We start from the raw sequence: 71,101 nt of genomic DNA, 5'->3' as shown, positions 1-71,101 counted from the left end.
CTAGCCCACGCTAGATTTAAGATGGATGAGAGGTTTTCTGTCAAACAGGCAAGGCTTAAAAGAGTAGAGGAACTGAAGGTTTGATCTTTAACACCAGATGGAAAAGAGAAAGATGAAAGAAAAGTTAATCAGAGACTTTTCTTAAGCTCTACTGATTACTGGAAAGCTTTTGACATGGTTTGTAGTATGCAGAAGTGAGTGGTGAGCCTTGATATTAACCAGCTCACCTAACAGTTTTTTTCCCCCTGAGTTTAACAACTCGGTCAGTAGCCTGCTGGTGACTTACTACAGTTTCCATTGCTAAAACTGACAACTTTCTCTTTTTTTCTTCATGACCTTCCCAAATGGCACTAGCAAATTTTTCCTTTAAAAGTCAGTCTCATCCCTCATGAAACCAGCAATGGAAGAAGGTCAAGGAAAGAAGTGATGATCATCTCCCACGATGCAGAAACTGCTTTATGAGCAGGTGCTTTAGGTCAGTTATTTAAAGAATAAGGGCCCAAGTGGCTTTTGAGCAGATGATCTCTGTAAAGGTTTAGTGCTTTTGGTCCATTCTGAAGAACGAGTTCCACTCTTGTTCTTTAAGCCACACAGGACAATACCCAATGTGCTGGACTGTACAGGAGGAGACAGCTGCAGGGTCTGCTCATCCTCAAGTACTGAGCAGCCCTCAGGCATGGGCCAGTCCTTGGCTAAATGTTCCCTCCTCACCTGGAGAAGCGCATCACATATCGCAGTAGAAGTGGCCAGCACAGAAACTCAGTGCCCTGTGTGGTGGAGTCTGAGGTACCTTTTGAACCAGAATTACCCAGGCTGCAGGCAGGGAGTGATTGCACCCACCAGATCTGTAGCATTCATCACAGTCTCTCTGAGACCTGAAGTGATGACCCAACAGCTCATCTCTCCAGGCAGCACAATGACTTACAGCACCACAGAGCTGCTCTTCATCCTCACAGCTCCCTGCCCAGGAGAAGATGAGAATGATGTTATCAATGGTTTGCACATGGGCCAGAAGAATATGGGGTTTGGTTCAAGGTCACACTGTCTGTGTCTCAGAACTGAACTCCTTAAACAAGACCTTTCTACCTCATTCTTATATCTAATGTCTATGAGTGTATTTTTCCCTTAGGGTTTAAGCTGGACCATTGGTTCCCAACTTTGAAGCAGTTTCCTGCCTTTCCATGGCATGAATTTTGAGCTCCTCCATTGAAAGCATATGGGCTTTTTCTAGCAAGCAAGTGAATCTACAAACTTGGAAAGGCATGTGAACCAGAGTTTGAATCTCAGCCAAACAATTTGTTCTGGCTTTAATCAAGATGTCTTCTTTTAACTTCAAATATCGTTTTTTAAAATCCCATATCAAAACTTCTAGTGTCACACTATGAAATCAATAAATGCTACCAGTCATTCAACTCAGAAGTACTTCAAAGCAGCCTGAGTGATAACCATTATTTTATTTTTAAAAATATTCATCAAAGAGATGCAGTTAATATGAAGGCAAAACACAATTAACAGCAACAAAGAAATGTGTCAGTTACATTTTGAACTTGGAGAATACCATGAATCCTGCTACTAGTTTTTCTTTTAAAGTTTCTCTTTTTCCATTCCTATGTTGACATATTTTAATATTTCCCTTTTTCTCTTCTCATCTTATCTAGTAATTTAGTTGGGCAAAAACTAGTTTTGATGCAGTCATTTGATTAATCATATATTTGGTGTTATTTCACACCTTAAAAAAACCAGATTTTTGAATCTGAATCCCCTACATAAAGTGCTGTGTGAGGGACCAGTCCAGGCTGAACTGTGCAATTTAGTTGTGTGTTGAAGTCTCATCAAGTTCAATGGCTCTATGTTTAAAGCGAAGTATGTGGCTATAAGCATTCCTGAGTAAGGGTCATGGATTTTTATCTTATTCCATAAATATTTCAATGGAAAAGCAAGGGAAGTGTTCATGAGTAAAGCTGCAATGTAAGTAAAAGTTTTAAGCAAGGGTTTTGTTCATTAATTATAGCAACCACTGTATAATTTAATTGTGTTTTGTAGTGGTACTTAAATCTATGTCTTAGAGATAGTTGGACTGTAAGAATTTTGATAAGTGATTGTTTTTTTCACAAACATTTTTTGTAGACTCGGAAGAACTGAGGTATATTTTTACAGGAGATAGATCTGGGTTTTGTTAGACTTAGATCACTGAAGTCAGGGAACTAGCAGGGAGAGGCACATCTGTATGTAGTTTTGGGGGAAGTCCTCTCACCTGGCTTTGAATGTCCCCTGGGCTTTCCTCAGGGGCAGCAGAGCCTGTGGCTCACCCTGGGCTCTCCTCACAGGCAGCAGAGCAAGATCAGCACTTTCAGTGTGTCAATCCTCTGATTTGTTTTAGGCATTGATTTGGGGAGAAAATGAATAATGTCGTAAAGTGCCTTTTCTTGCTGGGGACTATGAACGTCTTTAGGGCTGAGATTCAGTCACTCACACTTTTTTATTTTGTTTGAGGTGCCCTACAGTACCTCCCTGTCCTCCATGCTGCCCCAGTGCAGGCCTCTCAGAGATCCTATGGGAATAGCTTGCATGTCCCAGAGGAATCTAAGATGCCCCAGAGGCCTCTTTTTAGGTGACTGAATCCCTGCCAGATGCCAGCTCGGGTGCAGATGCTACCTCCAGCTTGGAACCTATGTAGTGGGCCTATGAAAAAATGGAAAAAATGGGAAAAAGGAGCATAGGCAGTGCCTGGAGGTTCAGGCCAAATGAAACCTGGGAACATGTTCCCCAGGGAAAAGATTCTGAGAAAACTGTGGCAGCAGCTCTTATCTTTTAAACTGTAAATCTTGACATCTGACCTCAATAGCTGAAGAGTTTGAACAAAGAATATCCAATGGCTTAATTCTCAGTTGAAGGTCAGGATTTCCAGTGCACAGAATATTTAAAAATGTTAAGATAAAAATTGGAGAAAACTATGCTATTGGGGTGTGTGAATCCTAGTTTTACCCACAGAAAAACAATGAAAAGAGGCAGAATGAGATGAAGTAGCCAGTTTTTACCTCCTATCTCCCCATCATGGGTGGGACCACAACACAAACATGTCTTTCTGTCACATTCTGTTCCATGCTGCTCTGTGGAGTTTTCCTGGCTTCTCCACTGGTGTGGTTCAGTGGCAGGGAGTGAGGCCTCCCTCAGTGATCCATGGGGCTCTCTGTTGCAGGTGTGCACAGCTGTGCCAGCAGCCAGCAGGTTGGTACCCTGCTGATTATACACAGATTTTTCTTGTACACAGCGGCGGCCTAAGCTGCTTTGTGGGATGTGGTTCCTGTTCAACCCAGGCCCTGGCCAGTGCTGGGGACTGCCAGCCTTCTGCTGGCCTTGTGCCCATGGCAGGAGTCCCCCCAAGTCTCTCTGGCCATTGCTTTTCACACCTGGTGACTGGGCCCAGGCTGCCAAGCTCTGCCCAGCTTCAGCACCACCCTTGTGCCTTCTGCAGCCCCCGTGCCAACCTGCAGCTCAGCTGCAGCTTGTGCTTGTCAGAGATGCATTTCCATCCCTCTCTGCCTTCTCCTCCTCCAGTAGATTTATCTGGATGGGTTGAGTAGGGGTGCTTACTGACGCAGCTCCTGTGCCTTGGTCTGCAGCTTTCACCTTCTCGTGTTGATTCCTCAAGGAGCCTCTAATGAGATGATGGATATCATCATGAGATGATATGCAGTCTCTATGAGATGATGGATATCTCAGTCTCTGTACATTTTTAAAGCATAGTAACATGCAATTCAAATACAGGGTAAATCCACTCATCTGATTCAAAAAAAAGAAAAAAAAAAGGAGGTCACCAAAGAAGAATTAGTTTAAATGAAAAGTAATGGAAACACATCTGTCTGACTACATTGTGCTAGGAAAATTTCCAAAATGGAGCATAAACAACTTTCTCAGCAGCAAGTTACCCTGCCTGGGGCTTCTCATGTTTAACAGTTGGTTAGTACTGCCACCACCAGTTTTCCATCCTCTTGTCCTCTTATCCAGTGATAATCACCAGCTACCTCAACTTGGGTCATCCAGTAATGGGACCAAAGGCTAGAGCACTAGTTGCATGTTGAGAATGGATTACTACTGAGGGAATGACACCATGAATAAGAAAATGCTTATTTAGTTTTAATCCATGGCTGTGTCATATGTTTGGGTTTTTAAATGCAGCTAAGAGTGACTATAGTATACTGCGTAGCCTTAACAACTTTAGTCTGTAAGATTTCTTAAAAATGAAACATCTGGGGAACCTTAAGTCTCTTTGAGGGTCATTAAGACCCTGGAAGAAACCCAAAAGGAACGTTCAAAATCTAGATACAAGATGATTATGGTTTGGAGTCATACACTTCACTCCTGGCATAGGACTGGTGTAGAGTTAGGGGTGGGGAAGGGTGGACTTTCAGAGCAGTCCTGTTCATCCCAGAAAGTCTGTCTGTAACTGGTGTACAAGCACCACCTCTAGTTAGAAAGAAAAGGAATTGCACCAAGGATGCTTCAGCAGTGGCTGGTGAGCTCCAGGAGGGCCTGCCCCCTTAGATCTGGCAAGCAGATTTACCTTCAGTTTTCCAACAACTCAGCCCTTTGTCTGACTGAACATTTTTCTAACCAGGAATTCCAACTGCTTTGTAGTTTAACTCATTGTTCAGTACTGCTGTTTTAGGAAATTTATGAACTCTTTGATGCTGTCTTCTCCTTACGGAGAGGATATAACAGTGGGACATTGTGTTACGGTGTGTGTGCTTGGCACAACAGCCAGTAAATAGGATGTTTCTTGCTAGCTACATGATTTGTGGTATGTTTTCATCTTCCATCTTCCATCTTCCATATCATAATTTTTAAGTGTCCTCCTAGTCCATTATAGTTCCTTTGCCAGCAGTGTGAAAGTGAGCATGTTGTAGCTGTGCTCCAGCTACTTTCCTCACCTAGGCTGGAGTGCAGGGGACTGGGAAGGCAGGAGCTGGGGGAAGGGGGAGGTTGAGCACAGCACGGGAGGTTGGGGATGCCCCAGTTCTGGGTAAGGTGGAGAAGAACTGAAGTTTTAAGCTTGATCTGCACAGGCAACTGCAACTTTGCACAGCCCGCTGGTGCGTTCTGGCCATGGTGAGGGCAGCATGTTGGTGCTGAGTGTTAGTGCAGGAAGAGTGGATTATATTGGGAAGGCTTGTCTCTGAGATGGAGATGAGACAGCAGAGTGAACATGAGCCAGCAGGGTGTCCCCATGGCCAAGAAGGCCAATGGCATCCTGGCCTGTATCAGGAATAGTGTGGGCAGCAGGATCAGGGCAGTGATTCCTCCCCTGTGCTTGGCACTGGTTAGGCTGTCCCTTGAGTGCTGTGTCCAGTTCTGGGTCCCTCAGTTCAGGAGGGACATTGAGCTGCTCAAACACATGCAGAGAGGGGCAGCAAGGCTAGTGAAGGTTCTAGAACACAGGTTCTGTGAGGTGTGGCTGAGGGAGGTGGGGATGTTCATGCTGGAGAAGAGGAGGCTCAGGGGAGACAACATCACTCTCTACAGCTCCCTGACAGGAGGGTGCAGCCAGGTCAGGGCAGCCTCTTCTCCCAGGAAACCGGCAACAGGACAAGAGGACACGGCCTTAAGCTGCTCCAGAGGAAGTTTTAACTGGACATTAGGAAGAAGTTCTTCACAGAATGAGTGAATAAGCATTGGAATGGTCTGCCCAAGGAGATGGTGGAGTCACTGTGCCTGTGTTTAATAAAAGACTGAATGTGGCACTCAGTGCTGTGGTCTGGTTGGTCATAGGTTGGACTCCATGATCTCAAAGGTTTGTTCCAACCTAGCTGATTCTGTGATTCTGTGAACTCCTGGAATGGGACACATCTCAGTGCCTTGGTATCTACTAATATTGATCTAATTTGCAACTGTGTACATTTAGGATGGTAATGCTAGCAGGGAAGGAAGGTCCTCAGCTGTAACTAAGTTACTGTTCATCGGCTAATGTGTTTTCATGAACACTGCTGGTTTGCTTTTCGTACCTGCTAATGTGATATAGCAAAGGCTATTTGGTACTGTACATGCAAAGCTAAATCAGGCCTGGCAGGCAGCCCAGGAAGCCCTGCCACGTGTCCCAGCTGCTCACGGCACTCACGGTGTGCTCCGCTTCCCCAGCTTTGCTGCTGCACGTTTTTCTCCAGCTGCTTGCAAACAACAGAGATGTTGTGGTCAAGAACTTCATCATGATTTGGCATAAAATAAACAGATAAAGTTCATGAAGAGGGTTTCTTGCAAAGATAGACTGAGTCTGCAATTCAGTTTTTCCTGTTTTTTCCCTAGTTTCAAAGACAAATGTGCCAGACTCCTCCCTGCACAGGTGAAGTCAGCAAATTGGTGGAGACATTACAGAGACTGACTTTCAGGAAAGGGGGTGAAATTATTTTATTTTTTTCAAATTCTGAGCACCATTACCCCTCACCTCTGAACCAAGAAAGACTTTACGTGGTGTCATAATTTAGCAAATTACTTCCTCAAAGGAAGGTCAAACATTTTACCATTCGATCAATAGGAAGCGACTTACAAATCATGTGTATTGATCATTGTAATCATTCAGAGGAATGTAGGGCAGACACTAAAATCACATGCACTTAGTCTTAATTGCCCACATTAAAGCAATTATGTCCCAAAACTGTCATTGTCTAATGCTATGCACACTACCCAGCATGGTAACTTTTAGCCATACATATTTAATCATAAATCGGCCTCTTAGGTCTATTGCACTAAAGACTTACAATATTGCTGTAATTATGCAAATAGAACTATGTCTTTTTTCATCAGAGTGTAAGATCATGTTGCTTTGGGGAGCCAAGTGGAGGAAAATAAACCCCTATATTAATTCAGCTGGTATTTAATACATATATTTTACGGCTGTGCTATGTGTTCATGACACAAGTACTTAAAGTGACCTTAAATTGCTAATGAACAGAGAGCCTTTGAAAAAGCAGTCACAAGTCAAGGACTTGTAGATAAAACTTGTTGAGAGGTACATTGATGGTAGGCTTGTGTCAGGAGAGTGCTATTTGTTCAAGGATGTTTATAAACATTATTTTCCAGAGGATCATTTCAGCTAAAAGTGTCTCAGACAAATACCAATTGGTAGAATTAAAATAAATGTCTTCTGATCTTGTTAACATAAGGTGGGTGCCTTTTTCCTTTTGTCAAGGAAGCCAGTGTGTTGTCTCAGGAAAATTTTGTTTTGATGAACTAAAGATTGGTCAGGAGTATATTCCTTTTACCATCCCAGAAACTATTTCTAAACAGATCTGGAAAATGAACAATTCTTGGTATGTTACATACCATGTATTTTGCAAATAAGAATGTTTTAAATCACAGTTCTTATCTAATATGGAACAGCCGAATTTTAGAATTTCTCAGAAAACATGAGCTAAAGTCCCTTAAAATTAAGGAGAGCAATTTCTCCTGCCATCCTGGGCTGAGATCTAGACTTGACTGAGTCAAATCCCAAGCAGCTTTCCAGAAAAATCATCTAACACAGCCCAGAACAGGTCATGGAAAGAAAAAAATGCAGAAGAGACTGCATTGCAACACAAGAGAGCAAAAGGAAGAATCATCTACAGGCTGCTTTCACTTTGTGACTCCCCTCTGAAGGAGCACAGAGCAGGCTGTGCTGTGGCTCTGTACGCAGAGGCACAAAGGGAAGGGGCAGAGAGGGAAGACAGGCTGCTGGAATTGCCAGGTACCTGCACGTTACCATTTCCTGCTCCTCTGAGCCTTATTGGAGCTTGGAACATCACATCATCTAGCAAGTGTTGATCACATCGGTAGTTCTGCAAAATGTTCTTGCACCTTCTCAGTCTTCAGCACGGTGGGCTGCTAATACACAGACCTGAGGGTACTTCTGAGAAACCTCGAAAGGTAATGAGACATGCTGTCTTTTTGGCAACAGGCTCCAGATAAAGCATGTGCATTTTTACTGGGAGACGTGCAAGCTGCAGATCTCTCAACAAGCTTCAGAGCTGCAGGAATGGGGAGCTGTGCATGGAAGCTAAGAGCTAAATTGATTCATTCCTGGAAAGATCTCTGACTTCAAATCTCAAGCAAACTTATTTTAACAAGTTTTTGAAAATGTCAGCAACATTTCTGATCTTCTGGTGTTCTCAACCTGTTCAAAGCAGAAATGTGTAGAGCATAAGATACCCTGTAAGTCACATGTGTATCCAGGTGGGCACTTAATCACAAGTAATTTAGTATGGGCTATTAAAAGGGAGAAAGTAAGTAATTTCTCTCAGAAGCCCTTAGCCCCAAAAGAGTGATTCAAGCGTTAAACACCGAGTAGAGGAGAAAGCTGTTTCAGTGAAGGAAAAAGGACATAAAATGGTTGCACCAAATCTGATCAGAGTACCAAGCAGGTTACATGCTGGCCCTGGATATGGCAAATTTGGGGGAATCTTCCCTGTGTCTCCATGCACAGCTGGGTGGTGAGGTGCTGCAGCATGCCTGATTGCTCGGGAATCCCAGCACTTCCCGTGCTCGCTCATTCTTTCAAGTAGCAATGAAGTTGTTTGGCTGGATCCTTTATGAAAGTTAAAATTGGTTTATCATTTTCTTTTTGCTTCTCACACCTTATCTAGTTTCTACATTCTTCCCACTTCAGTAGTCAAAGTGATTGAAAGCCGAAAACTGAGCAGATCTGTCCCTGCAGCAACTTTCCTGGCGTTTCTCATTTACCGTTTTATCAAACGGGCTCTTTGTCTTTGCAGTCCCCTGATGTTGCCTCTGTTACACGGTGATATTCTTCAGGTCATGGGGGTTAAAAGGGGGCTAAAAAGGAGATCATATTGGACTTGCTTTACACAGACATGTAGCATTAGACCCAACACCCAATAGAGGAAAGATATACTACTCCTATTTGATGAGCAGCAGGCCAATAAATTCATTAATCATCATTTTATGCCTCATCAAACACTACCCAAGTTCCTCCATGGGAGTTATACAAATTAGCCACTGAAAAGGCAGTAATTTTAGTTTAGCTAGGTAAGTGCTTTTTGATTGCCTTCCTGAACAATGCTTCCCTTGACAAGCTAATAAATCAGCCCTTTCTGAATCAGAAGTGCAGCAAGTGCGAACAATAACTCCACATAGTTTCTCCGCTGATTTCAGCTGGAAGGCCTAAGAGGATGATCTGGGATCAAAGTCTCTTACTTTATTGCAGAGCAAAAGCTTTCTTTATGAAGAAGAGCTACAGAGAAATGAGGGAAGGGGGATTTTTTTAATCAATTAATGAGAGAAAAAGTCTTGAAACAAAAAGGAGGCCTAAGTCTCCGATTGCAGGGGTGCTGGGAGGCCGGCAGGGCAGCTCGGGCAGGAGGCAGCCCTGCCGCAGGTGAGGCTGAAGGCATAAATTGAGGGGCTGCTCCTGTGGAGAGTTACAGATTACCAGGGCGAGCCAGAATACAGACTGTATTTAATCTGCGACCAATTGATTCCTTGAGTGTTTCAGGTATTTGTAGTGTAGGTTTAGATTTGTTGGGTGGCTTTACAGTGGGAAGCCTTGAGGCTGTACTGTCTTATCTTTTTTTCAAATTGCTGCCTTTGACAGTATCATTTTTTTTAACTTGGCCGTAAATCATTTCACTAATCAGCTGTCACCAGCCAACATGCATACATTGGCATTCAGCCGGAGAATTTGTTTTGGAAGGCCTTTAGCAACAAAAACTATGTTTGTATCAATAACCGTCTGTTAATGTCTCATGCATACGGATGTACAACACGGGGAGGAACAAGAGGAGACGGCAGTAACGGAGAACAATTTTGGTGGAGGGAAGAGGGGAAGGGCATTAATTGCCACGTAGGGCGCAGCCTCCCCCCGCCCGCCGCGGCTTGGGTGAGGCGCTACGTGCGGTAGCTGCGGCCCCGCCGAGCCGGGCTGCGCGGGGCTGCGCGGGGCTGCGCGGGGCTGCGCGGGCCCGGGCGCGGAGCCCCCCGCCGGTCCGCCGCGGCGGACTTCGATGCTTCCCTCTCCCCGAGTCTAGACCTGAGGTATTTTAAGTACAGTGTGACTCTTCTCCTCTTCATTAACTTTCTCTCCACACATCGCTGCATGCCTCTGAAAATAACTTGGCAAACTGGGAGCCGTTTATCTCTTTTATCTTGGGACCTGATCCAATTAAATAAGTGCACATTTACATTTGCATCCATCAGCCATGAGCGTGGAGAGGTCTGTGGTTAGCTTTAGGCAAATAAGAGCCAATTTCAGGGGAAAAGAGGTATCAGGACGACGCCGCTCCCTTCCCGTCGCGGACGCAGGGGCGAGCCGAGCCAGAACGGGTGCGAGGCAGGATGCGGCCCGGGGCAGGATGCGGCCCCAGCCGGCCCTTGCCGGGCTGCCCGCGCAGCACCGCCACGGCAGAAAGAGGTGGTTATTGCACAAGTGCCTGCATCAGCCCGAGCCGGGCTCCCGGCACGCTGCGAGTTCGCACATGCTCTAATTATAACAGATGAGTAACGCCGTGCGGAGGACATTTATTTTCTGGTAGTTGGAGGTGAAGAGATCCTCGGCTGAGGAGGCTGGAAGCGCCCGGAGGGGTCCGACCCCGGGGAGTCGCTGAGCACCCCATGACCAGCCTCCTGTGTTCGGCCCCGCCGAGGTGAACCGGCAGAGATTTCCCTGACAAAAAAGGGCAGGAGGAGGCGAGAGGGGCTCGGGCAGCCCCATCCGCCACGGGCGCCTCTCGCCTGCAAACTGGCCATGAAAATAGCACGGTTGTTCCCGTTGAGTACCGGCTATTTAGCGGGGGCGGGTGGCGGGGATTGGGACGGAGGTGACCGGCGGGCCGCGGCCGGGCCCTGAAGCCGCACTGCTTGCGCGGCTCTCCGCGCCTCTGCGACCCCCGCCCCCTCCTGCCCCTTGCGGGCCTCGGGGGACTCGGCGGCCGCGCAGGGAAACGCTTCTGCCTTCGGGAGGAAAGTAGAAGCGCCCATGTTGGGGACCCCGTGTCCCTCGCGCCAGCGTTAGGTGGTCCCATGGAGGTATCGCCGAGGGTGCTGGGTGCAGCGAGGGAAACCGAGGAGGTCTTTGGTGCCGGGGCTCCAGCCGCAGCCTCGGAGAAGGGCCGGGGACTGGGAACGGCGCTTTGGGCCTGCCGGGGGCGGAGGAGGCGCCTGCGGAGCGCTCTCGGGCAAGAAAAGGCAGAACCTGCGCGGGAGCTTCTCCCGCGGCCGCCCCGTCGGGCAGGGCCGGCACCTCGGCCAGACGCGGCCCGTTCGTCCCTCGCTGGTCCCGGACGAGCCCTTTCCCCGGCAGAGAAAGGTCCCCGGTTTGAGTCGGGCCGCGCCGCCGGGCGACCGCTTCCGCGCCCGCGGAGGCGCGGTGGAGGAATGCGGGGACAATGCGCCATCTGTCACCGCCGGGTCGCGCCGCGGCCGGGAGCGCCGCCGAGGGCGCTGATTTATGCTGAATGCGCCTTAGAAGATCTCGATGTAGACTTTGTCTTTCTCTGTCAGAGCCAAGTAAAAAGAAACAGCTGGCCTGAATTTTTAGCACCCATAATTAATTAAGAGCTTCATTCCTGGGATTTGATGATTCAATAAAGCAAGACCCTTATTCCCCTATGTGATTCCAGTGAATATCTACTCCACTCCAATCCTTTTGGGTCCCAAGATAGGGCAGATTAACACTCTTTTTCTGTGGGAGAGAAGGGAAAAAATGCCTCAAGATTGCATCTGAGGCTCACACAAAAGGTAAATTCAAAACTGGCACTTGTTCTCTGCAAAGGCTCCTTATTCTCCGCCATTGATGTATTTGTGCCAGGTTTTAAAGAAACCAGAGGGGGGATGAGGAATTAACATATTGCTCATTTGGAAAAACAGCCGGTTCTGGTTTTGGTAACACTTGTTCCCTTGCCAGCCACAGATGTCCTTACTAATAATCGTGGCAGGTCACAGAAAAAGGGGAGCGGGAGGGGGATGGTGGGGAGGGCGGGCGGGCTCCCCGGCACTCCCGTGCCGCTCCAAGCCTGCCCCGAGCCAGGCTGCCGCTGCTGGGGCGGGCGGAACACTGCGGAGCCGGGCGCACCGCACCGCGCCGCCGGCTGAGGAATACCCGCGGCTGCGCACCGGCACTGGGCGCCGGCCGGACCGGGCCGTGCGGACGAGTTTTCCTTTGTTTTCTTTTAGGTTTTGTGGTTGGGATTTTTTTGTTTTGTTTTGTTTTTTTGGTTTTGTTTTTGTTTTTCCTAAAGTCATCTCAGTTTTGGGTTGAAGTTCCTGTACTTTTCCCTACTGCAAACCCCTGTGATATTTTTTATTCGTCTCTTTAAACTTGCTGACCGTGTGATTTCCCGTGTTTTCTTGGTGAAGGGGCTTTCACGTAGTTCCTAGGCACGGCAAGATGCTGCTCAGAACCTCTTGCCGGGGCGGGGGAGGTGTGTGGGGGGAGGTCCAATAAGCCAATTAGACGCGACCGCGCCGTCCCGGCCGCCGCGGAGGCTCCGCGCCGAGCGGGAGCCCCGTAGGTTAATCGTGACAATTGGAAAGGCAACACTCGCGGGGAGAGCAGCGGGGGGGATGTAAACACGGTCCGGGGTGTTGAGGGTCTAAATTAGGATTTGTTTTGTTTTTAAGCGTGAAGGAGGAAGCAGCAGGGCTGCGCCAGGCTCCTCGCCTCTCTCCCCCTCCGTCTCGTCAATTGAGAACCGAGGCTGGAGGTTCTGGGGATCCCTGCCGGAGCTCGGGGGCTGTGCTGGACCGCACCCCCAGCTCTGTCTCTTTGCTTCCAGGACTGAGAGAATTTTGCCGTGGATGGGATGGATGGGGGCAGTGGCTACAGCCCTGGCCTCGCAGTCCACCTGGGATCGGTCCTGTCATCCCGGGCGCGCTGAGGTGTGGGTAGGCCCATCAGGAACGGGCATGGCTGACCTCGGGACGCTTGCCCGGGTTTCTCCAGGGAAGCCTCATTCTTCCCCGGGGTCAGGGCGCTTGGCTGGGACGGGCGAGGAGTGGGACGTCGCCCCGGCTCCCTGAGGCGAGCTGCGCTCCCTGCCCGGCGAGCTGCCGCTTTCCGCCGGGAGCCCCGGCTTGTCTCCTCTAGGGTCCCGGATCCTCGGTCCGCGGACGTGACCTGGAGACTGAGCTCTTTCTGCGGCCCCACGCGTGGGTCCTGCCGGGCCAGCCACGCCAACACACTTGTCGGCCGCGCTGGAGGGTTTTGGGGGGGATGTCGGACTGTCACCTGGGGGACAGGGCGGCCCCTCTGCTGCACCCCGCTGCCACCTGCGCCGCTCGACCCGCGCCGTCGAGGCGGGCGGCATAGGGGTCGCGGCGCCCCCGTCCCATCAAGGGCCGTGCCGTGGGGCCCGGGACGGAGAGGGGAGGGAGTGGACACGGAAAGGGCCGAGCGGTTTCTTCCGGGAGCGGAGCTGCGCCCAGCGGAGGCTGAGCCGTTCCCACCTGCACCCCTGGGCAAGCACCTGCTGCCAGGAGAGCTGATGAAAGCCCAGTCTGGAGGACCCCACCGCCAGCCCCGCTCTTCCCCTTCACCTGCCCAAAAGGCGCTTCGGAGCGGCAGCGGAGCCCTCGCGCCCCAAACCTCCGCGGGGCAGCCCGCGGCCCTGCCCGCGCCCCGGGAGGGCTCCGCTCCCAGCGGGAGAGTCGCTCCCGGCTGCTCCGAGGGCTGCTCCTGAGTAACCTACGGCAGCTCTAACTGGCAGCAGGCGTTATTTTTATTTTAGGGTATCCTTATCCTTTCTTCTTTTTTTTTTTTTAAACAAATTAACATGCCAGAGGCAAAAAAGACAAACGCTGCCCCCTCCCCCCTACTCTGTTACGGGAAAGAAACTGGTAAATTCGTGCTTATGTTAAAGAATGGCTATACAGTATATCTCCTGTGGCAGGGGAAAAGGGTGATGAATAAAATTGTTGTATGAAATCGTTTGGGCTACAATAATAGTTATGGTTTAAAATAGGCGACGGGCTACAACCTAAAGGAAACGGTTAATTCCCTTAGGAATTTATACATCAAACGAAAACCGTATTGAGAGCGCTAATAGACCTATTCAGAATAGCCCTGAGTATAAGGAATAGGGCTTTTGAACGAGCGAAGCTCCTAAGCTGCTTTGCAAAATAGCTTTTTCAGAGATCGGAAGATCAGCTGTGGAAAGGTAGCACGACAATTAAAAAAAGCTAGATGAATAATTGAAACCTATTTATTTTAGGTTAGTCGTTCCTCCGCGGAACCTGTTGTCTCGGGAGCGCGGTCCTGAGGGGCTTTGTCGCTCCCTCTAGCACAGGGCGCTAGGGAGTTTCCCCGAGTTCCGCCGGAGGCGATCTCCGCCGGGGGGACGCGGCCCGCAGAGCCCGGGCGAGAGGCGGCCCGCGGCGCTTTGCCTCCAGCCCCGCACATCGGGGCTGATTCTACCCGAGCCAGCGCTACCCTGCCCCTTGCCGCCAGAACTTTATCCCGTTTTAAACAAGGCAGGTGAGTCCAACAAAACTCACTGCTATGCGAAAAATACGCCTTCCTGCAGGTCTCACCGACTGGAAATGACATATCCAACGGATGAATTCGAGCGTTTTTTTAAAAAATCATTTATCATTAATAAAATGACAAAATAACATACTATTATCCCAGGAGTATTTGATTATTTGCACGTTCAGTTGAAACAATTTTGATTTTAAACCAGATTGTCTACAAAAAATAGTATAACCAAGGGAATATAGACTGCATCTTTAAAACTCAAAATACAAACTACTATTTAAATTCCCGTAAAATATAAGTATGCATGAATAAACCTGTTACAGCTAATAAATAGGTTTGACAAAGTTGAAGAGATTAAAAAATAATTATTTGGCTCGTAAAGAAAAAAAAATCCAAGCAAACGGAGGGGTGTCTCGGCACCAGCCCCAGAGGTCCCAGTCATACTCCTATCACATCAGCAGTGTCGATGTCAGCATACAGCTGACACCCCCAAAATCCACACTGGACAAGGAGGGACCGGTTCCCGAAGCCGGCTGTGGAACACTCCTCGCCGTTATTTCTGCGCAGGGCACCGGGCTGCTCGGGCAGCCGCCCGAGCGGGAACTGACTTTCGGGGGGAGGTTCCGCGCTGGGGAGCCTCTAATCCGCTCGGGGACCCACTTCCCCCCGCCTCGGGCTGTGGAGCGGCAGAACGGGCGGAGGGGGCTCAGGGCGCTCTCTGTCCTCGCTCCCAAGGGACTTCGGGTGGCCGGGATTGCCCGGCGGCGCGGCCCCCGTCCCACCATCAGCCGCGGCGCTGCGGCCTCGGCGCGGAGCGGAGCGCGGCCCCGCGGGACTCCCGCACGGCCGAGCGGGCGGCGGGAGCCAAACCCGGGCCGAGTGTGACACCTACCTGCCAGCGCCGGGAGCACCGCGCCCGCGGCCGGCCCTGCGCGGGGCTGCGCGCCCGCGGGCCCCGCCGGGACCGCCCCAACCGCGGGCCGGGGACAGCGGGGCTGGGGAGCGGGGCAAGGGAAAGGGGCGGCGGCGGCCCCCGCCGCACCGAGCGCCTTTGCCCGTGCAGTCGGCGGCCCCGGCTGCCGCCGCAGCACCGCTGCCGCAGCGACGCGGGCTAAATCTGGCAGAAAATCGAACTCATTAGCAAAGTTCACCAGCTGATTGCTTTGCATAAAACACGACACTGATTGGAAGTAATTAGGTTAAAAGATGGGACTGCGCTTCGATTTGGTGTTTCTAACAAGTGCTTTTGTGCGTGGCCTGATTTAAGCCTTCACCGCTGGGAACACAGCGTCCCTCCCGCACCCGGCCCCGTCCCGCTGCCGCCGCCGCTCGCCTCTCCTGGCCCCGCGGGAGGCTCTCGGCTCCGGAGCCCCCCGACCTTTTAAAAATTTCCTGCCACTTCCAAAAAGGCTTCAGGTACCACTGTGAGGTCCTAAATGGAGCCCCGCGTCTCTTTTAAGACATGCGTTTATTTTTCTGCAGCTATGCACATATCTGCCCGTTGCAAAAAGAGAGTGGTTTTGATTCTGTTAAAAATCTCTTTTAATTAAATATTTGCATTTTACAAAGGCGGCTGCAGGTTTGGGGTTTTTTTTAATCTAATACGTATAACCTATTTCATTTTTTGTCTCTTTTTTGCATTATAGTTTAACTCACACCCAAGGAAAAAAAAACAATAGGCATAAAAAATTAAATTAAACTTGTATATATATATTTTAAAACTATGAAACAATTCGGAAAAAGACACAGAAATGTATATATTTATATTACGAAAACAACATTAATACCTGTACAGTTGTCTTGATTTCATAATTTACTTCAAAGATACTGTATTATCAATTTAAATACAAAAAAGCTACATTAAATATACAGAATAAGATTTAATACAAATCTTTCTTCTTTGTGTATGTGTGAGAGAGTGTGTCACTCGTTTGCTTTTCACTTGCTTAAGACATTTCTGGGCGATTTCCACCCAGCCATTTCAAATAGACTCTATAAACTTTTGAAGAGGGTGCTGGGAGGGAGCGGGGAGCTGGTCTTTTTCTGTTTGTTTTGTTTTTCTTTTGGTACTGGAAAAATAACTGCCAAAGCAATTTATTATTTCTCTCAAATAAATTAAAAAAAAAAAAGGGAAAAAAAAAGAAAGGAACAAAACCACAGTCCCAGGAGGGGTTAGGGAGGAGAAGCCGATATTAAATGTTGGACATACCTTTCTTCAGTTCGTAAGGTGAGTCTTTGCAAAGGTCTACTTGGGACTGGCTCCTGATCATTTTAGTGTCTTTTGCCAGGCTCTCGGCTCTGCTGAGGACAGTCTGATTTAATCCATTGAAGTGGGCGCCGGGGGCGGCGGCGGCGGGGCCGCCGGCGGGGTGCCCGTGCAGGGCCCCGAAGGAGCCGTAGTTCGTGTAGCCGGGGTAGAAGGGCGCCGTGTAGTAGAGCGGCCGGGGCAGGACCGCCCCGTTGGGGAAGGGGCACTGCGCGGCCGGCGAGCGCGGCCGCGGTGGCGAGCGGGACGGGCCGCTGCCGCCCAGCACGGCGGGGCCGGGGGGTGCCGCCTCGCCGCCGGCCTCCTTAGCCTTGTCCGCCGAGGTGGCGATCTCGGCCAGCGACCAGAGCTTGGGCTTGGCGAGGGCCGCCTGCTGCGGCGAGTGGATGACAGAGGCGCCGGTGGCGGCGGGCAGCAGCGGGTGCAGGTCGGCGGCGTGCGGCGGCCCGGCGGCGGCGGAGGGCGGGCGGTACGGCGGGGGCTCCTCGCCGCCCGCCGGCGGCGGCCCGCGGCCCGCCGGACACGGTCCCAGCGGGGAAGCGCCGGGCGCCTTGTGGGGGACGGGCGGCCCGTCGAGCCGCTCCTCCGCCAGCTCTTTGCAATCCGAGTCGCTGAGGCCGCTCTCGGCCTCCCGGGGGCCGGGGGACTCCTGGAGGCGCTCGCAGCCCGGCGCTGCCTTGGGATCCGCCGCTCCTGGTAGGGGGAGAAAGGACAGGGGTGGGGGGGCAGCTCTCGGTCTCGCCCTGCGCCCCCAAACCCGCCCACCCACTTCGCCGCCCACCCTTCGGTCCCCGCCGTGGCCAGGCCCGCTCCGCTGCCCGCCGGCTCCCCCCGCCCCGGCTGCATGCTCGGGGGAACAGGCCGCCCCGCCACCGCCGCACCGCACCGGCCCGGGGCAGCCCCGAGGGCGCGGCCGCCGTGACCCGGCCGAGCCCGCTGTCCTACCTGTGTCCGGAGTTCCGGGGTCCCCCTTCTCCTCCAGTTTCTGGGGCTCGTCCTCGTCGTTTTTCTCCAGGTCGATGTTCTCCTCTTCCTCCTCGTCCTCGCTGCGGTTTCTTGGGGTCCAGGTCATTTTGTTCTCCTTCTTGAGCCGCCGCCGCGCGTTGGCGAACCAGGTGGAGACCTGGGTGAGGGTCATTTTGGTGATGATGGCCAGCATGATCTTCTCGCCCTTGGTGGGGTAGGGGTTTTTCCGGTGCTCGTTGAGCCAGGCCTTGAGGGTGGCTGTGGCGTCCCGCGTCGCGTTCTTGCGGTACGCGGGGTCCCCGTAGGGGTAGGAGCCGAGCGGCGCCGCGTACGGGTGGTACCCCAGGGAACCAGCCATGCCCGGCGTGTGGTCGTAGGGCGAGCCCTGGGGAGAGAGGGGAGAGCGGCCCGGCGGGGCGAGGTCAGCGGCCGCGGGGCGGCAATGACAGGGCAAAGGCAACACCAGGGCCTGCCCGCAGCCCCTGCCCCGCGCCCCGCCGCCTCTCCCCCGGTGCCGGGCCCTGCCCGGCTTGTCTCCGGGCTCTTTCCCGGGAGGAAGGGCCCTGGGGGCTCTCCGGGGCCCGTAGTCGGAGAACACCGGCTGCCTGCAGCAATCCAGCAGTTCTCCCCCAAATGCAGGCGCGGAAAAGCAAGTGGGCAGCGCGGCGTGGGGGCGGACAGCGGCAGGGGAACCGGAGCCTTTCCCCCGCGCTGCGATCACGGCAGACAACCTGCCGGGCCCAGGCGGCCGGGCTGGCTGGGCCGCTCCTCCTTGCCCAGGGACGGGAGGAGGAAAAAATAAAAGGAAGAAGAAAAGAGAGAAGAAGATAAAAGAGAAACAAACAAACAAAAAAAAAAATAAAAAGGGGGTGAGAAGGGCAAAAATAAAAAGGCAAAGGAAAATAAAAGGATACAGAAAAAAGAAAGAAGGAACTGTAAAACTCTGCCCTAAACATAGAGGAGAAGCTGAGCCAAAGTCGCCGGTTTTTGGGGGTAGCTGAGGGGCGTTGGCTGTGGCCGCAGCTCTGCGGTGTGGATGTCCCGCACTCGGACTGGCCCCGCGGTGCCCCGCGGGCGCGCACGGCGGCGCAGTGCCCTACCTTCCCCTTCCCTTCCCCTTCCCTTCCCCTCGCAGCCCCGCGGAGCAGCTCGCGGCCATGGGATTAGAGCTCTGCAATATTTAAGCCCAATTATCGCCGTGCAGGGGAAAGTTGCCTGGATTTATCACCCGGATTTCTCCCATCGCCGACCCGTTCTGAGTTCGTTCCCTTTTCAATCACAACAACCTAATTGTTGCAGAACTATGATTGGTGTTTTTTATACATTTAATTTTTTTTTTTTTCTAAGGGAATGAAACCGGTCCCCGCCTGCCCTGGTCCTGCTCACCCGGGCCGTGCCGGCGGCTCCCCCCGCACCCGGCCCTGCCCGCCGCTGCCGCCAGCAACAGTGTGAGGCAGGGCACGGCGGCGATGCGGGAAAGTTGGGCGGCGAGGCGGGGAGCCGCGCTCCCTTTTGTCCCCGAGATCTCAAAAATAAAATGGGAACAAAAAGCAGGCCCGTGAGGGGGGGACAGGCGCCCACGGGATGCCGTCGTGCCCGGCGCGGTGTCGGCTGCCCGCGGCTGCTCTTACCACGTAGGAAGTGAAGGCGGCGGCGGCAGCGGCGGCCGGGTCGGTGCCGTACTGGAGGTGGGAGTTGTAACCCGGGGAAGGGGCGGTAAAGGCGGTAGATCCGGCATAAGGGGAAAAAGCGGAGCCCGAAGAAGATCTCCCAAGTTCATCGGTCCTGGGTCCGGAGATCACGCTGGTGCTGTACGCCGGGCAGGAATAGAGAGCCAAGGACGCTGACGGCTGGTACAAGTAACCCTGAGGATACGACATGGCCAGGCGCGCACATATACCCGGGAGCCCAAGGCGCCGGGAGGGAGCCGCCGCGCTGCCGGGCTGGGGCGGCTGCGGCCGGGGCTTCGCGGGCGCCTCTCCGCCCTCGCCAGCTGGGCAGAGGCGGCACCTTGCTCTGCGCCGGGGCTGCTGCTCCGCTTTCGCCTGCAGCGGGGCACCGCTTCCTCCTTTTTCTCCCCCCCTTGCTTTCCCCTCTTTCCCTCCCCCCCCTCCTCTCTTTCTCTCTCTCTCCCCCTTGCACTGGGGGGCTTTTTTTTTCCCTTCCTCCTCGCTCTCGCTTTCCGAAGGGTCCTGCCAAGATGCTAAGTTGGAAATTGCAGCTCCTGACGCCTTCAGCACGGCCCGGCGAGGCTCCTCCTTCGCGGGGTGTTGTCAGTGGAAGGACTGGCAGGACCCCGCTGGGCTGCCGCGGCCGGGCCCAACCAGCGGGAGGGCTCCGCGCTTCCCTGGCCCTCCCCAGCGCTCAGAGGCTCAAGTGCGCCGGCTCCTGGATTGCAGTCACCTCCGAGCCATTTAAGATCAGCTCCAACTTTCTGCATGTGCTAAATACCGTGCGGAGCCGCGTTGCGCCGGAATGCAAGCCAATCAGTATATGAAAAAAAATAGATCTTTAATAAGATTTATTAGCGGCCCGGCTCCCCCTCTTCACAGCCACCCCTCCTTGTGCTCTCTGCCCCTGCCCCTCCCTCCGCTAAATCACTGGAGGTGGGATATACGGCGGACTGGTGGTGCTGTTAGTTTTGATTTTCTTAACAAAAAAGGAGGTTTTCGTCGGGGAAGAGCTGCAGCCCTGTCCCTGGGCTGCTTGGCCGGTCACTCCCGCGGGCAGGGGCCACCCCGCCACCGGACCTGTTGCGGCGGCTGTGCGGGCGGAGCGGCGGCGGGGTCCGGCCAGGAGCGGGGATCAGCTTCGCGGAGGGCTCGGATTTAGTCTTTCCAAGCGCCGGCCGCAGGAGACGGGCGGTCCGAGGGGAGCGGAGGGGGCTGAGATGGGTCCGCAGACACCGCTCAGAGCCGGGGCTTGCCCGCGGATCTAAGGAACACACCGGGTATCCTCCCCCCGCCCTCGGCTCATTGAAGGGTCGAGGCGAAAGCAGATTAAAACCATATGAACCGGGATAAATCCCTGCCGATCAGAAGATGTAATCTCCTGTGATTCCACCAGATATATTTCCCAATAGAAACATATCCCGATTTATTCCCTTCTCGCATTTTTTTTTTCCCTTGCGGTTGAGGAAAGGAGCTGTTCCAGCGGCCGCGGATTCCCGGCCATCGGGATCCGCCGTACCTTTCTTGGTAGAGGGAGGGGGGCAATTTATATTTTCAGAATTTATTTTATTTTGTAACTTTTGCATTTCCCGACCCCGATGCTCTCGCCGCGCTCCCCCGCGGGACGTACGCGGAGACGCGAGGAGCAGGGGTGTGTTTTAAAACGGGCAGGCCGGGGCAGGAGCTCCTCGTGTCGCCGTGGAGGCGACACCGGCACCGCCCCGCTTTCTCCGTCCCTCCCTCCGTCTCTCTCCGGGCTCGGTCCCGGCGGCAGCATCCGCAGCCCCGGCCGGCGCAGGCTGGGCTCGCCGAGCGGCCGCGCTGCAGGGCCGGCCGGGCGGGGCGGGCGCGCTGTCCCCGCTCTCTTTGGGGGGCGCGGCAGGGCCGAGGCGGGGGGCGGGCGCTCCCGGCCGTGCAGCAGGGTCACCCCCGTCCCCTGCCCTGCACTACAGTACCCATCAGGCCGCGGCCCCGCCAGGCCCGCCCCCGGCCGGCCCGGCGCATGACTGGCTGTTCCCCGCCGGCGGCGGGCGCTCCGCTCCTTCCACGGGCCCGCGGAGCTGTCCCTCAGCGCGGGGTGTGGAGGGGCGGTGGCAGCACGGGCGCGGTTGCGGCGGAGTCCGGAGGCGGCGCTGACAGGACGGCGCGCGGAGGCGCTGCGGGCCGCGGCTGCCGCCCCCGGCCCGGAGCGGCCCGGCCGCGCTGAGCCCGGCCCGGCCCGGCCCGGAGCGGCCCGGCCGCGCTGAGCCCGGCCCGGCCCGGCCCGGAGCGGCCCGGCCCGGCCCGAGGTGCGGCAGCAGCCCCGCGGAGCCGCTCGGGCGCTCGGTGTGGGCGCTGCCCCGGCGCGGGGCGCCCCCTGACGGGCGGCGCGGTTCGGCCCCGGCCCGCGCCGGTCCCGGGGCGCCCGGCGGGACTGGCGGGGCCGCAGCGGGATCGGCTCCTCCTCGCCGCTGTGCTCGGTCTGGCCGTTCCCTCCTCTATCCTCTTACGTTTCCCTCGCCCCCCGTTTTGTTTTTTAATTTTTTTTTTTAATTTTTTTTTTTTTTTTTTTTTTTAATGTGCAGTGTACGGAATTTCGTCTCTTTAAACTCCATGTGGTTCTGCCCCGGTAAACGGGACGCGTCCATCCCCGGCTCGCACGCTCCCTTACATGCTCAATCCACACAGGTGTGCACTTTCATCAGTTTTCGACTGCACGGTGTCACCGGTATTTGTCCCCGGCTTCATTATAGCGATCGCTCTGGAGCACTGTATTTCTTTCTCCACTCGAAAGCTCTTCTGTCATAATCCTCTGACAATCCCCCTTGTTCGGGGAGTGAGATATCATCTGGTCAAGTTTTATACATTTAACATTCATTTTCTATGTGAGTAGAATAACTAACTGCTTTTCTGTGCTCCTTTCTTTGTAGGAAGAAGCAGAAGTTTTAGCCATCTTCCCATGGCATCTGACTTTTTTGAAGAGGAGGTAAGGTTAACGTCATGTAAAATTACCCTCTTTATTTCTGATGTTCCACTAATCTTTCTTCTGTAGGCATACATTTTGGAAACTGTGGTGAGTTCATGCATACTTTCATGCCTTGCAAACATAATACCAGAGCTGATTAATAAACGGTAGTGATAGGACTCTTATGCCGTCAGGATTGTAAGTGCCTATCAAGCTAACATTCTCACTACATTATGCCACTATTATATTCTTTGCAATTTTAAAAGAACTGTAGATAATTATTCAAGATATTGAAACATTTAGTTTATAGTTCTATTGCTGTGGTTGTCACCTTCACTTTATATCAAATTTGAGACTCATTTCTTAAGGATGTCTCTATTTTCTGCTTTATTTGCACATTGATAGCTTTACTGAATGACTAGTCACAGCAACTTTTTCCTCTGATAGCAGCATATTAAAATGTGAAAGCCTAAGACTAATCTGCTTTTCAACCACTTGATGGAAGGGAAATAAGAAGTTTGTTTCAAGGCTCTTGTGTCATTCATCAGTGCTGTTAACAAATGTGGGGCTTGAGGATACATTTGCTGCTTCTCTGCATTTTTGCTGAAGGTACGTGCATTTGAAGGTATGGACGAGTTCTTGATATTAGGAGTTTGTGTATTTTGCAGCTGCCAATGAAACTATAACAGTGCAGGTTGATATTAAAATTCTGGACTTGGTATATTTTTCTCATAATTTTTGGGAGATAAATTGTTAATGCAATAGAAAAAACACTTGCCCTTAAAATCTTATTTAACAGTGGGAAAGATTTGCAGGCTGGCTGTGAAATGTTCACATTATTTAAATTTAGGCATGTGAATTTAGATTCAGCTTATGCAAATAAATAATTAAAATCCCTGTTTTTATAGCCTTCAGTCTGATCCGTTGGTCCTGCAAAGGACCCCAAAAGGGTCTTTGGCTAGTTTAGTAGCTGGACTCCAGTAGGTTTTTTGGTATGAGAGGAACTTGGATTTAAGATAACTGCACAAGACGTGACCCAAAATATAGCAACATTTGAATTTGCATATTTGTTTTTTCTACACTGATTTCCTTTGCATGATTTCATTTAGATTGTGCAAACAGGGTACAGCATAAAATGGCTTAATAAATCAGTGTATGAATGTGCAGTAGGGATCAGCTGAGAATGTTTTCTTTCTGGGAGAAACAAATAGAAAGAGGCAGAATGATCCTGAAAGTAACAGCAAACTATAGTTTAAAAGTACAGCTATTGGTAGGCTCTAACTGTAAGTGGTTTGATTCCAGGTGGCTTATAGTGAATGGAGTTAAACTTGGCTATCTTGGATATGATGCACCTTAATTAATTTAATAGCTACTTTTTGTTGAAACTTTAAAATCTAACGATCCTGTTTTTATTGCAGTCTTTAAAGATCTAATCGTTCTTCTGTGTGCCTGAGATGTAAAACTTAGTGCAAGAAGAGGCAACAGATTGGTTCCGTCATACAATTTTGTTGGGTTTTTTCGAGAGTACTTAAAAGATTATGATGGATAATGCTGTCTTGCCAAAGAATGCCGACACAGGTGTTCATCATTATCTTAATTAAGATCCTGAGAAAATGTCATCTTTCGGCATGAATTATGAAGGGAGATGCATTAGGAGATAATTTCAACTTTTTTTTTCTTTTTACAGGGGTAGATGAGAAGGAGGCTGTTTTCTCAAAACCTTTTTGATATTTCTTTATCAGAATAGCTGACCTTAGACACTGAATTTGTTTCTTCAGTTCAATTTGGGACAATATTACCAAGAGATCTGTATGTGATGCTAAAGGGAATCCTCTTAAAGAAAAAAAAAAAAAAGTAATTCCCCTACAAGATACCCTGTTTCATTTAAAACTGTTCTATTAAAAAAAAGAAACCTGTGAGACTCGGGTGGTAGTGGAAATTGCTGCTGGAAACATCTGATAAGAGATGTTTCACACAGTATATATTAAAGTATTAACAACTCATAAGAGAAAAATAAATACACGTGAATGTTCATTTTTGTAATTAGGCATGAAGAGAAAATTTTCTTTCTCATGTTTGCACAACCATAGAAGTAAAACTAATTAGCATGCAAAGAGGAGGGAGGGGTCTATGTCTATGTTAAATCAATACATTATTAACTATGCAGGAGCTAAAAAAATGCATGTAAAATACTTGCTGTAAAACTTAGGGGCCCTTTCCTGCAGACACCGCTGCTGCTTCCCTCAGGTACAATGCTGGAGTTCCAGGTCAGGCAGTGCAGTGGAAGTGCCAGTGTTTCATGGCTCTTAGCCTGGGTAAAGGGGGAACTCTCTGAGCAAGACACCCTCGGCTGCTCTGTTGTTTCTTCTTCTTGTATTTCCTTTGCCCAAGATGCTCCTTGTTCACACTCTCTGTGTTTGTGGTCTGAGAGCAAGGTGTAAACTCGTGAACACCTAGAATTACTCTTCTGTGCCTAGCATTTGGGTATTAGGCAGCTTAGAGTTTTCTTTTTCTCTCCAATCCTTTCTGTTTTAAGTCACTTCTTGTCTGCTGAAAGAAGCGTGATTATCAGTTTCAGGCTTTTTTTTTTTTTTTTTTTTCCTATAAAAAATTGCTTCAGCTGCCTTTTTAGTGTGTGGAATAAAATACAGAAGTGCAACTGACAAGTCTTTCAAGCACCTAGTTATTGTACTGAGCATGCAAATCCAAAGATCTTGACAGTGTCGTGGGAGAAGCTGAAACTGTATTTCAGTTTCCTTGAAGTTCCTGTAATTAACTTAAATGGCATTATTTGCTTGAATTTGTTGGCATAGTATGGACTAAGTTAATAATGTCTTTAGGATTTATTTTACTTACAGTTCCGTGGACATATGCAGAAAGTAGACTCTGAGCGAAAAATGAAAAACTGCTTTCTTTCATGTCTAAAACAGGTTTTTCACTTAAAGCAAGACACATCTACTGTTAGTTGGCTCTTGCAGCAAATGAGGAGCAGCTCAGTGGGAAGGTTGGCTGTTTTATGGGATGTACATGAGCCCATAGCTTCCCTCATGGTGGCAAAATCCCTTTTGGCTGCAGGTGCTGCAGCGTGGTGAGAGCTTCTGTAGCTGGAATCTGGCCTTCAGTGTGGGTGTTAGAGATGAGTGTCTTAATAGCAGTGTTGTGTTCCAAAGATTTTGTGCTTTATCTACTTTACTTACATATATTTGCAGTCCTTATGACTAGTGTTTGCAAGAGCTCAGCAGTACCTCTCTGAGGAGAAACATAAGCCGGGTAGCCTTTCTGGCCTTACACCCAAGGAATTCTTTTTAACAGTTCATAATTTCTAGGGTTTTATTAACCTTAGGGCTTTTTAGCCTGTACTCCTTAATATGGGTAGTGCAGATGTAAATGATTCTTGAAGCTGTTTTTTACAGATTAAAGTGAATGTATTTGTAGAAGCAGCATTTTTTTTTGTTCTTTTTCTTTATTATTAAATCATTGCCTGAGGAGAAAAACAAACCAGTTGGACCTTTAAAGGTGAATATGGATCATCATAACAGAGTTTACTGTACTAATAAACATGTGACTGATTACTCTCCTGCTCTTCCTGAAGGAGATGCACCTTTCTGAGCAATTTCTTTTTTCCCAACAGAGCAAAAACAAGCTTTTTCTTCCTGTAACCACATACTTTTCACATTATTTTTTAGCATTTCTAGTGCAGATGAAGAACACATAATTTACCTCTGAAGTATTCTCTGCTGACATCTACAGAAATTTTCATGCCCTTCAGATTTAATTTTGTGTAAAATAATGTATGGTATAATATGTAGGTCCTGTGTTTTCAATTAAGCTGTATTAGGTAACTATGCTTTTCTTTCATATCCCTTAGCAAAGTATCAATATCCAGATGGCAGTGTGCTGGGATAAAAGATAGCTACAGGCTTGGCTGCTACTGTAAAGCCAAGAACAAACATTTTAGCCTGTGTGATAAATAAAACCCAGGTTGAGACTCTCGGTGTATTGGAGTTGCACTAAATAATTCTACAGTGCTGTTTATTACTGGTTTCATTGGATAATATGCAGCTGTAAAACCTGCTGGAAGCTTTTATTAAGAATACTCTGTCATTATAAAAAGGTGCCTACGACTTCTTTATTATATTGGCAGTGCAGGAATTGCTTTGTTTGCTCAGACTTTCTGGCTTTTATCTAGGAAGGACCTTTCTGTCTCCCAGCTCCTGTGGGCATTAGGTTTCATGAATATCTCTTGAGAAGAGGACAGCTCTGTAGAGCCTAAGTTTCAAAAGTAATTTTTAAAGTATTATTTTTTCTTTATGCTTGTTTAAGTTTATTTCAGTATTTAATTTATTGCTTCAGTTAAAGTTCAGCTGATATTCCCTGTAATATACACTGTGCTACTGTGTCCCCAAGTTAAACTGAAGCTGAGTTCATCCATGTAGTTCTTTGAGAGGAGGCTGCAGAAGGGTGGAGAGACTTTTAGACTGGCTGAGAAGGGTTGGGAAAACTTAATAGCAGACAAGGGGCTAGACCCGGGTTTGTTTTCTCCTTGCATTTCTGGCACATCCTATGACCCGGATTTGTTCATGTAGCCTTCGCCTCGGTTTACCTAACAAGAACTCTGCTTGTCTCAGAAATGTTCAGATGTAAATTGGTTTCCATGCTCATATAATTGTTAGACTGTTGTGCTTTTGAGCAAGTGATTAATGCTGTTACTGTTTCATTAGCAAAATGCCATTAAACTGCCCTGTTCTTCAGATCTTTGATTTCCATTGGCACCTGTTTGTGGTGCACCTCTTGGAACATGAAGGATTGAACACTGCCCAGTGGGATGTGGCACTAACACAGTTTCTGTGGGATTTAACAAACATACTGGTTCAATGGGTGAAGAAGCCCTTGCATTGTTCAGTCTGTAATCCTTGTATATCAGAGAAACATGCTGTCTGAATTAGTGACAAATACTGTATTTTTGTTCCATCCCCCATTCTCCGTGTGTCCCTTTTTTTTTTTTTTTTTTTTTTTTTTTTTTTTGTCTTTCTAGATTGCACCCAGGAGAGAAACAGTGAGATGCACAGTGGGGAAAATGAACCCAGCAGTACATCCTATCCTGTACCTGCCTGAATATGGGAAGAGACCTAGTACAAGGCAGAATGCAGCGCTGGGCTTGCAGTATTTTTAACCATATTAAGTCCTGTTCAGAGTTAATGGTAAGTAATCTGCTGTGAGTATGATATGATTCATTAAGCAAAGCATTAGAGCAGGGGCACTTTCCTTTGTGGTGTTGGGTTCAGACACTTACAAAATGCAGAATTAATGTTTTCAGATACATCAACCTTATTCCCATTTCTGTTGAGAAAATTGCACAGTGCATGTAATAAGTATGTTGCTTTCTTTCTATTTTTGTCCTCTCCAGATGAGCTCAGTGAGATGGTCTCAGAAATGCTGAAGAAGGGAAGGACAGAGCTGGAAGGCAGGAGCTGTTTCAAAGCAGGATTCTTCATCTTTCTGTAATGCCCAAGCATGAAGACGTTATAAACTTCATTAGGTAGAGTATTGCTAATAGTGTCCTATCAGTAATGTTGCATGATGTAATATGGCATTGCTGTATTGTTTAGTGATCATGTGGAGCTGCATTAAATAAATGAACATATGCCAGTGACTTAAATGAACATTATGAGTGAGAGCAGTAAATGGAGAAGGTGGGTACTAGAAGAAATGCTAGTAGCTTTTTTAAAGCATCTTTCTTTTTTCAGCTCTTTCCATAACCAGTAGTGCTTTTGTTTCTTGATAAAGATGGAAAAAAAAACCCAACATCTTCTCATTCAAGAAATTGAATCTAGTTCAACTTCTTAACCAGAAAGACTTCACAGTCCTACCAGCTGTTAGAGCATCTTAATGCTTTGTCCAGCAGGAAATTGCACTCATGGTGCTGACCTATTAACTTCTGCAGTGCAGCAGCATGTGCTGCCCTTGCTCCTCAGGGCTTGTGAAATGTCTGCTGTGGCACAGCCCTCTGTGACCTCTTGCATTGAAGGATGGAATTTGTGAGTCCTTTTCTGTCTGGAGCTTGTGGGAGCTCCCTCATGAGCCAAATAGTTCTGAAATAACTGCAAAAAAAAGATCTGACAGTGTTGTCTGAGAGATGTGACTGACTTAATTATTATTAACATTTATTAAGTGCCTTACAATGGAGTGGAAGAGCCATTGCCTTCCTTTTTACAAATAGGAGAACTGGCATGTAAGGAAGAATGAATCTCTTCTATCTTCTGCAATTCTTGACCCACCTAATTAGGTGATTGTCAGAAGAAATGAGAAGCTGGCTCAGGGGAATGGCACTGGGGAAGCTGCCGCACGTTCTGTACGCGCCGTGCTTCACTCACACAATGGCTTAGCAGGGTGAGCCAGGCTCCCCTCTCTGTTCCCTGGGCCAGGGAGGAGATGGAAAGGGGCTGAGGAGCCTGAGGCTGTCTATTGGATAGCTTCATTATAGATCTCATCCAGGGAAAAAGTGGGGAAGTGCAACTCATTTCTAGGAGCTACTCTGGTTTTTAGCAATTCCTCACCCACTGCCTCCTCCCACCTCCTTTCGGTTTCCTTTCCCCACAATAAGCTGATTTTCTTCATGGCTGATATTTGCACTTAGTTAGCCTCTAAGGCACTAACTGCTGCTTCTGGTCTAAGACTTCAGTTTCTTTTCTTTTTTTTTTTTTTAATAATTTATTTTGCTGAGAAAGGGAATCTGTCCAGCTGCTACAAACAATAGTGGGCTTGATGTATATCAATAAAGAGTTAGAGATGTATGTTTTCCAAGTAGAAGATAAAGAGACTTAAAGCCTGCTTTAAAGGAAGGCAAACCTTGGAGAGGTTTACTTAGATGTACAATATGCCCTATTCTTTCATTTTTAAAAACGGTATTAAGGGATTTTTTTCAAGAAAAGAGAAAATAATTTCATCTTTTGGTTGCATTTTTTTTCTTAGTCTCACAGTTGTAAGATAAATATTCAGAATTAGGAGTTGCTAAGGTTAATGTGATTAAAATGAGTATGTGATAACGGGCTCTGCACATTAAAGATTAAGAGCTCAAATTATAGACTCCAGAGGGAAACACTCCATGAGCATTTGTAAATTTTGTTTGTGCAAAAAATGCAGGCTTAGGCCTGTGGTTGCAGTTGCATGACAGTTTTATCCTGTTTTATTTGCAGAGAATTCTTTTAAACACTGTAGTATTGGGGTGAAAACATAGTGAGGTGGGGGGACAAATGAGGAAATAATTTTGGTCTAAGCATTAGTGTTACCCTGTAAAAATAGATTAGTTTTACACAATTTATTCACATTTACAAAGGTCAGTTTATAGCATTCTGAGTGCAGTAGTTAATTCTTTATGTATAAATTGATCTTTTATACAGATGTAATTCAATATACAACATTTAATCTTTGAATGCAAGTTGAAAATATATTAGCAATTAATTTATGTAGGTTATGACTTTCTTTCCCATGTACTTTGCAGTGGTTCCTACCCTAAAGTTGAGTCAGTGTGTGCTTAATGAAAATTAGATGTGAAATGTAATATGTAGAGGACAAAGAAGCATTGAAATCCTTATTGCTCTTAAAAAGACAAAGGTACCTCAGATAATTCTCCTTTCTTAATCTCTTAAGAATTTGATGCATAATTCTGTTATGAGCAATTTGGAGTGAATAAAATATTTTTAGAAGTAGTATTAGTACCAGATATTATTTCTCACCTTATATGAAGCATAGTTTGGTGTTAAAATTAAAATGCTTTGCATTTTGAGAGGCTAATTTATAGGCAATCTTCCACTGAGAGGGAAAAGCCAAAACCTTGGACGTTTGTGGAGGGGCAAGCCTTGTTATATCTGTGAAATTTGTTAATGTTGCCACCATTGAAATAAAGTGTTTGTTTACATAACAGCAGTAGCATTTCTCCTCCTCTTCCTTGTGGTTTTGTCTGACTAGATGTTATGAGTGGCAGTTGCAGTGGCTGCTAAGTGTTTAAATGATGACACCATTATGTGAGGTGATTTTGAAATGAGAGATTCCAGCCAAGAATTACATCTGCTCTCATCTCTTTCAAATCATACTCTCTGGCTGTGCAGATTATGATTGATTTGTTTGTGACAGATTGCAGGAAACAGTCATTGATTTTTCAATATTTTACCTTAAAATTATTTACAGTTGTAACCAAGGGGAGGTATTTCCATGGGCTGTCAGCCCCTGAAAGACTGGGATAATATTCCCTGCTCCCTGACAAGACAAATTACCCGTAATGAGTGCAGTAGCTGAAGGGTATACTTTTATTTTAAAATATGTCAATAACCCAGTGACTAAACGAATATTGATTCAGCATAATGAAGCCTGAGTAATGTGAAAATGAGCTCTTCAAGGAGCATGGTAAAGACTTTCTTTTTAGCTTGTAGCAAGAAGCTTTTCATTCTTTACTGTTAGGTAGTTGAAATGTGCAATCTTAAACAAGTCATCCTTAAACATTGGTAATATGTGGAGTAATGTAACAAAAGAACTTCAGGGTTTTTTTCTGTTTATTTTTTCTTTTTTTTCCTCCAAGTTCTTTTTTCTTCAATATGTTTCAGTAGATCAAACGCATAATGAGCAAAATGCAAGTTATCCAAGGCAGAGATAGAATTACTATAGGTGTAAATATCTTTTGCAGTAATGTTCTTCAGGTAGCCTAATGGCATTCTTAATGTGGATTCTAAATATGGGCATGGGAATATATCTAAATAAACTGTAGATTTAAGTTCATATTATTGACTTTTTGACATACTGATGTGTGTTCTATGCGATCAGTCTAATATTCTTGTCCTTCAACAGTTTAGAATGGCTGGTTTATGAGCACCTAGATACACTGTAGTATAAAACTTAGTTACCATAATGCACATTTTTCTTTCCATAACATATAACACTGCATGTTTCTTACCACATGAGAATTCTCAAGCAGTAATTCATTTAAATTACAGTAATTTATGCAGTGCCATAGGTGTGGTATGGAACAGCATCTAATAGATTAATACGAATGTACTCAATTGTTCAGGGTAAGGATTAGATTAAAGACCATGTTGAGATACAATTTTTTTTAGACATTAGAAGTATTGAACACTAAAAATTCCCCACCCTATCATGTGAAAGGATCAATTGGTCATTTGTATTCAAGAGCATCGTGCAACATTGGGAAGGCTCTGCAGAAGCACTGGGTATAAATAGCCGTGTAATCCAGACACAGACAAAAAGATATTTTCTTGGGGTGTTTGTGTGTAATGTGTCAATTATGAAATAATGTCATAGCCAGAAGCATTTAGTGAGCCTGTTTGGGCATGAAGACGACTTTTCATATTTTCTGAGGACTAACTTCAATTGCATCCAACTAACTTGTGGAAATCTTCAGAAGGATGTTTTCCTAACAGCACACAGGTGATTTTTTTCCAAATGTCATTCCTTTAGCACAGCTAGAAACTATTTCAGGAGGCACTTGAGAACCTGTGGCATTGAGACTTAAATGGCAACCCTGGAATGTGAGATATGTTCCTGTTTTAATTTGCTAGTTTTCAGAAAAAAAGGTGTGATGTACGTTTGAGTGGGTTACAACTAAATAATTATAGTTTTGAGAGGGTTTGTGCACAGCACCTGGGATTTCCAAAATAATGGAGAATTATTAATAAACTGAAATACATGGCTGTGACCAGGAGAATTTGGGGCTCTTGTAAATGTTACAAGAGATCTACAAATGTTACAGTGTTAAACCTTAACTTCCTGCTCAGTGACATTTTGCACACCTCAGGTTCTCTGCCTGTTCTTTGTTTCTGTATCTTTGTTTCTTTGGCCAGCAGCAGGAGATGGAATGGGAGGATTCTTGTTTGGTAGCTTTCCCACAGTAGTGAGGAAGAGGGAGACTGTTCAGGGCTGGGTGCCAGCTCTGGTGTAGACTGAAGGGCAAATAAATGTTTGTTTTAACAACATCTCCTTTTCCTGAATAACACTGCGTGAGCTCATGGTACCAAACTGAGTAACAGCAGATCTCTGCTTGCAAGCCATTGGCATTTTTCACTTGTAAGACAGGCAACAGCTCTGGCTTTGCTGCCTTTCCCAAAGATGAGTTTGTTTATTGAATATCTGGCATTCCAGATCAGGCCTGAACCATGTGCTTGGCACTAAAGACAAATGGTGCTTTTTTGGCTTTCTGTTTTAATTTGTGGGTGATACTGGAGATGTCTGATGATGGTGCCTTGGAAGCTCTGCAGTTTATTCATACCTCTTTCTGTGTTAGAACTGTGACAGTTGTTAGTCCACTTTCAGGTGGATTATGGAGGAGAAAATAAAAACCTCAGACAAAAAAAAATCCTAAATAATTAATTGTTTAAAAGTTCTTGTGGCATTTGGGATCTCCCAGGAACAGAATGTAAGCCCAATTGCTGTTCAATTAGGTAAAAGTAGAAAACACTGTGAAATTAAGATCATGAGTAGAGAACAGAATAATATCACTTGTGGCAGAGATGAGGCTATTGGTCAGTCACGAAGGGGCTGTATGTCCCTTAGCACTCAGCAACTTGCAAATTTTGACCCATTTCAGCTAATTTCACAGTGAAAACAGTGCATCAGTATGTTCTTGTAGTGGGTGGTTTTGTGTAACAATTCAGATCTTGATTCCATTACAAATTAAGTAGCAACCAAAACCAATGGTGGGTTTATATTTTTTTCCCTGTTTACTCAGCCTCTTTGTTACTTACCTGCTCTTACAGACCAGCCAATAAAACAAGATTAGTTTAAAGCGAGAGAGGAGAGCATGTTGATGTAGGTGATGGAAACTGTCTGTGCTTACTGCCTAAGCCTTCTCCATGTTGCCTCCTTCCCACTGCCAAATTACTTATTTGGAATCTAAGAACTAAGATGATATGGAATCCAAATCAGAGCAGTTTAAAAGTGGGCAGACAGCACTATGAAGAATTTGCTCATCTAAATGCCGTGATTACTTGAAACCAATTCTTTGTGCCCTAAAGTACACTTGGAGGTGTTGTTTCTTTTTGTTTAAATTTGTGGACAAATTACTGCTTTCCCAAAAGCAATTCCATATATGCAAATTTTCTATTCTTTTGGAATGATAATTTTAAGTACTAAAAGCTGTCAGAAATGCAGATAGTATCTGCAGAAATGCAATCTTTGGTGTGTAGTTTATGGTGAACAGTAAGACTGAGGTAACCCTATAAAAATATGTGAGGGATCCAAGATGCTGTGAGAGTCTTGCTTAACTGCAATGGTTAAAAAGACATGGCTGACTTAATGCGTGAGTGTTGAAATCTGTGTCTGGAATTATGGAAATAAGTTGAGAAATATGAACAAAATTGATTGTTGATTGTTTTCCTTTGTAAGGGCTGGGAAAAGATGTGCTTTTCTATGGCCTTTAAAGGCCTGCAGTGTCCTTTTTTTCTTTTTTGTTTTCTTTTGTTAACTTATCTTTTAATATGAAGTGTCATTCCCAAAATGAAGTAGTGTCCTTGGGCTGGTGGCAACAGCTGGAGTTGCAGAATTCATAAATAATTCAGAGAGGGATAAAGGGTAGGGGAATTTTTTTGTCATTTGAATCTTTATTATGTGCACACATTTCATTTTAGATATGGCATCATTTGAATTCATTCAGTATGATGATTGCACTGACCTGTCATATTTATTTTGATGTCCCTTCGAAGGACCATATGCTCTGTCCTCGGCATGAAAATGCTGCAAGTTGCAAACTGAAAGGCAGCTCTGTTCCTGTAGGGATGAAGCCCTCACTTCCTGTTGTCACGTCAGTGGATGTTCAGCTGCACTGCAGCAGAGAAGGTGGAGTTGTTATGTCAGTGCAGTGACTAAGTGGCAGTGTAGCCTAGCAAAAGGTGGAAAAAAGGGCAAAACCCATTTGCATCAAGGTACTGTATGGCATTGAAAACTCAGCTGTCAGTGAGGGCCAGTTGGTGTGAGGAGCCTGGCATGTGCAAGGTGGAAAGGATTAAAGCCAGCTAGAAATCTGCCAAGGTGGAGGTGTGCCATGGTAGCTTTAATGTGGGAATACAATTAATTACTCTGTATGTTGGAAGTGGGGTTGCCATGCACACAACCTCCTGGGGTTGCACAGGATTTAGTCTGGATATGCAAGGCTCAGAGCTTTTTCTTTGCCCGATCCATGTCCTCCTTTCCTCTTGAAGCTGCTTGCTTGGTCAGAAAAAAATCTTGGGTAATGTTTTTTTAGGGAGAACAGGGGAAGGAAATAAACAGTTATAGTTTACCTCTTCACTAATTCTGATGTAACCATTTCATCTGGTCCTTCATTTATTTTGTTGGTATGTTCCTGTGGATGAGTGGTACATTTTCCATTACATTTTCCAGAAGTTACAGGCTCAAGTTCCCTGTCCATAAGTACCATGTCCCATAAGTAATGAACTGCATGATAATGAGTAATGTCTGGTCCCTATTGGCTAAAGCACTGGGTGGTATTAACAAGGCACAGTTGGTGGATGACAGGGCTCTGTTACCAGGACTTTCTTACTGTTACCTTTTTGGGTAATATTAGCACCATAGGATTGCAGCCACCTGGATATTTTCATGGTGTAAGGTGTAACAGGGAACAGTGATTTGTATGAAGTACATGGTCCACTGTGCCCATGCCAGGGGCAGAAGGAAGCCAATTAAGTGCAGGTTAGTGAAATACAATAACTGGAACCTGTGAATGAGAATAACTGTGTGAAAAATTGTTTCTTTTCTAGATCCTGCCATCAATGACTGATCCTCCCTGAAATCTTATCAGTTACTGCCAAGATGAGAAGGATAGCAGGAAGGAGGAGTGCTTAAGTGGCTTTAATGACAGTTAATTTCTTCTATTTTATCAAATGACAGGTTGTTTTTTTCTCAAAACTCGATTGTCATGACAAGATGCTTTTGGAAGTCGTCTTTGTAAAATAAAACTGACAATTTTTAGGCTACAAAGAGCTATTGTATCTTTCTATTGAATGTTGTCATTATGGTAAACTGCTGGAAAGTCTTTATTTTTGAAGTAATTTAACTTGCATACTTCATTCATTTATTTTAATATCTGTTGAATGCCATGTGAAAAGTTTCTTGCCAGAATTCTTTTATTCAATGGAATAATTATTGTTACAATACTCAGTTTATTAATGTCTAAATTACTGTTGCCCCAGCCTCCTGCAAAAATGTTTTTAGTAATTCTTAAACAAATAAGGAATGAATGAGGTTTTGTTCCCTTTGTGTTTTGATCAGCATATTTTCCCTTTCAGTGAAAGTGTCTTCAGTTTTTGGAATGACACAACACAAAGGAAGGTGTTTTGGTTTTTGGGGGTTTTTTTCCAACAGCACATGTCTTTTGTGCAATGATTTTTTAATATGTACACTGCCAAGATACAATTACTGGAAGGAGAGAGAGAAGCTACTGGGAATGTCATGTTATGCCAAATTAAGAATTATTAGCTCCTACTTTCTGTGCAATCTCATGGACTAGAACTCGACCTATTGCGTCTGGCGTGTACTTTGACTCTAGTGGAACTAATGTGTCCTTGGAGTAGCATTTCAGAGTAACTTCAGATTCATGCTTCTTTCACAAGTCTGCTTTAAACTGCTGGGATTAACTTCAGAGAAGGCGAGAGATACAGGCTCCTTTGTCAGCAGCTGTGCTGGTTAAAGAAGGAGGCTTCATGCACGCTCCTGGCTCATTCTCTCCCTGCTAGGGAAGCAAACTGAGCAGTTTCCCTGAGCACACACAGACTGACTTCAGCCAAAGTTAATGCTGTTATCAAATATTAGTTATCCAGTGCCCTGGGTCACTTTGATGAAAGGACAGGGCATCCACAGACAGCTGTGCAGACGTCATGTCTGGGAAGGGTGGTGTGTTGACAGGAGTGTTGCTGAGGACTGGCCCTGGTGTGTCGCCTTTTCAGCAGGTGCAGTTACATCCCTTGGATGTGGTAAAAACTGGACATGTTAGAAAGCTGTGTAGATCTGTCATGCATAATATCACATTCCAGGGACACCCTGGATAATGCAAAATAAACCTGTGCTCTTTGACTTACTCCTTGGGTGTGCCAGTGTGAGGGGAGAGAACTGGTGTGTGTGTGTACATGCCAGACACCTATTTCAGGAAAATGTATCTGGTCAAGGTGTGGGAATGGTACAAGCGTTTCCATTATCTCCAGAACACACTTTTTACTTCACTCATCAAAGGGGCTGCCTCAGCCAACACATGCCTCAGGAGAACTGCTTTTGACATGTGCTGCCTTGAGTGGAGAAGGGAAAACGCCTCCAGCAGGAGTGGTTGCTGTTTCTTCTCTACAGTGTTGAATTAGTAGATGCTGGAGTCTGGTGAGGCATCCGAGCTCTTGCTATTCCCTGCACTGAAATTAGAATGGTATGGATAATCTTTAATTCTCAAAGACATAGTGAGTAAAAGCAGTGCACTGAACAGCTCCTTCCACACTGACCCTTCCTATGCAAAGGCTGTGGCGTGTAGGTGCCTTCCTAGAGCCAGCTTGGGCATACAAAGAACAAGAGAACTATCAGAAACCTGAGAGCAGCAGCACTGTTTGCATCTCCTCTCAGGGCACTGCCAGGTGAAAAGAGCACAGTCACAGACAGGACTGAACCTCCAGCTCAGGTTGTGTGTCATCCATTGTCTTTTGTTTGTCCTTGAGGTAAAGGATGAGGAGTATGCAGTGGCCATACTGTACATATGGAGGGGAGGAAAATAAAGTGTCAGGTGTGTGAGGAAGGGGCAGGTGTGGCTCCAGGTGTGAGAGCTGTGCCCTGTTCCAGCAGCCCAGGGTTGAGGCATGGCTGAGTTCTCAGTGCTGGGGTCAGGAGTGATATGCCTCCCCCAAATGACTCTCACATGTCTCCCCTGACCATGAACTAAGTGCAAATGAGCTCCACAGCTCTCTGAGACAGCCCATAATTCATATGACTCTTTATATCTTAAAATGGATTATTGTAGTACTGAGATGGAAATGTTTAATGAAATACTTGTGATAGCCTAGGAATCTGTTTGCCTGCCTAAGTGGTAATGCACATGTAAACCAGTACTGCAAAATAACATCTTACATAGAGCACTGTCATGGATGTTAAGCTGATGAGTAACATTTTACATCCAAGCACTTAAAACCATCAAATACTATAGTTAAACTGCCATACTGTTTATATAGTGCTAAAAAGACAACAAAATAAAACTTAAGGGAAGGCAGATATTCTTCTTATAAATATTCCAAATAATAGCTTGGTTTCAAGTAGACTTCCTGACTCTTCGATGATTGCTGAATTTGGTCTGAATCTATCAGGAATCCCAATCATAATGGTGTGTTTATTGTTGTAAACACATGATTTCTGTATAAGTTCTCCACAAATATGTTGGACAAAACATAGTTTACCTTCTTAACTGGTACTATATGGTTACTTTCTAACTTCTTTAATTTCAGTTCTAATTTGATTGAATAAAAGGTGCATTCCTGACCATAATCTTTACATCTGTAATGGAACACTTGAATTTATATGACTGTTTGCATACTCCAGACATAACACAACATTTTTACAGCAGTATGTGTTGACAATACACAGAGATAAAAATCAGTTTATGACAAACTAAGGAGCAAACTTTTAGTAAGACCAATGAATCATTAGAAATTATTGGATAAGGGAATATTAGATTTTCTATCTTTTGAACGAGGATGAAATATTTTTATAGAGGTATATGTATATACAAATGTCTGGGTGCAGTAGAGGGATTCCTCACAGGCTTCTGTGGCTTTTGCAACACCTGAGGTCACACTGGGTCATGGGACATCCTTCTGGCTTGGAAGGGAGTGAGAAATCTCAGTGTAGCAAATATCTTCATAGAATTGCAGCTTCCACTGAAAAGTTACTCAATGTTAGTTAAGCTTCTCTTCAAAAAAGGATTGTGAGGGGTGTTGGGAATGTTCCTCTCTCCCAGTGCCATGCATTTTTCAAAGATCCTCGTTCACCTGGCTGCTTGCTCCTGTAGGGTGTTTCATTGGCTGAGGTGGGTTTTTCTGGTTCATCCATCCTCACCCCACCCACATTAATCAAACAGAACATGAACATCTTTTTTCAGAGCAAATGTCTTCTACAGAGTGTCTACTTCTACAAAGTGTAATGTTGCCTTTCTGCTAGAAATAATTATTAGGTTGAACATAATCTGACAACATCCTGCTGTGGATAAATTAGGTTTGTTCTCTACTAAGATTAGTTAGCTGGCACCCATTCACTAACACATTACAAGAAAATTATTGCAAGTTGATTGTATTGAGTTATCTGTCTTTTTTCTGTTTAATGGGCTTTTTGTTGCTATGCTATCACCAAATGTGTGCAAGTCATACTTTTCCAAGTGCCCTACAGCCTGGGGAGACAGTGTTTGCTGTCCTGTACCATCAAAAGACCTGTGGGCACAAGTATTTGGAGAAGGGGAGAGGTTGTCTCTGTGTAGATTTCTGAATCTTGTGCACCTTTGGTTGTGGCCAACAGGGGTGCTTTCTTCTCTATGGCAATCAATACATTACCCCCAAAGTCCAAAATGCCAGGTATAATTAGCTCGTGTTTAAATAGATGTTGTTATTTTTCAGCTTGTATATACAAGCCTGTTTTCATGAAGAAGTCTGCATTTTACTTGGGAAGAATGCTATGCAAATCAGAAAAAGCAGAAAAAATAAGTTATATGCTAGTGTTTAAAATTTTAAAAATAACTGTGAGATCTTGTAGGTACACATTGTGGTGATTGGGATGGGGCTATGGCCAAGCCTCATCCCCAGTGGGTGCAGCTGTGAGCAGCAGGTGAGCAGCACTGACAGCAACGAGCCATGGAGTGCCCAGGGGCACTGAGCAATCCCAAAGGGAGCAGAGGGCACACAGGAGCACTGCATGAATGTGAGGGTGTAAAAGGTTGGGCTAAAGAACAAGAAGGGCAGGTGCTTGCAGCCTTCTGAAGTAGCATGGTGTTACTCTGTATGGGCAGATGCCTGAAGCCCTCTATGTGCCAGGGTGTTACTCTGTTTAGGGGAGTGCTCAAAACCCTCTGAAATTGTGTGGTGGTGCTACTTTGTGTATCGTGGCTGTCCCAACTGCAACCCATGTTGTGACGAGATCCTTCTCTGTTTACGATTGATTAGGGTTCGAGTTTTAAAAGCTTAATGCTGACTCAAAGTGCTTTACAATCAGTCACTGAGAATTATGGGCTTGGCACAACTCACATTTTGTCCTTCAGTATATCCATTATTGTTAGGTGCTGAGTGGTCATTGCACATAGGTGACTGGTTTTTTGGGGTATTTTACATTTTTACGTGTTCAGAAAAATACTTTGTTAAAGCAGCTGCTGGGTAAATGGAGTAATTAAAGATCTGTACTGATTTTATTGAAGCTTACATATGCTGCACAGTCTTTAAAATTTACTATGTGAGCAGAATGTTTCCAGGATTTATTGAAGGCAGGCATCTAGAGATACCAGGGAGTTTTTAATAGTAGTAAAGATAACTTCCAAGTTTTATGCTGTTATATAAATCTGTCTTTAAGAAGAGAGCTGTTAATGCAATACATTGCTTGTGTTCTTCATATTTTGTCTGTGTGTATGCTTTATGTATGTACTTGTACACCTACAAACAAATGCTTGACCTGAGCACTTTTATTTGACAGTGATTGTATATTCTATTTAGTATTTATTTGGAAAAAAATAGTGTTTTAATGCTGACTGAGAATCTCAATTTGCTTTGGTACCAAAAGTAATCTGCAGTATATTGTGAGTTTTTAATTTATTTTTTTAAACTGAAATACAGCCTTGCTTAGATTGAGTTACAGCTCTTACTGTGTGAGTGTTGTGGTGGCAAGTGAGGAATCTTACTCAGCATAAACTGAGGCTGGGTTTCCTTTTAACTAGTATGATGAGTGCAGTGTTCCACATGTATGATACACTTGCAGGTTTGTGAAAAAATAGACTTGATTATTTATTGTCCGTATTTCTTATGATTTAAGAGTGTTGTCATTAAGTTACTTGGCTAAAACTAGAAAACTTTCACCTGTATATTTTGTAATGTTTAGGCCTTAAGCATTTTTCAAGCAATATATTTGACTTACTATTGTTGCACACTGTAAAATAAAATACAATATTAAAATACATGCTGGAAGAACATTCTTCATCACCTATGAATAAACATGTGGAAAATATATTTTCAAAATTTCAGGGCTTTTTGCTAAATTTTTCCCAGTTGAGTTTGTATTATCTTTAATGTGGGACTGGGGCAAGAGGTTAGTTTCCCTTACCAGGGTACATAAGGTGCTGTTGTGAGTCAATGTTCTAAACTTCTAGTACTGTGTAAATGGAAAATACACTTTATGATTTTAGCATTGTGTTAGGTTGCATAAGTTAGTTTTATGCCTGATAAGTGCCTTTGTAGTCCAAAAAACTAATTTTATGGGCACATCTTTTCATATTGGGTTCTGCAAGTTGACGACAAAAACATTTCTAAACTACTTGTGTGTTTTAATATTTTGAGTCAATTCCCCTGTGTTAAAGTGTAAACTACTAACTAATCCATAGGAGTTTATGCAGCAGAAAGTCATTTAATTAACACTTTTAATTTCAGCTATGAAAGAAGGTGAAAATGAGGTCTGGAGAATGGAGAGAGGCTTTGTTTTTCATTGCTGGTCTCCCTGCACTGTAAGTCTACTGATGCCTGTGGTGCATAGACCATCTCCTGCCTGCTAATTAGGCCTCTCCAGTGTGCTCTCTAGAAATGTGCTGGAGAAGTTTTTTCAGAAAACCACCACGCCATCATAAATAAGGGAGCGGTACAGTATGTAACTATTATACACCACTCATTTGGCAGACTATAATTTAATAGAACAACAATGATCAGACCAGTATATCAGTTAATTTTCAAAACATTTTATTCCACGCAAATTAGCTCAGGTCCTGGAGGGCAAAATGACAAGAGGTTACTCGTACACTATGTATTTAATTAATTGAAAAATGCTCAAACTGCTTTTACAGTTGTTATTAAAAAGTAGAATCAGTGTTGCCAGTGCTCAACCATAATTAGAACCCTGGGGAATTAAATATTTAGCATTAGTAATGTAACAGCACTTAGGACACAAATTTCTATTTTTGTAATGAAAGCAATACAGTGTAAGTGCAAATGGCTGAAACGACAGCTGTGACAAGCAAACCGGCCTGGGATATTTCAATAAGACACCTCGTTGGACAGCAAGTCTTACTGCATTACTCGTTTGTAAGAGTCTAAATCCCAATAGCCAGGCATTACACCCAGTATTTAGATTTCTAATTGCTCACAGGATGAACGGCGGGCAAATGTCAGCTGGCGGGTGGGAAGCACGGGCTGTTTTCCCAAATAACACGGCAGAGGTGGGTGCCTTCGGCCGTGCGGGCAGCGCTGGGGCACGTCCCAGGGCAGCCGAGGGGGGAAACGAGCCCTTGTTTGTTTTAAGTTTAATTACATTTTAAGCATAAGTGCTTTCAGTGATACAACATGAAAAGTCGGATATGGGGCTCTAATGAGCTGTAGTGGTAGATGGCTGGAGACCCTGAGGGATTCATTCACTAAATTAACTGAATAACAGTGCTTGGTTTGGGCATGGTAGGATGGCTGAGCTGTGCTTAAAATCTCCCTTTCAGAGCTGTCTCTCATTCCTGTTTTCGTTCTAAACAGCGTAGTGACTTCCTCAGCCGCCTGCTACAACTGTTCAGCTTGTCACAAGTATTATGTTACCAACTAATAAGTAATAAAGCACATTTGACTTCATGTCTCTTCTGTTTTGCTGGGTGTTTTTCCCCTGGAATGGCAGGGGAAGGAGGAAAGCTTGAAGGCACTTGTTTATCTTCTAAATAGAAAAAAAAAAAGTTGTACTTGAGCACGGCATGCTTTGGCCTTCTTAAAGCACTGATTTGTTTCCCAGAAATAGGACAGTCGGGCAGAGGGATGGACTACTTGTTTTTGGAGGTGCTTTTGTTCCAGTTGCAGGATAGTTTGGTTTAAGTGAACACGTAGCAAGGACGTGCAGTCTGGATGGCTCCAGCCCAGGACAGCTTGTTTCTTGGGAGAAGCAAGCAGGGACTGCACAGTGCCACTTCCAGCAGCACTGCCGCAGCTGCTGCTCTCCTGCTTTGCAAGCACTTTTTTCTGCTGCAGGTCCCTCTGTAGAGAATCAGGATCTTCAGTTTTGTCTCCTGAGCAAGTGAAGAACTCTGAGAAAATTAGCTTTTCTCTAACAGGTTTATGAACTTGGGGCTCAGAGTGTAGGAAGTAGCATTTTTTTGAGTACATTGAAATCTTGTGAGGTATCTCTGAGCTTCTCTGGGTGCTTCCATCCCACCGACTTTGATCCAGCTCCCTGAGCTTTTTCCTGGCTATCAGAGACTTGCAATCAGAATCTTTTTGTGCTCTGTAATTTGTGTGATGCACAGAATTAAGGTACCCAAGGGTTTGATGTAATTGTGAATTACTGCTATGTGTAAATAATCCTCGTCAGCTCTTACTTTCAGAAATAAAATCGTGGCATTTTCCCACTCTCCTTCCCTTTGATGCAATTAGAAGGCCTGGGAATGGAGCTGGGGTCTTGCCAGCAGCCCTGACTCGCAGCAGGACGAGCTGCACCTGGGCTGAGCTTTCTGCCCTGGCACCTGAACGCTGCGCTGAGCCTCTCCTGTGGATGAGCCAGCAGCTGCACTGACATGACAGTAGCACCACTGCTGGCTGTCTTGTCAGTGATCTGGGGACTAAGTCTCTATTCTGGCCTGGGATGAGATATTTATTTATTTATTTAAGTGTGTGTCTGAACAGCTCTGTAGCTGTTCTTTGCTAAGGTTCTTGAGGCTTGGGTCGTGTCTGTCATTGGCAGGATCAGTTCCTGCAAGTCGTGCAGCAGTTGGTCTGTCTCTCCCTGAGGATGGGGAGGGAGGGGGCTGTGGGCTTTAGTTGCCTGGAGATTGGCAGCTGGAAAGGCGTTTCTCCCTTCTGCTTTATTTTTGTTCTTTGGAATCTCTTCTTCCAGTCTCTGTACCCCCTGTGCCCAGTGCTGTAAAGCACACAAAGGCAGTCTCAGACTTTTGCTGGTTTCTCATCCTCTGAGGATAAAATTCCCTATTTGGTTCCAAAATCCACCAGCATTGCCTCTTCAGAGGCATTTTACAAGCTACTCCATCAACAACTTTTACCTTTAAAAATAGACTAAAAATACAAACTATAGAGAAGGTTTGTTGTGCCAAAGACCATTAAAGTTACTTCTAAGGCTGTCCATAGCCTTGGCTGCTGCCTGGTGGGTATGAGTGTGCTCTGAGCTCTCCACCAGGCAGGAAGATAGTAGAAAGGCAGAGATGAAACAAAAATTTTCCTTGGGACCTTCTTCCAGTCCAGCCTTGGTCATTCTGACAGCCCCTGATGCCTAAGGCAGGGTTTAGTTTTAGCACATTTCATTACATTTCACTAATTAAGATAATTTTTTCAGGGAATGAAAGAGTTCAAAGTATGGTTTCCAAATATGAACTCGGGCTAGCAACTTCTTTAAAGCAGCTGCAGTGGTGTTGGTAGTGGTAAGTGTGATATTGGTCATAGCCAAGATTTTTGAAGACACCTAACTGACCAAACATCCAGCATTGTACTGATGGATGTTTCTGTTGTTTAAACAAGTGAATCTAATGTGAGAAATAAGATTTACCTGCAAAAATATCTGGGCACTGCTGCAGGTTTTTCTGCAGCCCTGACTGAATGACTCTCCCATGCTTGTTGGTTTTACCAAGGTAATGGAGCAGCTCTCTGATGCTATGCTAGGAGCAAGCAAATGAGCTGAAAGTAAAGAGCAGCTGTGTACAGGAGTCCTGCTCCTTGTTTCTCCTTACATTCTTGCTTCTGCTGATGCAGATTCTCTTCTTTGTCTAGCATGAAAAGGAAGTAGCTTGACAAGAGAATTATTCTATGTAAATATTGCTTCTTATTTAATGGCTTAAACTTCTAAAACTACTCAGAAAAAAAAAATCTGCTTGGCTTTTTGTTGCTCATATCTTCTGTTGTATTTATATTATTGAGATTATATTCCATAAACACACCCCTGCAGTATTTTCGATATCTGATTATCTCCTAAGGCTTTCATTGTGTGTCTTTTGTTGTTGGCTTTTTTTGGGGGGTGGGAAGGTTTCTTGTTGCTGTTGTGTTGTTTGGGTGTTTTTGTTTGGTTGGTTTTTTACAGTTGTTGCTTTTCTTTTCAATAATCCCATCCTCAGGTAGTTGCTAGGGGTATTAGAGCCACCCTGCCACTGAAATGTGATGCTTCAAGTCATCCTCATGCTTTCTGCAGTCTTTAGGACCCAGTCCTGAGGCTGCTGCTGGGTCTCCTGCTAAAATCCATGGGCCTGCCAGTGCTGTAGGGGTGGGAGCTGCCAGGTGTCCTGCTTGCAGCAGTGACCCTACCAGTGCTGTGGCAGTGGCAGCTCGTCCAACAGTGCTTGCAGGCTGGGATCCAAGGGCTTTGCTACTGTTTTGTCATAAACATGGGAGCTAGTCCTTGAAATAATTCAAAAACTTACATCCAACTGCTCAGAAAGCTCTGAAATTGGGTTCCCGCTGCGTTGTGCTGCCGACCGACACGTTCCCAGATGGCTGGAAAAGTTAAACTGGTGTTACTGACCTGGGCCATATTAAATGAGCAAGGGGCAGGCTTTGGGTCTCAGTTGTGGGGGTGGAAGCAGAGTTCTGAGGCTCTCAGTGTTTCACTCCCATTTGTGTGCGTGACGATGAAATGAATTGGTTAATGAGTGCCTAAGCATCTGTTCAGCCGCTGGTAGATGCTTTGCCAAGGTTCAAGTTCCCTGAGGAGGATTAGCCACCTGGTCTGGTTTTCATGATATAGTGACAAAGGGGACACCCACCTTTCGTTTTACTGCTGAGGATGGCCAAATGCACAGGGTCCCCGGGAGGTCTGCGAGTTTGATGTCTTTTTGTAATTTAACAATTACTTTTGTAATTGCTACAATTTAGGCTACGGCAGAGCCTGCAATCACTGTGTTTTTTTGTAGGAAGAGTGACATGTACTCACCCAGTGTGTCTCAGTCTTGCCAAATAGACTTATTTATTTCCCTCTTTCTCAAATGACACAGCTCTTTTCACACAATTATCTCTTGCTGTATAATATGTATAATCAATATATACCATAGGGCAACAAGAAGTGGTGATAAAAAGGGGTTTAAATAAGAAAATGAGCATTTTATAGCCTGCACTTACAATTAGGCTTTCCAAAGTGTCTAGATTTTGTTGCATGGACAGCATTATGACTTGATGAAAGGCCTGCACTAAAAGGCTTAAATTTATGTGTGGTAGTATTGCTTTACGATGAGCTTGATTTAGTAGGGGTTTGACCCATCAGACACAATACAGCAAAGGAACTTAGTATTCTTGATAGACAGAAACATTACACATTTGTTACTGAACTTTGAAAAAGCTGAAATCATGTAACCAGCCTGGATTAAGGCAATTAAATGGATGAAATCTTGGCAAACTGCAAGGAGATCTTGGCTGGACTTTTGCGTCCAGGTTACCTGCGGAAGAATCACTCTCTGATGTTGGTTTATTTTGGGGTGGAGGCAAAGGAAGGAGGTGTAGGGTTAACAAAACCCTAGGTATAAACCCTGCAGTGAGCTCCATGGCAAAGGGAAGCTGGAGCAGCTGGGTACATGTGCTGAGCTCTCTGCAGGAGAAGAGCCTGAATTATGATGAGATAGCTTCAGCTGAGCTGCATTTCTGACCCTGATGCTGCAGGACCCTGTGCCTCAGGAGCAGCCTGTGGGCAGGCAGAGCTGCCCCATGCTGGGGATGTGCAGGTGCCCCATGGGGGGATGGCTGAGGCAGGACAGTGCTGCAAGAGGAGATGCATCTCCTTGACCCTGGTCTTTGTGCAGACACCAGGGATGGAGCCTGTTGGCAGGGAGGTGAGAAAGAATGGGGAGGAACTTGAGAGCCCTGTCTGCTGGATTTGGCAGTGGTTTAGGTGCCCATGGGGGAAAGGAGACAATATGACCATTTGGGCTGATCATCCAGCTAAGTGTTCAGCTTTGAGCAGCTCACAAGTCATCCTAGAAAGGTTTGGATTGGAAGAGATCTCAAAGACCATCTTGTTCTTCCACTGGATGAGGTTGCTCAAAGACCCATCCAACTTATTCTGGAACACTTCCAGGGATGGGGCAGCCACAGCTTCTCTGGGCAACCTGTGGTAGTTTTTCCTAACAGCTCATCTAAACATCTCTATGTACATTTTTCCTCATATCTAATTTAACCCTGCCCTCTGTCAGTTTGAAGCAATTCCTTCTTGTCCCACCACTCCATACCCTTGCCTAAAGTCCCTCTCCAACTCTCTTGGAGCACCTTTAGGTATTGAAGGTGCTGTAAGGTTTCCCCAGATCTGTCTGCTCCAGTCTGAGGAGCCACAGCTCTCTCTCAGGTGTGCTCCAGCCCTCTGATCATCCACTCCAACAGATCCATGTCCTTCTGATGCTGTGGGTCCCAAAGCTGAACACAGTGCTTCAGGTGGGGTCTCATGAGAACATGTAGAGTGGTAGAACCACCTCCCTTGAGAATTTGCTGTCCTTAGGTGTCCCCAGTGCTATAACCTGCTGTTTTCAGACAGCCTGCGTGTGAAGGACTTATTTACAGCCTGTGCTGCCAAACCTGATGGTTGCCCTTCCAAGGCTGACTTAAGTTATTTGTAGTCACAGGTTGTCCCACATTTTATTTGGCTTTATGTAGTCAGTGTTATTTAGCCAGAAGAAAAGGTGATGTTTTCTGGCAGCACAAGGGAGCACCTGCCAGTTGGGCTGGACACCAACAGCACAGGATGCTCTGCAGTTCTTAGCTTTAGTTCCTGAACTTATCTGTTATTTAACAGTGGTTTTAAATGTCTTTTATGTAAAATAATGACTGAATATGTAATCTGTGGAATGTGACTAAGAATAACGTGGTAGAAAATCAATGTAAGTTTCACAGCTGTTTTTATTGCACTGTGTCCTCTCCTTCCAGCCCCCCAACCAGACTTACCTCTGCAGGAGCTTGCCCGTGGGAGTGCAGGCAGTCCATGCTTCCCCAGCAAAGGTTTGCTTTGCTGCACGGGTCCCTGTGGATTGGGAATGAGGAGTGTGATTAAACTTGATGATTAAAAGGTGGAGGAAAGTTATGTACAGGGATTATTTTTAAGTTCAAACAAGCAACCACGTAGCATCATGTCAATTGCTTTCCCTTCTTTTCCTTTCCAGTGAAAACTTTTGTTGGAAAAGGCTTCTGAGAAAGTTTTTCAGGTTTCTAAAACCCTGTACAAGACCAAACATTTGAAGCCCCAACCTTTCAGCTGGGTGTAACTGGACCCACACTGCCTGGTGGGGTTTAGTGCTGCAGCTGGGTCACTGAGATTCTTGAGATCAGTTTACCAAGGCTGGTTTTGGCAGGTCATACCAGTCTCCCAGTATGTCTTTTACATATTGCAAAACCATTAATTTGATATTCACCAGCATCAGCTCAAACCCACTTTGTGAGTAGTTCTGAATTTCTGCATGTGTTTTAAATATATTGGGTTTGCCAGGAGTGAGAATAAGCAGCACTGGGGTTTTATTCCTTCTGATTTTGAAACTTTTCCTGCTGGTTTGCTTGCTCTAGCAGATCACAAGTAGATTTCTGAGCTTTCAAACTGGAATGTAAGTCTAAACTGGCCTTTCTGAGGTAATGGATAATTTAATGAAACTGGATGAATGAAAGTATTTTTAATTAAATATGGCAAAAATAGTAAATAAAAGTTGTGTAAAATAATCTCACTTGGCCGTGTGCATGCAGTCACAGAGGCAGTTAACAGATTATCTTTTTCACTTGAGGTTATGTGGATTTCTTGTGCTCCTTTAGTCAGTTCTGTTACTGACCAATTTGTCCCATCTCCCTGTGTGTGAGTCCACCTGCTCCTGGTAAGGGCTGGAGTGGGGGTGCTGGGAAAACTCACAGGATCCTTGTTGGCTGCTCTGTCTCCCTACCACTGGCTGTGCCTTTTCATCTTTGTAAGTGTACAAAAGGAAAAAAAAATCCTATCTTGTTAAAGGCTGAGCTTGTCTGCTGGAAAAAAGCCCATTTGCAGGTGAGAAATTGTCTGTCTCAGGACAAGGGGACTGATTGTTTGGCCCTGTCTGGCTCGAAGCACTCTGAGCAATCTGGGCTCTGCCACTTCCTCTGGGAGATTACGTTGCTTAATACATCAGAGTACCAGGAAGTTGGTTTCTTGCCCTGGGTATTCAATTTAAAATTTTCTTTAATTTAATCTCATTACTGAAGCTGGCGAGAAAAACAAAATATTTTTCAGAGCAGGGGTTTGCTGGTTTCTCAGAATCCTCTCAGCAGCCTGAAACCCTGCAGGTCTCCAAGGGAATTGTCTGTAGGTGACAGCCAGGCTGTAAAGGTTCTGATGGACCCTCTTCCAGTTCCCTACAGACTCCTTATCTCTTTGGCCTTCAAGAGTCCTGGCTGGTTTCTGTAGGGTGCTATAACATGTATGACACATTTACATGTAATTACTTTGACCTTTCTAAACCTAGTAAAACTTTGTCATGGAAGAAAGCAGTAAAAATGTGAATATTTCTAAAACATCAGTAATTAGGGGGAGAAGGGAAATGTGTGTGTGAGAGGTTCCGACTCCAACACCTGGTGACTCAAGAACCAGCCCTCGTGTGACCCAGGTGGAGATGAGGAATGGTCTCACACCAAGGCTCATGGCTTGGAGACAGAGTACATGAGCTTTGCTGTGCCTTACACGGATTTATTTGGTGACCCTGTACAAATCACTTAACCTCCTTCTGCCCACAGTCCGTACAAGAAGGATGGTGTTCCCCTATCTCACGGAAGTGCTGGACACTTAATTCATTAGCACTTATAAAGCGTTCTCAGGTCTTTTAGAGGAAAAGGCTGCATGTCTGTGGAGGCTTAATGTTGATTCATGTGCAGATTCTGAGGTCGGGCCTTGGCTCCCCAGCACTGGGATAAAAACTGTGGCTGATGAGTTCATTTTTATCATGAACCTAAATCTTCTCTGTGCTATTCCAGGACTTGCATAAAAGAAATTCCCAAAGAATATTGAAAATAAATATTGAAATATTTCTATTTTATGATGAATTTTGTATGTTTACTTAAAAAATATCTTAGAAGCTTCTTCTATCTCTGAAGCCTTTTGAAAGTGTCTTAACCCCATCTGCTGAGCCCTGTGCTGATTTCGAAGAGAGTTGAGTGAGATGCTGAGAAAAGAAGTATTTTTTCAATCCATGCTTTATCATCTTATGTTTTTTGGCTAAATTTAGAATTGTTCTGAGACTTTTAAAAAAGCATCATAGATATTCAGATAAATGTTATCATATTCAGTGTGGTGGGACATGTCATTTTCCATTGGCATCATGTCATAGGCCAGTGTAATATGTCAGAAATATTTAATGCACTGATTTCATCACATAAATGAGATGAGATGGGTTATAAATCAAATTTACTATACCTACCTTTAGTATATACTAAACAATCTAACAGCATAGCTCTGGCTAATACACAGTGTGGTTGCAGCAGCAAAGATCTGGCCTCGAATGTTGTACAGGTTATGAGGGACAGGCAGTTTGTTACCTCTTCCTGTGAGCCTTGCAATATCCTTTATTATCTACAATTAGAATTGTGTTTCAGTTCAAAGATAAGTGCTGAAACAGGCAGCCTGATGCAGCTTTGGACAAGACAGGGCAGAGGTAGAAGTGCATTAGATAACAGTCCCTTGCTGCCTTTTGCTTTGTTAGGGCTGTAACTTCTCCTCATCAGCCACACAAAGTATCGCAGACCTGCTCGCTTCCCATCTCTTGGCTTCAGTCCACGTTTCTAGGAGGAACTCCTTGTGTCTACCAGTAATGCCTTGGAAGAGAATAGGTTTCAACCATTATCAGATTAATTTGAAACCTTGAAAGTAAAAATGAAGAGCTGTTAGCTTCCAGTGGAAATCGATATCTGTTGAGAAGTCAAGGTACGCAGGGAAAAGTGCCCTCTGCTTCAAATGCTGAATTGCTGCTGTTTGCTGCATGGTGAGCTTGGGTGACTCAATGTAAAGACATCATTCAGTCATACTTACTTGGAAGACTTGCTGTTGAGGAATAGCAATGAAGCCAAAATAATTACCACAATTAAATATATTAGCATTTATTTCAACAACACAGTTTAACCTTAATTTACAGTAAAGCTTCCTATTATGATAATTAAGTAATTTGGTAATTGTAGGTTGAAATAAGTTTGTAATGGAAATGTTACAAACTTCTTTGGGTGGCTGAGGTTGCTATTACATTTCTTTTGGGGTGGAAAAAGAGAGGCACATTACTTGTGCAAGGGTGAAATGCACTGATTATTCCCTATAGAATTTCAGAGCTCAAGCCAGAGAGAACTGTAGAAATAAATGTTATCTATCCTTTGAAAATATTAATTTCTAAATGTTGAAGTATGATTCTTTAAAATAAAAAATCTGTCCTGAAAAATATGATAATTTGGGACTTGCGTTTGCAGCATTCAGACGAAGAAAAATTACATAGAACAGCACTGAGAAACCTTAGGTTGGCTAGAAAGGGAAAAGGTGGATGAAAGAGAGAGGGAAGGGGTCAAAAGGAAGGTGATTACATGGCCACCAGGGAAATATGTTCTCAGGGTACAGATTTTTCTGTCCTGGCACAACTGCTGAAGCTGGGAAGGATGTTCTTACAGGAGGTGGCTGCACAGCCTTCCTTAAACTTGGCCTTGGGCTTCCATTGCAATGCAATCCCATGGCTGTGGAAATCTCATTGTGGTGCTCCTGTCTTGAACTTAAAATCTGAGACAATGATGCTATGAACAAGTAGATAAAAGGGGCCCATGGTTTATTTGCTGCTTGCCTCAGGAGGGACTATTTCAGCCTCTAGTTAGCCCACAAGGACTGCTGGTGCTGCCTGGCTGCAGCAAGTTCCCCTCCCTCTCCTACAGAGTGAATGCTTGTGGCTGATGATCTTGGCAGTTTGTCACTGCAGGAAAGCTTCAAAACATCTTTTTTCCCCTTTAAAACAATAGACATCACCAGATTTTTGTTGTATGTGCTGTTCTACCTTTGCTAGATTTTCACAAGTACATGTCCATGCAAACTGAATGTTGGTTGAGTTCTCTCAGCATTTCAGCAGGTTGTTGTGTCTCTGTAATCAATTACATGGAAATTGTTCATCCTCCCCTATGTGATGCTCATGGGTAAAGAAACTCACAGTTATGTATTTCTAAAGGGTTTCTTTTTGTTTAAAAGCACTTTTAAAGCACTTAAAAAAAAATGTTCCGAATGCATTCTTTACTTCTGAGTTTCTTATACCACAATTTGAATAATTGGCAATATATTCTGAGTACTTTGGTACTAATTTTGCACTGATATTCTAATCCAAATATAAAGGATAATTTTAAACTGGGATATAATTCAGAAGATATTAGTGGGGAAGGGACCTTCATTAAAATAATGTTATTCTTATCATTCCCAACCATAACCTGAAGATCAACCACATTTGTTTGCTAGGCAGAAAAACACCTAATTGTTTTGTCAAGAAACACTATAATGAGCACTGTGTTTCCAGAATGCTCTAGGCACTATGTGGATATGAGAGAGTTGATCTGGATCTGATTGGGTCCAGACCAGAATTCTGGGTATCTGGGGACTCTGGAGAAAACAAGAAAGCACAGAAACTCTGCATGGATGAAAATTTCTTGTGAAGGAAAATTAGGACCATACAGGGAGCCCCACATGTCACAAAGTTGTTCACTGAGCTGCAAATGGTGTTTTCAGTCATAACATTGAAAGGTATTTGATGGTTTCAGAAGGATTTTGGGAGTTGCCAGTGGTCTGCCTCCCAGAGAAATTTGGGTATTGATCTATGCCTTTGGTTGTGCGTTATTTGCCATTGTCCTGAGCAAATCAAATCCAATGTAGATGTAGTGCCTCAAGCATGGGGAGGAGGACAATGGGAGAGTCTGTTTGCTCTCCCTGCTTTAACAGGGTTTAAGTGATGGGCATGGTTGGCAAACCCAGAGCAGAGGAAGGTGCTTAGACCCACTTGTGTCAGGGGAGGGAGGGTGTGGGTGTGTGCCCGGGATGGGCTCTCAGCTCTGGGACAGCGCAGGGAGGGGCAGGCAAGGGAGGGCAGAGCTCACCTGGGCTGGGACAGAGGAGGGAATGAGAGGTGCCTGTGTCAAGGCTCTGAAGTTCAACACAGGGCTGTGCTGAAAGGGGAAACAGGGTGTGTTTGATTCCCTTGAGAAAATGCTTTTATTTTTTTAATGTTTCTTTTGTTTGACAAGTCAGGTCATGTGTGCTGATACTCAGGTGTAAGAAGCTTGAGTACTTGTGTTGATCTTGGGAGGCTCAGACCTGTAAGAGTGGAGGCAAACTGCATCTTGGCTGGAAAAATGGAATCCTGTTTTCCTTTTTACCCTGTTTCTCCACTGTTTTTCCCTTCTCCAAATAAGTGTCTTCTCCTTATTCCTGTCTCACTCCACTGTGCACAGTCAAACACTGGGGTTTAGAACCTCTGTTTAAAAGCAAAAGTGATTATAGTTTATTTATTTTTGATAAGGGTGGTACATTGAATAATAGAAAGCATAAATAGAAATGTCCAGACCTGCACCACTTCTTTATCCTGGTATTTTGGGAGGCATAAGAGACTGAAAATCTCTTTTCAGCTGCTCTCCAGGCCACAGTCTCACCCATGTGCTGTCAGCATCATCCCATTCAGACAGGGTTCCTTAGTCATATGGATTGCAAAGGGAGACATGCTTCACCTCTTGTAATTAGGTTGGGTATTAGAAAAAGGTTCTTTTCCCAGAGGCCAGTCAACAGGGTCCCAGGGAAGTGGTCACAGCACCAGCCTGACAGAGTTCAAGAAAAGTCTGTACAGTGCTCTCAGGCACATGGTGTGACTCTTGGGGATGGTCCTATGCAGGTCTGGAGTTGGACTCAATGATCCTTGTGGGACCCTTCCAGCTCAGCATGTTCTGTGATGCTGTAATTAGTTGGTGGACTCCTTTCTATTAGTAGCTTCTGCTCAACCACTTTTCCTTCAGCATTAATGCTTTTAATATAATGCCATTTCTTTTCCTGTGAAGCAGTCATGTGGCAGCAGTGGAACTTGGACATCACCCCCTGTCCTGCTGGCTGCCTTGCTGGGCAAGCAAAGCAGCTGCAGGTGAGGATCTGTGCAGTGCAGAAGCCAGGCCAGGTGCTTGGTTTTAAGGTGAGGCACTGTGTAGCACTGTTGTTTCTTGTCAGGCTAAAAGATGGTTAGTCAGGAATGAGAATGAGCTCCCAACACACAATCTCCTGGAAACAGTGACATGGAAATACTGGCAGCAGTCTGTTATGGGTGAGGCCCTGGGAATGGTGTGAATAGCAGCTCAAGATGATGCTCAATGCAAAATTTAATCAGCTTAGATGGATTTGTTGCTGGAGATAGCAGGAAAAGATGGATCCTTGCAAGGTTTTATTTGTTCTTGGGTGTGAGTGGGTGTTAAATTCAAAGATCCTTTTTGTTTGACTTCAGTTTGAATGTTTGGCTCAGTTTGTTTTTGAGTAGCTAGGGTGTTTGGAAGCTTAGGGTGGATAGAGAACATAGACTACAGCTGGTAATAATAGCAGAGCCTTTTATACTGTCAATTTAACAGTTGTAAAACAATTAGGGAGAATTATGTTAATAGCAGGCTTTGTTCACACTTTCCTTGCCCAATTTTCCTTTTTTTTTTTGTGGTGTGCCTTTCCTACCATGCTCCAAGAGCACGTAAACAGTAGAGCTCTGTGTGTTTGCATTGTGCATGGTCAGTGTTATCCATTAAACCATGGCTGGATGTAGATCTTCTAAAAATTTTCACAAATCAATTTTCCAGTGCTTTGGCTATTGCATTTTAATGTGGCTTCTCCTAAACAAACAAAATCATGTTTTCAGGAAGCTAAGACAGGATAAGAAGTGATTTGTATGGGAAATGGTGGCTGATTTGCTCGGACTGTTGCAGCTGTTTCCTCCTGTGGTAGGAACAAAACCCCTTCAAAATCAATCGGATCCATGTTGGCTGAGCCCAGAGGGGCAGCCCAGCCTTTCCCTGCTCTGCTGGGAAACCAGTTGTGCCAAGGCAGCCTCACCCATGCTGAGATGCTGCTTTGTCTTCCTCAGCCTCTCCCAGTTCTAGACTATGGATTAGTCCTGAGACTAATCTGGGTGATGTCTCTTGCAGATAATGCAGCCCATGTGAAGGGCATCTCTTGCCCTTCCATGGTTTGCCTTCACTTCTCTCCCTTTCCACACCCAAGGCTCCTTCAGCCTTGGCACTTTCTTCCCTCCAGCCTCACCCATGCTCAAGACTCTTCCTGGTATTGATGACACAGGAAGGGCTTAGCACCATACAAGATCTGAAAAGAAGGAAGTAAATGATTTTCTATCTTTTCCAGTCAAAAACCAGAAAAATCAAGAGCATCATAAATTATTATTTTCACCTAGGTCCCAAGGGAAGGAATAGATGTGAAAATCTTCATGCTTAATCCTCCTCTCCCCCCAAAATAACATGTACACCTAGATGATCCTTTAAGAAAGGCTTCCCAAACTCCATTTACCTTGATGGCTGTCACTTGGCACTTGTAGCTGTCATGGCAGTGTGTAGTTTTTCATGAATTACCAGCTCTGCTGGTGCATTTCTCTTTATCTGCCCTCAGCCCATCAGCTGGGCCTTTCATAACAGCTTCTGGCACCTCGCTGGGGACATCGGTGCCACCAAGCCCGCAGCTCCCCCGCCTCCCCGGGCAGCTCTGTTTACTGATGTGCCTTTTCCTGTAAATATTACAGGCAGTGCTCGTGGAAGGGATGTGTGGCAATGGAATGGCTTCACCTTGTAACAGTTAGCTGGGGTGGCAGCTCTGCCTTGACTGATAATCCACGAGCCCTCGTGTTCCAGTTACTTCGCTAAATAACATGAAGACATCCCACTCTGAAGGCTTGTATATGATAGTTAATTAGACAACATTTAATTTGGCTTAACATTTGTGTCAGTTTTGTGGAAGTGAGCCTCCATAATTAGGGAATACAGATCAGATTTCTGTCAGACTTATAACCTCTCACTCCAATTTAATGCTCGCTCCTCCAGTGCCGTGTCACACTGGGTGTGCAGGATTACCCCTCCCCACCCCATCTTTTCTGCTTGACTAGTAAGAAAGTTGCCCATTTAACACAACTGACAGCAAATGGGATTGTTCATGGAGATGTAAGGGCAGGAACTGAGCTGGACCTGCTTCTGAGAAGTTGAGTTGGTCCTGCCATTTGTCTGTTGGTTTTCTGAAGCTGTTGGAAATGTTTGAGCATCTGCAGAATTCTCAGGAAATGCTGAATGGAGTATCTGAGCTCCTGCTCCATTTGTGGGTCAAGATATGTAATTGCAAGTTGTACCTTGAAAATATGTAGTAGCAACTCAGTGGTATCTGGTGTTCAGATTTTAATCAACACAGCTGCTTTCTGCCCAGTAACCTTGATGCTGGGCAGCACATACAAAGGACTGAGCATATATAATTGCAAATTTACTGTTATGAAAATTTACTTCTTATATTGTGGTGGTGCTCCTTCAGGATGAGTTTTGTTTGAGCATTTGAGGCCATAATGTGGTTTCCAAAGACCTGAACTTTCCCCAAATGCAGATATCAATTTTGGTGTCTAAGTGAGCAGGGATCATCATAGCTTCACTGGGGTGTAAATGGCTGGTGTAAATCTGCTACACAGATTTATTAAGTGAAACTCTAGACTTATATATGGTCATTTTTGTCTTATCTGTAAATCCTTGAGACTATGCTTTGCATGGAAATCAACATTATGTCACTTTAGTCACAGAACATTTCCCTTTTGTTATAAATTATGTCATGTGTCATTTGGAAAGTGATACTCTGCCAATTTTTTTTTTGGGAGGGGAGGGGAAGTAATGTCAAGTTATGTTTAGTCAAAGACCAAAGTAAAAACAATTAGAACAATAATTGTAAATTAAATAATTTGTCTTTATAATTCTATGTTGCATAGCATATGTCTGGATAGCTTTTAAAAGGAGGGGTTGTGTAGTCTCATAAATCCAGCAATAAATGCTTGCAGGCTGAAGGGATGTGTGCTGCATGCTCTAGGTGAGGATCCTCACAATGTTGGGACTTGGAATTTAGTGGGAGATGGAATATCACATATGTGGGAAAGGAAGGAGTTCAACAACACTGCCCCAAGCTTAAATTGCTGGGATGTGTAATGCATTGTGTTTTGTATATAAACACATTGCTAATAAGAGGAGTTAAAGTGTAGTGCCAACAGCACTCTGGCATCTCTCCTGGAGAGCTGTACTCAGCTCTCTGATGGGTTCCAGAGCTCAGTGGGCTGCTGGGAGCAGTAGCCTGCACCAGGTGTTTGGTGTTTGGGAGAAAACCTCACACTGCTCTGACTAGGGAGTGTAGCCTGAGTGCTGTGGTAGCAGTGAGTACATTAAAAAAATTCTTCCTCTTGCTGAGACTTGCTTGTGTATTTGATGCAAAATGTGTGCAGGTGTCTTTTTGCGTGCATGAGGGATTTCTCTGTGAAAGAACGTTGCTGTAATTTTTATTTTGTAGAATCTTTCCCTGAGAAAGATACTGTACAGGCTTTAAAATGTTACAGTCTCTCTCTATCATACATGCTTAGGATCCCTTATGTATCAAATGCAGTTGGTGGCAAAGCTAAAGAAGTCAGTGTCCTATTGAAAGGGTCTTCAAGTCTTGTCTTTTCTTTGTTCAGCAGGGAACAAAGTTTGTCATGGTGAGACACCAGACCTCTGGGGAGGCTCAGTAACCTCTGACAGTGCTCACAGTGCCAGCAAAGGGGTCCTGCAGCCTTGGGGCAGGCACTGAGCCTTCAGGCAGCACTGGGGATATTCCAGAGGATGGGGAGAGTGCTGCTCGATGCTAGACCTGCATCTCCGCATCTCTGGCGCCATGGAGGAGCAGAAGAGGCTTGGCACAAAGATGAAAAGGTGACAACAGCAGCAGCATCCCAGAGGTTGTGCTCACACAGCAGGTGAGGTGGGTGATGGACAATACTTCATACAAGATTCTCTTTTGTCTTACCTGGTTTGCATTCTTGGCTGTGATCAGAAATACAGCTTGTTGTTTCTAATTAATTCTTTAATTTTCTTTTATTTGTATTTTGAATTTAGCAAAATTCTATTTCATGTTGGAAACGTTCTCCATCTAACCCCGAATGCATTAAAAAGGCTATTTGTTTAATCAGCAGGATTTTTTAATCTTATTATATGCTGCTCAAAAATGAATATTTCTTTGTATTGTACAGTACACATTTACATAAATTAGTGTTATCCTTGGTTATTTTGCAACCCATAATTTATACGCTTTTTAGTTTTATCATAAAATAAAATCTTGGCTCTAATATTACGGGAACATTTTTAGCATCATAGCAAATTACCTTGGGAGGAACTATTACACAGTCAGTGAACTATCCTACTTGAGTTCTAAAAAAAGAGGAACTTAAATGTGTATCAAATGCTCAGCTTTCACCAGTCTTTCATTTTTGCAGGCTTTTGAAAACTGTAAATTTATAAAAATTCTAATAAAACTCATCTGCAGTATAAAATATTTGCAATATGTTTGGTTATTTGAAAAAGATCCAAGATTTATGGCTTCATTTAATTATTTTTTAAGTGTTAAGATGTTTTCTCCTCTTAGCAGGTATCTTTGTTTATATATTGTTTCTACAGAGGATTAATTTTGAATATTGCATTCAGAAATGTTGACCAAACATTTGTCAAGAATTTCTTTGAAATAATTTTGCATGTACCTAAACTTGCAAGGTAGTGCTAAATGGAGCTCTTGTCTTTGGGCAACCAAGGCCCAGAACCCAAATGAATTGAATAAACTCTCCATTTCATCACCATGAACTTGAAATATAAAAATGTTGTGAAAATATTTGCTATACCTCCCTTGGGATAACTTTCCTTTATTTTCTCTGTAATGTTTGGGTAGCTTGGCTGTTATTGTCCAGCCCTCTGTACCTTGTGGGGGTTGCTAAAATCCTTGTCTAGTACTACTTTTGCTCTTTGTTTGTGCTGATAGCTTCAGGTTAGGATCAGGGTGTGTGGAGCCATTGCATCTGAGACAGGATTCTGGCTCCAAAAAGCACACTGATTAAATAGGAGTCAAATACTGATAAAGACAGTTGAAAATAATTTTGGTGGGTTTTTTTTATGTGGCCTCTAGCAGTATTTAAAGACTGCGAAGATCCTTGCTATCTTATCATTTTTACTCCTATTATTGTTGAACTCTGTGGTTATACATATTTCAGCATCTTCTTTTTATGTCTCCCCTAAGTCTTTATACCTGTTGGACAAGTTAGTACATGAGATGGCTCCTTTTATGTGTGCTAGATGTTGTAGATCCTCCAAGGGAGGGAGTAATTAAATTACTGTTTCAAAGGAGTTCTCCACCACACTAATAACTTATCTGTAAGCTTATTAAAGTAGTTGTTTGTATTCTAAAATGACTAAATAACTGTTGTATAATCTCAAAATTACAATAAATCATAATTCCTCCTGGATGATGGCAGCTATGACGTCTGGATGTGCCTAACTGCTCATGTTTGAGTTTTAAATACCATACTTGTGTGTACCTGGAGGAGGGCACAGGAAAATATGGACAATTCCTGCTATTGTGCATTCTGCATATTCTCACTGTGGCTATCTGTGCTCCTGGTGCTTGAGCAGCATCCTCAGCTAAGGCTGGAGGGAGGCAAACAGCAGCAATAGCTGCCTGGAAGGATTTGTTAGCTTTTGAAATCAAAGCTAAAAACCCCTTGTTCCACTTGTACTGCAGAGATGAAGTGTATTTTCTATTTTTGCCCCCACCACCACCACTTACATGGGCACGAAGGAGGGAGGAGGACTGGCCTGGGGTCAAGTTCTGCTGCCTCAGTGCATTCTGCCAGTCATTGTAAGTCCTTAATGAAAATAAGTCCACACAAGTCTTTGGAGACCTAACTGCTATGATAAAAGGCAGGCAAATATGTGTGTGTTTGGAGAGAGGACTCAGCCTTTCCAAGACTTCTCTCTGCTTCCAGGGACAAGACCTGTGTGACAGAGGAGAGGGGAATACAAGTTTCAGTCCTGCAGCATAAATACATGTGTGCCTGATAAAATTCTTCCTGCTAATGGAGTTCAGCCTTTCTTTTTCATACTGTTGGATCAATGAAATGCTCCTAAAATAAGCTCCAATGGCTGGTTTTTATTACAGCCTTAAGGAATAGTTTAATTTTGCCTTAGAAATGCATCTGATATGGCCATTTGCTCCTGGGATCTGTAAGATTTTTTCCTTCCCTTCAACAAATGACTACTGCTGATCCTTGGTGACCAGCAGCTGTGTGTGCACTGTGTGCATGTCCTACAGGACTCAGAAGCAGGGTAACTGGCCCAGGAAGAATCAAGTATTTCTAGTAAAACGAAAGGTTTAAAAATTGACTTAATTACACAATCTCTTAATGAGTTTACATTTTGGGAGGTAACTGGAGAAAAAAAAATTCTCTAGGTTGAAAGTTTTCTGAACAACTGCTTAGAGTGACCTTAGCCTTGGAAAGAACATGGGACATCTAATTTTTGAGATGACATGAGAAATTTTTTAATGACAACAATATGAATATCCTATCCAGACTGAATTGAAGGCATAGGAAATGGAGCAAAATGTTCCTCCACAGTTCTCCCCTGCCACTGAATGTTTATGCAGTGAGGGACACTAGCACCTGAAGGAACACGATTAAAAAAATAGGATGTCTTTTTGCCTCTTTAACAGAGCATTTGAAACACCTTTTCCCCTTGCTCACTGTGTTGTTATCAATTCTTCAGGGCTTTGTCTGAACTCCAAGTGTCTTTTGGGCCAGATATGCCAACTCACTCATATCTAAGGAGGCTGCTGAACTCCAGTTTGCATTTGTGCTGGCCATTCTCTACCCCAAAGCAGCAGGGTTACTGCAGGCACACAACAGCATTGGTCTTGGAAGAAGGCTGAGGCATAATAAGTTGTAACTGAGAATCAGGAGCTCCTTCTTCATTTGCTGTTTTACTTACAGAAAGTAGAGCTACAACATTTCTTTTGGGATTGACTTCTTCTAAGGGAATGTGGAAATTGTGGTGCCCAGTGCTCTGGGGTTCATGGAGAGGTGTGACTTGACCTCCCCTGAACTGCCCTGCAGGTGCTGCCATAGCTCAGAGTGGGGAAGACCAAGGGCTGTGAAATCATCCAGCACACTCCATGTGCTGGCAAATAGCATAAAAATTCCATGTTGGGAATACCTTTTTGGTATTCAAGGTATCACTCCCAGACTGCATTCCTAGGGGAATAGCTTTCCATCTGTATAAGATTTCACCATCAGCACTGACACTTTGGTTTATTAAAATTAGCTATTTTGCGTTGAATTGAAGTGGTATAATGAATTAAAAATTAATAGCTCTATTTGAAAAATGTTCCTGTATTTCAGTGACTTGAAACAGATCCCCATGAAACTGATTTCTGATTCTCTGATTTTATTTCAGTTAAGAATATTTATCTTGCTGATGGATGTGGTATGGATTACCATACCATATTTTAACATGGCCCAACCACATATCGGCAGATATGTAAAAAAGTGAGTTAATAACATAAATGTCTGCTATCATGCTGCTTTGTAAAACCATTCTTAATTTAATCCATACACTAAATGTGCTTTCCAGTTACAAAAATTCATTATAAGCATCAGGCAGAAGTGAAACCGTGATACAGAATTGTGACTGATGTAAAACAGACACACAAAATGAGTAGCATTAGGACACTTACTTTGAAGTTTGTTAAAACTAGTAAAGTGATAGCCACTTTAAGTGAAACCTGCTGTTACAGATACCTACTGGATTTTGGGAACATTTCACTTTTGAACTTACTCCTTGCAGTCTGCTTTAGTGTTTAATATGTTGTAGCTGCTTTTTTTTTTCCCTTAATGTAGCAGGGGAAAGTAAAATAGCTGATCTACTCAGATACCTTATTATCTTTGCTCACAGACAGCTGAGTATATTTGGTATCTGGGAAAAGAATATTTTTTCAAATACATATGAGACATTACCATGTGTAACCAGTGCAAATTTCAAAAAAACAACAGAGCACTCCCATCGAGTACCTATCATAACATGGCCAAATGGGAATCATGGCAAAAACAGTGAGTCATTTGAGCAGGGATTTGACAAAGTCAAAGAGAGCAGTTGTTGGTCACCCCAAATAAATTTTGATCATCTTGTTGATGTTGGTGATAATTTGAATGTAGGAATTGATTTCAGACTTTGTGGACCTTTCCAGTTAATGGACAGGAGGAAGGAGGCAGGTGTCTCCTCTGATTCATGCCCATTTATCTACTGAGAATGGACAAAGTACTGGCACAGGACAAAGGTCCTGAGCATAGTGGAGATTCCACAAAGAAAACAGTTCATCATCTCAGTACCTAAAAATTATCCAGGTAATAGCCATACATGTATTTATGTTGCACAAATATGTATTTCTAGTTGAATTGTAACAGTGATGCATGAAATAAGGCTGTGAATTACAGGACTGTGATTAAACAAAGAGCTCCTTGGGCACTGGCACTGTGATATATACATGTAAATATATATATGTGTGTATATACAAGTACTAATGTGGCCATCTGAAATGGATTGACAATGCTAATTTTTTGGAGGGCCTCATTCTATGCAATATCTTTATCTCTCAGACAATATATACTTACTGACCATAAGTCAGTTTCCATGTAAAGTGATAGATAAAAAACTTGGTGATTTTGCTGATAAGAAAGACCATTTTAATAATGTGTGTTATTTGAGGTACGTGTGTGTGTGTTAATTATACGTGTTCTGATTAATGAGAAATAAATAACATTTCTCACATCATAAACTATCAGAATTGTTCAGGGTTTTTCCTAGAAAGTATTTTTTAATGTTGATTTAATAAGCTAAAGTAACTCTTTGGATAACCCCCATAACTTCTGGGAAGACTCTACCCAGTGGATTGAGCATCTTCTGTTTGCCAATAAAGACATGTCTGAGCTTTGCAGTTCTGTGAGTGTTTGGATGTTACAGAGACTGGAAGCTCCTGCTTCAGCTGATGCACAGAAGCAGCTTGGTGGTCTCTGATGTGGGTTCTTACCATGACAATTTCCCATAGGCTAGCCATGATTTATACATATTCCTTTGGTATTGATTAGAGCTGTGGTGTCTCAGGTCAAAATGAGAAAACAAAAGCTGTGCAGAGTGCTAGGATGAGTACTACACAAATAAATGAGCATCCCCTTGCATTTTCTCCAAAAGCTGAGAATGCTTCTGCTTTGGCTGTGCTTGTGAACATGTGGGAACTCTGTTGCCAGGACTGCAAGCTGGGACTGCATGCACTCCTCTGCCCTGGACAGTTCGAACTGGGGTTAGCTGGACTTGGTAGGGATGCTCTGTGACACAGAAGGGTCAGAGTCTGCAAAGCTCCTGCCTTGCTCCCTGCAAGGAAGCACTTAAATAACCAGGGCAAAATGTCACACCAGAACTATGTCTGTACACACTCACTGTGCTGTCTTAGAGGTAACAAAATAAATTCCACTTAATTGTCAAGGAATGTCTCTCTAATTGGGTGTGTCCACTCTTGTCTGAGAGAAGAAGGTTTAAACACATCTTTGTGTCTTTGTCAGGTCTTGGAAAACTCTTGCTGAGAGCTTTCAGTAGCTCTCATGACTTTTCCTCTTGTATCTTCCAATCAAGAGGGACATTTGTAGAAAACCAATGCCATGTAATCTACCAGACAATTCTATGTGTGTGTATTTCTGAAATATGTATAATTAGCCATGTTCAGATAACTTGAGAAATGTAATTTACAAAGTTAATTATTTTAGAAGGAAATTTAGAGACAGCGTCTAACTCATTGTGTCAGAAGATAAAGAGAACTAATTTCTTGAGTTAAAAACTTGCCATATATAATTTTGTTGATTGCACTAGGCTGTGTGAGTGCAATTATCTTCTGTATGGTGTTTGTGCTCTCTTCTACCATATTATCCTGCATGCAGTGATCTAGTCCAGTGAATCTGGGAGAGGTGACTTGGAATAAGCTAAATCTGACTTGGTGATGCAGCTTGAATTGGTTTTTTGTGTAGTGATGTTTATTTTCTGAGGACAGTTGGCTGGAAGGAAATGGGCAAATCGTAGTTGACAGAGTGGAAGAGAGTTTGCTGTGCTCTGATTGACGTGGGATTTGATCCCTTTCTGCCAAGAACAGCACCCCGTTTGGTTTGCTTTAGATCACACATTTCTTTTCAGAGCCCGTTGTCAGAAAGCTGCTGAAAGCTCCTTTCTCAGGAAGAGTGTATGACAAGGAGCGTGGTAGCAGGGACAAAGGCAGCCATCCATTTTCCTGCCACTTTCTTGGGATGCCCGACTTAAAATTGTGCATCATTTCCAACATGACAATGGGAGATTTGGGCTGAACCTGCTTTAGCTGCTTTGCCTTAGAAAAAGGCAAGGGTGGGGATGGATTTGGTCTCATCTATTGCCCCAAAAGCCTTGGTTTGAAGAAGTGGAATTGCTGATGGTACAGGGACAGGCTGAGACCCAGAATACTTCAGCTGTGGCTGTCCTGGACAGGATTCCCTTGCTGTCTTGATCATTTGCAGCTCCTTAGTGTGAACATGGGGGTTCAGGATATTTCCATTCTGTTGTCTGAAGTAACAATTAATATTTCCTTTCAATGATCAATTTTTACATATTCCTTCTGCTTGATATCAGTTTCCTGGCTTCCTGGTTGCATTTCTTTCACTGTATTTTGAAAAATATTAGTGCACAGTATTCTTTCTAGATATCTTTTCACCCTGAACATCATTTACTGAACTGACATAACATAATTGATGGTCAAAATGGAAAAGGATGGTTTTCTCTACTTTACCTACACACAATTAGTTTTCTCCCTAGAGACCTCATTGGACTCTTTCAGCTCATGTCGGTCTGTCAAAGATTTCCATAGATGGTTGGAATTCTGCTGTCTTTGTCATTCCACTTCTCTTGTATTTTTCATTATTGTTTGTAGTTGAATAAAAGCTGAAAAATAAAATAGTTGTAGCATTATGGTTCATAGGTTTGTTGACCAACTTCTTTTTCAAAAGATTGTTCAATGATGAAAAGAAAATGGACTCTGCATCCTGAAAGGACTATTTTCTTCGGGAAAAGCAACAATGATGTTGTTCCACAGAAGACGGGAATCAGTTTTGTCTTTTGTGGCCAAAGTAGAGGTGATGCAGATGGAGGTCTTGGCTTCAAGGCTCAAGTACAGCCAGTTGAGGTGAAATGCACATTTCTAATTTCTTAAACTTTGGCATTATTTCTAGGCTAGCATTTTCTTTATTTTCTTTCTTTCATTTTTTTTTTAAATAAAAACAACTCTCCTTTTTTCTGGTTCTTTGTCCTAAAAATGTGGTTTGTGTTTTTCCTTTTCTCTGCTGTCCAGACCACATTCTTGGTTTGGGGAAGCAGATCGATCTGGCAGCATGATATATTCTGACTAATTTTTCTGGCATCTCTATGATCATGATTCCCTAATGTTATCCTTGACTTGTCGTCAGTGACAGAAATTTGAAGGCAACTTGTTTTTTCAAGTGTTCTACATGCAAAAAATATATTTTTGTCTTTTTTTAAATCTCTAAAACTCTCATTAGACTCTTAAAATGGATTTGACTCCATGCAAGGCTGTATATAAGAGACCTTCCCTCTTGCTTATCTCTTCCTCAGCATTTCTCACACGTGTTGTTTGGGATTTTGATCCTAAAAAGATTAGACTGGATTAATATTTTGTTTTCCTTTCAACTGTGTAAATATTGAGCAGCAAAAATGAAACAAAATCCTCATTTCTATTAAAATACAGCAGGACTTAATAGAATTGTAGAAAATAATCTTAAGATTTCTCTTTTTTTCTGCAAAAGGTTAACTAAACATGGCCCCAGTTCTGCAAAGGATTACTCTTGTTTAATTTTACATACTGTGCATTGACTTTCAATGGCACTCTGCATAAAATACCCTCACTCAGGCTTCCGAGATCATGTTCTGAATGACCATACACATGATGCTCCATATTCCACAAAACTCAAAGCAGTTTTGCCAGAGAGTTTCGTCTCAGGCCTCTGGTTGTGTAGGTCTCTGTGACTTTCAAATCCTTCTCTTTTTCTGTGGCCAGCTGATGACACTGCCTTTGTTTCACCTGCAGGAAAGTTGACGCCTCCTTCTCCATCACTCAGTTTGTAACAGATGTTATCCTTTTCAGCTAAAATCAGCAACCTCTCACAGGATTGCAAAATGTGGCTCAAATATTAGGAATGTGGAGGATGAAAATCCATAGAGAGAAATATTAAAGCTGAAGGTACTTTTCCTCACTCACTTAGAAAGAAAAGTAGAATATTAAGTAAGCATTGAAGAATGTCACTTTTTAAGTTGCTTTGCTGCTTTTTCATAGATAAGAGTAACTCTAAGGATACTCTAATTCTGGATCATAAAGATAAATTGGTCCCCAGATATATCAAACATAACTATATCTGGACAAAACCCCACAAGTTCTACTAAACTGTGTTGGCAGAGGCAACTTCCCTGTATCTTTGGTCTCACTCAAAATGTTGTTTTAAATTAATGTTTCCTTTCAAAAAGAACTTCTTGATTGTCAAATTTCAATGCTAAAGTCATAAACAGTTAACTAATCAGTGCTTCAATGTCATTCAGAAAGCAAGTAGAGAACAACCATGCTATAAACTCCATCTCCTGGTTCCCTTAGGATGACTGTCATTGTTCAACAGTGAGAGACCAGATACAGATACATCTGTGACTGCCCTGACACTCCTGAAGGAGCAGAATTGTTTCCAGCAATGTGAACAGACATTAGCATGGCCAGGGATTCAGTTTTTATCCCTGTATGCTTGGCTCTCTTTTTGAGTCTTCTGGGATGAAATACCAGCAGCAGGAATGGCTCTGTCTGTGTGAGTGTGGTGCAAGCAGTGCCTCATGAGAGGGAATGCAGAGACATAAAACTGCAGAGGAAGAGGGAACCTGCCCCTGCCTCTGGAGGCAGCAGCTGCAGCAGTGCAGCCACTGCATCTGGAGTCCCATCAGTGCCAGCCTTGCTCTGCAGTGGCCTCTGCTCCAGTGACCCATTCCTGGCTCCAGAGGGACACGGCTGCTCAACCAGCAGCCAGCTCAGAGCTGATGGGAAGCTGAAGCCAAACTGTGAACAGTTCTTCAGCTGCTCACAACATCACAATGTTTGCTTGTTATTCTCTATTAGAACCCTATTTCAATGCTGCTGTTCTGTGCCAACGTACGTGAGTATGGGATTTTGTGAGTAAAGAATATATGAAAATATGTGAATCATTGCTAGTAGGATTTTGCATTCTGTGTAAGAGTCTGTGATGCTGCTTGATACACACAGAGTGCACTAAACTCTGGGTCATGTAGTCAGGAGGTACCAAAAATGGCTTTATTGGCAGTTACAGTATCTCCTTAGGTTTCCTTTCAGCACAAGGACTGATGCCCCTGCAGTGGTCACATCTGCCTGCACGCATGGGAGGAATTGGCAATGCACAAGGAGGCAAAATAAGTTCTCTCAGCTTGATGGTACAAAATCTTGAAGACAAGAAGAGACATCTCCAGTTTTTAAGGAAGTTTCTGAGTGCAGAGCCCTGATCTGTCTCCTGAAGTCGGGCACCTCTGAGCTTTGTGTGCCAGGACTCCTCAGGAATCTTTGTTCTGGTGAAGCTGGCAGTGTATTTTGAGAGGTCAAGGTTAAGGCTGGTTGGTTGGGTTTTGGTTTATTTTCCCAGGTACAAGCTGATGGCCACTTTTCCCAACTGAGCATGGGGCCTCTGGAAGTGCTGGGCACTGGCTCCCATGGAACAGGAGCGCCCTTAGCCTGGTGCTGGGTGCTTTTGAAAATGCTAACACATGGGTCAGACTGTGAGAATAAGGGAATGGTCTCATAAATGTCTTCACAGCTCTTTCTGCACTTTGTCATTTGGATTTGGAACATTTTTGTGCACTGCTGTAATTTGAACAACTTGCATGGAAGGGAGGAGGCCTCTTTTAGAAACTGCACTGAAGTGTGCTCATTTCTGAGTGTGTTCTCCCTCCCTTGTTTGGGGACACTCTGATAATGTAATTTTTTTCTAACATGCTTTTGTTACATCTGGCCCCTTTATTTGCACAAATCTGTTTTCTGTAGCCTTAATATCTTCCTCCTGTTTTTGTATTTTTGTTTTCCCTTTGACAGATTACAGCATCTTTCTTTCCCTGCTGGTCAACGGCTGCTACATTTTCATTTTCTTTTTATTGTTATTTTTAAAGAAATAAGCATTCTTTGAGGTTGCTGTTAGTAATGTAAAAGCTTTATACTGATATAGTGGTGGGTGAAAAGTGTTGAGGATGGGACCATATTTAAAACTTGTTTAATGTTGCACTGATTAACATGGACTCTTCTTTTTTCTTTTTATTTTCCCAAGTGGAACTTGGGTTCCAGTAGCTTTCTTTGTTTAGCAAAAAGATGTAAAAATTACCTGCTTCCTTGTTTTATGTGCTGTGTATGTAATACAAGGTAGTTTTCATTAAGGAATATCAGAGAATCATAGAATGGCTTGAGTTGGACAGGACCTTAAAAATAATCTATTTATGAAAAAGCCCCAGAGGGCTTAATGTGAAGAGAACAACTTTATAAAGACATACTGTACTATAAATTCTCATTTCTGTCTTGATCCAAATTAATTTTCAAGTGTAGACAAGCCCTTGGAGCTGCTTGCTAAACTCTGTTTATAAAGTATCTATGGCATCTGGAAGAAAATAACACACTTGGAGACAGGCAATGTTTTCCAAAGCAGCCTAACTACCTATTTTTTTCTACTTAGACTTTTACAAAAAATCCTCCTGTCTTTGTGCCTGGCTGGACAATACTTTATAAACAGTGAAATGACAGCGACACATCCGAAATGAAAAGCCTTTCCATTAGTACTGCAACACTGAAGACTCTCTACTGCCCCCCAAATATTCTGAGTTTATAGAGCCTTACAGACTCAAAATAAATACATTTAATTCTGATCCAGCAGTACATGTTTGAACTCTGGTTTATGAAATCAATCAGACGAAGTAGCGATACCTGATGGCAGTGACAGAGGCACTTTGAACAGCTGACAGAGATCATTATAAAAAAGCTACAAGAAAAACATGGATTCAAAGCCTCAAAATAATTTATAATGTAAGCCTCAGTTTGCTTTCCCCACAGTGCAACTCAGAATAAATTTGATTACAGGCAGAATGGCTGGAGAGGGCTCTTACACAACTTTGTAATACCAGGCACAATCAAGCTTCTAATAGCCTAAGGGATGGCTGTGTTTGAAAGCTAATTTGGATTAATGCAGGGTCTGAATTTAAAGTAGGCCTAGGTATTTCTGAATAACTGTATTCTTATTCCAGAATAAAAGTTTCCACACGTGAAGTTATTCAGAAACAGCTATTTTGGCATAATCTATTTGTATCCAAGCCTGAAATCTCTGCCTGTAGGCTGCTAATGGAGAAACAAAGAATCGTATCGGCTAATAGGATCTCTCACAAAATCTCTTCCTTCCAAAACCTGAAAAAAAAAACTTCCCAAAATGTAACACTTTAATTTAACTGTGTATATCTTGATTTTATTTTTTTTCCTCAAATGGAAAGTCTTTTTAATTAAGAAGAGGATTAGCCCAGACGGCTTAAATGATAACTTCAATGTGCTCATCATTTTGTTAGCCTTGATTAAAAACAAGTCTTTCATCTTCAAGGCTTGTATGCAATATTGACTTCTGAGTATCTTTGGATTTAGAGTAAAAAAATATGGCCTCCTAGTTAAGCTAGAGAAAGGGCTAATGGTGTTCTACTGGTAGAACTGGGCAAAGATTTGGCAGTGAAGCCCTGGAAGGAGCTTGGCTATCTCCTTGCCTTTGTATTTTTTGCCAGCATGTGAATCCTCAGACACGGAAAATTTGTTTTGGATTTGCAGGCTGGGTTTCAGCACCTCTGCAAAGTGTCAAAGTGTAATGTGTGGTGAGGGGCTTCCTGACCTGCCCTTGTGGGTGGGATGTTTTAGAAGTGCCAAGTTGCTTCCTCTTGGTATAAGTTGCAAGAGAGTGGTGTGTGAAGCTGCTTGTGGTCGTCACTGCTGGATGTGATGTCTCTGCAGGGCAGTGCTCACTGCCACTGCCACAGCACTGGCAGATGGCACTCGGTGCTCAATTTTCATTACTTGTGTTCTTTTTGCATTCAGCATTTAAAATTTGTACTTGGGCTGATATAGTCAATCTGAAATAATGTTGGCCAGCATAACAAAAGATTAACCTCCAAATTTTCAGATTCTGTGCAGAAATGTTTGATAGCATTTCTAGATAGAAGAGTAGCAAGATATTTGTTGTTTGGGCTTTTTGTGTTTTTTTTTTCTTTACATAGAAATCAAGCCACTTCCATTGAAAAATATAGTGACTACACACTAACAGGTTTCAGAATTAGCAGGATAACCTGTGTATTTCCACTCAGAGCAAATAGCAGTAGGATTTAGAAGGCATGCTGTGGTACTGCTGGTGTAAGGAGCTGTTACACTACCAATGGTGCAGTTTGGTTTGATGAAAGTCTGTTCCCAAGCTCCCAAATATGCTCTGAAATGTGCTTGGGCATGTGTTGCACAGGCACTCAGTGATGCAACCATGTGGAGCCTCCTTGAAATCACACCACCTCTGGACAGAGTTAGTGGCATGCTGCATCCTCTGCCTCATAGTGTGTGATTCTGGAATGTACTGGGATTGGGAATCACACCCAGGCCTTGGCTGTGTCTTGCAGCTATAACACCTGCTTTTCAGCTGTGCCAGATTTATTACCCATGTATTTTCTTTTTCCTTTTTTAGCAAATATATATATATATAAATGTGCTTTATAAGTTGCCAATAAATGAAATATTTTGCATAGGTCACTGCTATTATCTCCAGTCCTGCAAAACTTGCTTTTATATCCTGAAAAACATTAGGATGGCAGCATTGTTACCTTGAAGACCTTATTTTGAAGACTTATTTTGCTAAAATAGTGGCAAAAATGCATTAGATTGGGCAGAATAATTTCAAAAGCACATGTAGCCAGCATGGTTGTATTTGTAGTACCTGAAAGTTACAGTGCTCTGAGTTGAAGAGAGAAAGTCAGGGCTATGCAACACACAATTCCCTGAATGTATCTGTGAACTGACTCTGTAAGTGGAAATAAGTTTCTTTTCTGGCTTGAAGTTTTAATTGTTTCCCTTTTTAAGATTCCATCTACGATTAGATTAGGTTGTTTATCATGGGCAGCGTATGATGGTTATTTTTGCTTTACCAAAAGCCAATTACATAGGTTGGTTCCAGTCCCTTGCTAAATAGCTTTTTCTTTGGGCATTAATTTTAATGTTTAAATAGCAAGTGCATTTTCTTATGGCTGCATAAAGATATGTATAAGTAGAAGGCTACTTTAGTTGGGAAGATCCAATGCTCAGTGAAGCCTTTCGCATATATAGAATACTGAATATCTAAACCATTATTTAGCATCAGAATCAGTTATGGTTGTCTGACTGATGGACAATCTTTTCCTGAC

The 71,101-nt window shown here is 44.3% G+C and overlaps 1 protein-coding gene and 1 long non-coding RNA gene across 5 annotated transcripts; one reads left to right on the top strand and one right to left on the bottom strand.

Annotated features, from left to right (window-relative positions):
* Positions 1-16,187: 16,187 nt before the first annotated feature.
* Positions 16,188-19,759, bottom strand: IRX5 (iroquois homeobox 5). Of its 2 annotated transcripts, none has more exons than XM_021555018.3 (3): positions 19,319-19,759; positions 17,667-18,072; positions 16,188-17,414 (listed from the first exon to the last, which is right to left on the bottom strand). In XM_021555018.3, the coding sequence occupies exons 1-3, from the start codon at positions 19,565-19,567 to the stop codon at positions 16,648-16,650; spliced, it is 1,422 nt and encodes a 473-aa protein (XP_021410693.1). In that variant the 5' UTR covers positions 19,568-19,759; the 3' UTR covers positions 16,188-16,647. The 2 variants fall into 2 exon arrangements, with proteins under 2 accessions (XP_021410693.1, XP_021410694.1); XM_021555019.3 differs by having other exon boundaries at positions 16,188-17,411; positions 19,319-19,655.
* Positions 19,760-21,736: 1,977 nt separating this feature from the next.
* Positions 21,737-40,476, top strand: LOC110484417 (uncharacterized). 3 transcript variants are annotated; one of them, XR_013340756.1, is made up of 8 exons: positions 21,737-21,816; positions 21,922-22,024; positions 22,267-22,322; positions 22,749-22,910; positions 26,491-26,583; positions 27,337-27,502; positions 27,709-27,840; positions 35,063-40,476. It is a non-coding gene; the product is annotated as an uncharacterized LOC110484417 (long non-coding RNA). The 3 variants fall into 3 exon arrangements; XR_004148773.2 differs by lacking the exon at positions 26,491-26,583 and having other exon boundaries at positions 22,752-22,910; XR_002467747.2 differs by lacking the exon at positions 26,491-26,583.
* The last annotated feature ends 30,625 nt before the right edge of the window (positions 40,477-71,101 follow it).

Source organism: Lonchura striata, chromosome 13 (assembly GCF_046129695.1).
Source record: "Lonchura striata isolate bLonStr1 chromosome 13, bLonStr1.mat, whole genome shotgun sequence".
NCBI classification, from domain to species: Eukaryota; Metazoa; Chordata; class Aves; order Passeriformes; family Estrildidae; genus Lonchura; species Lonchura striata.
The sequence above is the reverse complement of the archived record's forward strand: the minus strand, read 5'-3'. Positions and strand labels throughout refer to the sequence as shown.

Coding starts and splice junctions, on each gene's coding strand:
- IRX5 (XM_021555018.3), bottom strand. CDS start 19,567: ATGTCGTATCCTCAGGGTTACTTGTACCAGCCGTCAGCGTCCTTGGCT. Junction 18,073..19,318: donor CCGCCTTCACTTCCTACGTG/GTAAGAGCAGCC, acceptor CTCTCTCCCCAG/GGCTCGCCCTACGACCACAC. Junction 17,415..17,666: donor CCCCGGAACTCCGGACACAG/GTAGGACAGCGG, acceptor TCCCCCTACCAG/GAGCGGCGGATCCCAAGGCA.